General features: G+C 43.7%; 1 protein-coding gene across 1 annotated transcript; it reads right to left on the bottom strand.

Moving 5' to 3' along the window:
- Nucleotides 1-44,301: 44,301 nt before the first annotated feature.
- Nucleotides 44,302-56,064, bottom strand: C2H8orf89 (chromosome 2 C8orf89 homolog). The gene is made up of 5 exons (XM_051165881.1): nt 55,979-56,064; nt 55,140-55,303; nt 51,896-52,028; nt 46,379-46,434; nt 44,302-44,716 (listed from the first exon to the last, which is right to left on the bottom strand). The coding sequence occupies exons 2-5, from the start codon at nt 55,264-55,266 to the stop codon at nt 44,568-44,570; spliced, it is 465 nt and encodes a 154-aa protein (XP_051021838.1). The 5' UTR covers nt 55,267-55,303; nt 55,979-56,064; the 3' UTR covers nt 44,302-44,567.
- Between the last annotated feature and the right edge of the window lie 16,025 nt (nt 56,065-72,089).

Here is a 72,089-nt window from a genome sequence, read left to right as displayed (position 1 = left end):
GAGGTTTTTATTTGGGGACACCAGGGGGAAAGTAAGCAGAAGTAGCCTACAGGCTGCTTTCAGCGTTTGTCTGTCTGGGGTAACAGACTGTCACCAAGTGACTATATGCAGCTGTCCAGTGCCATTTACAGCCCTGTAGGCAGAGGCCCTGCCCTGTGCAGGCCAGTGTCCATCACCAGGACAGAGAGGGCAGAGCTCAACCCACAAGTGGCATTCCCTTTCAAACCGGATGTTCCCTCATGATTTCTGAGCAACACACTTAGCAGATGCCACATCTGCTCTTCAAAGAGGTGTTGTGGTTAATTTAAAAGTATGGCCTAAGAAATACTTATTATTAGGCTGTAGTTATGTCGGCAGTATTATCTAACCTGCTTTTAATCAATAAAGACACAGACACCTTATATATTTTAGGATAAACCTTTACCTGGGACATGGCAGAAATTAACCTTCTAAACTATCTTTACCTCCCAGCCCCAGCCCAGGCTACCCTCCCATTCGTGATCTCAAAATACTTGTTAATGTTGTTCATTTTGGCAATCTCTTTGCATGGGGATCTTCAGAGTTCTTCTTCTGGGCCCACGGTGGCTCTTTTCCTATCCCAGGGCTATTCTCCTAATTCTTCCTCCTCAGTCCCAATCTCTTCTCTCCCAAGATCATCTCTGTCCTCAAAGGCCCAGGAGCCTTAGCTGTGCCTATCCCATTTGCCTGCCCAGGTGTGTCGGCTTTTTATTAATCAAATAGGAATAGATTTTTAGGCAAGGTTACAGAGTAATACTTGAGGCACATTAAAAGACAGCAAACAGTAACTAGCATCAAAATACATCAGGCTATCCTCCAACAAAGAGGCCAGAAGCTGTCAGGGTTCCCTGCAGGTAACTCTGAGCCTCCTGGCAGTGTGCCTGGGTGGTAAACACAAGCAACACCAAGCGATGACTCTCACTTCCTCCTCTCTGTAGTTATTATGGAGATTTCCTGTTCAGTGTGCTTTTTTTTCTATATATTTTCTACATATGTGTTTGCATCACTTATGTTTGGGTTGGGTTGGTTTGGTTTGGTTTGGTTTGGTTTTTTGAGACAGGGTTTCTCTCTCAGTGTAGCCTTGGCTCTCCTGGACTCACTTTGTAGACCAGGCTGACCTCAAACTCATTTCAATCTGCCTGCTTCTGCCTCCCAAATGCTGGGATTAAAGGTGTGTGCCACCACACCCAGCAATGTTTAGTTTTTGTTTTGTTTTGGGTTTTGTTTTTTTTTTTTTTTAAGACAGTTTCTCTGTGTAGCAGCCCTGGTTGTCCTGAAACTCTCTTTGTGGACTGTAGACCAGGCTGCCTTTGCCTCCCAAGTGCTGGCATTAAAGATGTGTGCCACCATACCTAGCCTTATTTTGTTTTAATTAGGTGTGTGTGAGAGTGTGTGAGTGTGTGTGTGTGTGAGAGTGTGTGTGTGTGAATGTGTGAGTGTGTGTGTGTGTGTGTGAGAGTGTGTGTGAATGTGTGAGTGTGTGTGTGTGTGTGTGAGAGTGTGTGTGAATGTGTGAGTGTGTGTGTGTGTGTGTGTGTGTGAGAGTGTGTGTGTGTGAATGTGTGAGTGTGTGAGTATGTGTGTGTGTGTGTGTGTGTGTGTGTTTACATGTGTGCAAGTGCCCTCAAGTCTTCAGATCCCCCTGGAACCGGAGTTATAGAATGTTGTGAGCCACCTGGCATGGTGCTAGAAGCCACTCAGACCCTCTGGAAGAGGAGACTGTACTTGTAACCATGGAGCCATCCCTCGGCCTCCTATCCCAGACTCAATCCCTTTTTAGCTGATACTAGCCTGAATCTTGCAGAAGTCCATCTGCCTAGATGTGGGGGTCACATGCCTGATTCAGATGCCCTTGTTTTCTGTCTTATGGTGTTTTTTTCTCCTTGGCTTTGATAGTTCTAAAGATTGGGATAACCTCTCAGGGGGTTGGTTTTTCCGAAAGTCACACAGACCATGGCAGATAACTCTTCTGAAACATCAGAGCTGGTAGTGTTCTTGGGAAACTTTCATCATGGGATACTCTTACCTGCCCAAGTTGTCCCTCTGAGCAATTAGTTAGAACTTTGTTCTTGAGACTCCTGAGACAGACCTTAAGTAGCTGAGCCATACGTCCCTCCAGCAGGGTTCAGAAATGCTACTATAAAATGTACTTTCATAATTGCTTATTACAGTAGTTCGTCCACTATCTGAGTTTTAGTTCTCTGTTATTTCAGTTACTCAGAAGTACTAAGAATAGTTAAGTGGGGGCTGGAAAGATGGCCCTGTGGTTAAGGGTGCTCACTTCTCTTGCACAGGACTCAGGTTCCATTCATAGCACCAATCATAGCATGGCAGATGGCTCAAAACCATCTCACACTCCAGCTTTGGAACATCTGACTCTCTTTTCTGACCTCTGTAGGTATACATGTGTGCTCATGCATGAGTGCTTGCTTTTGAGCATGTGCGCGCGCACACACGCGGGTACACACACACACACACACACACACATTAATTCATTCACTCATTAAAGTAAGTATTTTAAAAATGGTTAAGTAGAAATTTCCAGAAATAAGCAACTTGTTTGCAATGTTGGAGATCAAGCCTCAGACCTTTGGCTTTCCAGACAAGTGCCCCATACAAGTGTGAAGACTTACACAGCAATCTCGTAGCCACTGAGCCACCTCCTGAGCCCCTGGGAGATTTTTCGGTCACCTTGAGTATAGTGGGAGAAGTGTTTATCAGAACAGCTGGTCTTGGTCCCCTGGGGAGACTATCAGTGTTTAGGAAAACCTGAATAAGCCAGTAGGCATGGAAGACACAAAAACAAGATTCAACCTAGTCAAAGAAGTAGCCATATCTAAGGGTATTTGAAGTAGCAACCATTTGGGGTGAGAGATGAGCGGGTAGACTTGGAGGGAAGCAATCACCAGAGCAGAAGACTTCTAACCAAAGGGTCGGCCATTTTGTGTCAGTTGGCTGGGCATGGTGCACAGTTGCATGGCTGTGGTGTTTGTATGATTAACATTTTAATCTGTGGCCTATGGAAGGAACCTCAAAAGTCAGCTCAAGACACCCCACAACCAAGTTCTTGGCACAAAGGAGATGTATTTGCCCCCAGAGATGAGAAATAAGAGATAAAGGCAGGAGATAGAGGATGGGGAGAAAGGAACAAGGGAGAGAGGAGAAAAGAGGCAAGGTGGGGGCAGGGATATTTGTCCCCGGAGTGGGACAAAGGACTCCCTCTGGATAGAGAGGAGACAGAAGTGAGCCATAGGAAAATGGTGTTTCATAAAAGTAAAAGGGGTTTTTGATGGCTGGACCTTGGTAGTCAGCCTGAGGAGGAAGAGGAGGAGGAGGAGGAGGAGGAGGAGGAGGAAGTGGCCAAGTAAGAGAATAAATAGGCTTTGGGGGCTCCTTTAGGAATGTAATCGAATGGCTTTTAGCAAGGCAGAGGAAATTGAGGGGAAGGGCAAGGCCTGCCAGAACCAGGTTTGCAAGCTGGTTAGAGTCGCTTCAGGTTATCCTCCATAATGCCGGTGGCCTTCATTCAGTTGGGCCAAGGTCTAAGTAAAAGACTGCTCTCCCAGCACACACACTTCTCTTTTCAGCAGTTGGAATGCACACATGAAGCACAGCGTCACTGCTCCACTAGACCCCCAGACCTCGATTTGAAATGGGGATTTTCCACTTGCCAGCTTTCGTAGTCGTGTGATCCAGTTTCTTAAAATAAAGTCTGTCTCCCAGCCCTTCTCCTGTCTCTCCCTTTCCTGCCTCCTGCTCTGACCCTCACTTGCTTCTAACTAGGTATACGGACAAACAAACTTGAGCATGGTGGCCCACACCTGTAAAGCCAGCCCTTGGGAGGTGGAAACAGGAGGATCAGAAGTTCAAGGCCACCCTTGATAAAAAGGAGGGAGGGAGGGAGGGAGGGAGAGAGAGAGAGAGAGAGCGCTAGTAAAGACACAAACACACCCTTAACTCTGCTCCTCTGTGAGCCCTAACCCATAGAACAGAGTGTCTAATGGGCATTTCTTCTCTACTTTCTCAGTCCGTAACTCATGTGATTATGCATGTATGTATGTATAAACACATGTATTTTAAAATAATATTTTAACCAAAGAACAGGGCTAAATTCCATGTGTGGGATGGCTTAAGAACTGACAGGATGGGCATGGTGGTGCACACCTTTAATCCCAGCAGTTGAAAGGCAGAGACAGGAGGATGTCTATAAGTCTAAGCTTGTCTATATAGCAAGATCCGGGGCAGCCAAGACTACAAAGAGAAAGACCCTATTGAAAAACAAACAAACAAAAACAATGGGCTAGAGAGATGGCTCAGAGGTTAAGAGCACTGCCAGCTCTTCCAGAGGTCCTGAGTTCAATTCCCAGAAACCACGTGGTGTCTCACAACCAGCTATAAGAAGAACTGGTGCCCTCTTCTGGTGTGCAGGTGTACATGCAGACACAGCATTGTATACATAATAAATAAATAAAATCTTTTTTTTTTTTAAAAAGAAACCTAAACTAACAAAAGTGTCGGCAAGACAATTCACAGCCTGGATTCATCAACGAAGAGTGTGGAACTAGGTGCCGTGCAAAAAGAAGCCATTGCATGGCTGTCCAGGGGATTTGCACAGCTGTGAGGCAAGGCGTGGTTCTTGTCAACACTCATGTCATATTCAAAGAGGTCTTCAGAGATGGGGATGCCACCAACCTGGGCATATGAAGTCTCTGAAAACCAAAGCATTCTTTTTCTTATAAATTCACAGGCTACATTCTATGAGGTGTTTTGAGCCAACCTACTTTGAAATAACACCACATAATACACCTTTGCTGGTGATCCCAGCTTGATTTTAATTATTTCTACTCTTTCATATGAAGCAAGAACATCAAATGAACCAAACCAATACAACTTACGGAGAGGCAATGTGTGAGGAGGAGGACATGGATACTTTTATTGGTCTAGTGTTTGAGACATGGTCTTGCTATGTAGCCCACACTGGCTTCGAAATCCCAGCCCTCCCATGCCGGCCCCTGCAGTGCTGAGACTACAGGTGCATACCATCAAACGGCCGCAGTTCCAGTCCACAGAAAGGCAAAATGGAAAATACTTCTCAGTTTGTGTCCCCGTGCTCCACGCCGATGCTCAGTTCCTGCCAGTAGCTCCCCTGATGAGTGGGAGTGGCAAGACAGAGCAAAGAGGATCATTGTGATGGTTGCAGCTGATGTGGGACCAACCACCATCGTGCTGTCACCGTAGCTCCTTGTCTGAGGTTTGACAGAATCAAGATGTTAAGATGGCACAAGAAGACAGAAGTGCCTGACCTTTAAAAAATATAGATAGATAGATAGATAGATAGATAGATAGATAGATAGATAGAAATATAGATAGATAGATAGATAGATAGATAGATAGAAATATAGATAGATAGATGATAGATAGATAGATAGATAGATAGAAATATAGATAGATAGATAGAAATATAGATAGATAGATAGATCGAATCTAGATAGAGATAGCTCGATAGATAGATAGATAGCTCGATGCTATAGAGCTCGTAGATATCGCTAGATCGATAGAAAGATAGATAGATAGTAGAGAGCGAGAGGCGCGCGCGCGAGAAGAGCTGTATATATCTTCCTAATGCTGTTCTTGGTTCCAAGGAGAGGATAAAGATCAAGATGGATTTCAGGTTTTTGTCTTAGAAGTGGGAAAAATAATTAGTTGGGAACTCAGCAGTGGCCTGTATTTCAGCGGAAGTCATTTCTCATTTTCACGACAGACACTTGGATGAGAGTGTTCTGGGTTAGGCTGTGTTGAAGCCCATGACCTTATACAGTTGCTCAGAAACACTAGCACGATTGATGGTGTTTGCTACTTTGGTTAAAAAAAACAAAAACAATAAAAACCACCTCACCCCTGCCTACATATAACTGGTCTTGTCTTTCCTTCCTTTCAAATACACTACTGTTTCGTTTTGTTCAGCTTTGTTTTGAAACAGGATCTCCTGTAGCCGGGATGGTCCAGAACTTCTTCATCATCCTCCCTCCACTGCTTGAGGAATGAGACTATAGGGGAGCACCACCACACACAGCTGTGTGCGGTGTTGAGGACAGAATCCAGGGCTACATGCTAGGTGAGCACTGGCCAGCTGAAACACATGCCCAGCCCTTTACAACAGCATTCTTAATTCACTGAATTTTTTTCAAAAGTCCAGACATGGCAAAAAAAATTTTTTTTAGCTTCTAAATTCTCTTAGTGACTGTAAGTCTATGTATAATTCAAAGGCCAAATGAAAGAAATGTGAGATTTGTGATTTTTTTTAAAATCCAAAACAACGCATTCCAGGGTTTAATAGAAAGGTCACTATCAACAGAAGAATCTGATGAGCCTTGTTACCATGTTTTTGTTTTTTGTTTTTTGTTTTGTTTTGTTTTTAGCCGCATTTCTCTTACTCAACAAAGAGAATCTCCTAAATAATCCACAGATTTCACAATAACACATGCAAAGACCAAAACTGGAATCTTTGCAGGACATCCGGTACCCATCAGACCAAGGGACATGTGCCTCAGAGGGGAGGTGACAAGCATTTTAAGAGAAGCATCAGGCGCTTCTCTCTCTCTCTCTCTCTTTCTCTCTCTCTCTCTCTCTCTCTCTCTCTCTCTCTCTCTCTCTCTCTCTCTCTCTCTCTCTCTCCTCCTATTAAGGTTTCAGTGACATGTTCCTGTACACAACAGGACAAGACACCATGTCATCTTCGGGGTGGGGGTGGGGGTGGGGGGGCCACTCACTCTTATCCCGTGGGATAGAGAAACCATAATTGCCTTCACCAAATCTAACGCTTAGGAAAAAGAGATGCCCTTGTCCTTGTCTGGCCTTCCACTTGGCATCAGGGAAGGCACTGGGGCATCAGAGTCTAGAAGGAACTAGAAACTCTACTCCCTTAATCCTCAAAGAGTAAGCAAGGTTGCATTATCTCACATTGAACTTTGGGTGAAATAGTGGTGTTTTGTGACTTAGCGAATGTCACCCATGATACTTAATGCTTTCAACTTTACAGACTCTCAAATGACCTCAGAGCTAAACTTCTAGGCATGCCGGTGAGATTAGGGTAACTCAGGTGGTAAGACCCCACTTAACTGTGGATGGTACCATCCAATGGGCTGGGCTCCTGGACTGACTAAGGAGAAAGCAAGGCAAGCACAACCAGGGGCAAGGCTGAGGCTTGACTGTGGCTGCACTGTGACTGGAAGTGGAAGCGTGCTGTTCCTCCTGCCCCGCCTTCTCTGCCTGATAGACTCCTCCATTGGAACTGTGTTGGGGACGGGCTATATGGCCAATGTTCTTCCATCTTGTCAGAACCTAGGTTCCTATTTCTCCAGCAGTCTGTCATTTACCAGAAACCAGCTGCCCCTGTCGTGGTTTGGCAGTTAGAACACTGATGTGGTTATTGTGGGGGACGGTCATTCTAAGACCCCCGAGGCTATAGTAAGTGCTACTCCTTTTCTGGCTATAAAACTAGCTTTTCCGTAAGGACTACTGGTAAAATCAGATTAAAGGCCAGCTGCCTGTGAGCAGCAGTTCCGGGAACTTTTTCCTGACTAACCAGAACTTTTACAACTTCCCTTTCTCTCTGGAATTTCTTCCTCTTCTGTGATTATAGCAGCTGTGAAGGTAGACACCTGCTGGAGCATTCCAGAATTAGGTATCCATAGCAACCCTCGCTTATGCAAATACCCATGCCCCCATGCCTATAAAAACTCTTTTAAAATTGTCAATAAATGGGGCTTGATCAGAATCCAGACTTGCCCTCATTTCTTTGTGTCTTCTGTTCCCCCACTTGTCTGCCCCCTCCACAGGTACCCATTGAAGACCCTGCGGGCCGAGTCAGAACTGTGCTGAAATCAACCCTCCTTTAGTTTTTGCTTTTTTTTTTTTTCCCAAGTATTCTATCACAGCGACACAACAGATAGCCAATATACTATCAAATCTAGGTTAATGTCGTTCTTCAAAGGACCAGTAAAGGAGCTTTTCTTTTTCTTCCTGGCCTCCTTTGTTCCCTTGTCCCTTCTCTGTCTTATGTTCAATGTTAACTGGCCTCAGGCGCAATCACAGACAGTGCTCTGTTTACATCCCATCCCTTGGTAATCCCATCCAATACCAAGGCTATCAAATTAAACTTTCACAGGTAAATTGTCAAATCAGAATTCCCCTGTGCCCTGGACTTGAGTGTCTGCCAGTGACTCGACACCAACACTTGCTCTAGAGTCTTGCGGTTTGCACTGGCTCCACTTCTGATGCTGTGATGAAACACTCTGACAAAAAGCAGCTTAGTTAAGAAATGGTTTTAGTTCACAGTTTGCAGTTCGCCACTGTGGGGGAAATTTAAGACAGACACTTGATGCATCTCATCTCATTCCATCCCCAGACAGTAGCAAAAGAAAATTAACACACATATACTCACCTGCACTCAACTCCCCTCTGTATAGTCCGGGATAAAACAGGGGGGATGGTGCCCCCCAAGGAGGTGGCCTTTCCCCTTCCCCTAAAGCACTCAAGACACAATTCCCTACAGCTTAGCTTGCTTTCTACTGCTGTGCTAAACACCATATAACCAAAAGCAACTCCGAGGGAACGGATTCATTTCACCTTTCAGCTTACAGTCCACCACAAAGGAAAGTCAGCACAGGAATTCAAGGCAGGAAGTGAAGCAGAAACTACGGAAGAACACTACTTACTAGCTTGCTCAGCCTGTTTCCTCTACTCTTAGCCAAATTTTTTGAAATTAAAAAGTAATTACATCACTTCCCCTTTCTTTTCTTTCTTCCCTTCAAACCCTTCCATTTACTCCCTTCTTTCTCAAATTCATGGCCTCTTTTTCTGTAGTTGTTGATGTGTGTGTGTGTGTGTGTGTGTGTGTGTGTGTGCGTGTGTATTCCTAAGCATATAAATACAACCTTCTCAGTCCATATAATATGCATTATACATACATATAATACACATTACATACATGTTAATGTCTAAGATTTCAAGGCTGACTACTTGGTACTGTAGTACTAATTGATAACTAATTAGGGTCCCCTTCCTGGAGAACACTATTTTTCCTGCCCTCAGTATTTCTTGGTTCCCTCTAGCTCTTTGTCTAGAGTTGGGACCTGCTTTAGTCACTTTTCTATTACTGTGAAGAAACACCATGACCAGGGCAACTCTTATAGAGTAAAACACTTAAGTGAGGGCTGGCTTACAGTTTCAAGGGGGTCAGTCCATGACCATCATTCTGGGAAGCAAGCAGGCATGAAACGAGAGCAATAGCTGACTGGGCCTGGTGTGGGATTTGAAACTTCAAAGTCTACCCCCTCCCCCATCCCCCAGTAACACACCACCTCCAGCAGGGCCACACCTCCTAATCCTTGACAAACAGTTCATTAACTGGAGACCAAACATGTAAATATATGAGCTTATGGGGGATCATCCTCATTAAAGTCACCACAGAACCACATAAGATTTTCTTCTTCCACCTCAGCGGGTCTATTAGTTTCCTTGTTAAGGTCTTGTTTAAGGAGCCATGTGGTTGAGACATTATGGGTTTGGCTTCCCTGACATTTCTAGGAGACACAATCTTGCAGCGGCAGGCATTCCTCTGGCTCTTGCAATCTTTCTGCCCCACCCCACCCCACCCCACCTTTCCATGATGGTCCCCAAGCCTTAGGTGCAGGAGTTGTGTTGCAGATGTGTGCATTGGAATGAAGAGGAACAAAATCACTTGTTCTCTGCATTTTTATTGGCTGTGGTTTCCTGTGGTCTGCGTCTATTGGAGAGAGACGTTTGTTTGGTGCCAAGTGACAACTGTACTTATCTGTGGTATCAGGATAAGTATTTGGGATGGAGTTAGAGGTTATGCTGAGTAAGTAAAGTGGAGGCTGTAGTTTCTCATACAAGGTCCATGACTTCATTATGCCTGAGGACTTGGCTGGGTTTCCAGTAATTGTTGAACAGGCCTTGAGTCCACTTTGAGAGCTGTTACTGCCCAGGTATGCATGGCATTGCTTCACCCTTAGGGATGGATGTTGTGCTGTGCTGGCCATTGGTGTAGTTCCTAGGTGTCATGGTTGGATAGGACCATTGGTGGCTTCCCTTCCTCAGAAGCTTACATGGCACCTTTTAGTATCACAAGAGCTGTTCCTCACGGAGGAGGCTTGCGGGTCAGGTCCAGGTTGACTTCTCTGGGTCTTGGGTCAGAAATACACGGCATCTTCATCGATAGGGGCTTAATCTTCCACCTCTGGGAGGTAACCAGGGGGCAACAGGAGTGACCTATGTGTTTGGGGAATCTCTTAGATTCCTCTGATCAACAACTTCCAAACAAGATTTCCATGTCTGTTTTTGACATGTTCAATAGTTTTGTTAAGTGGCTCTTGTGGGGAACATCACCAGTTCAGATGAGAAGATCTCATTTAAACTATATATGTATACATATAGACTTATGTGTATTATAGGTGATTTTAGGTAAACAGAAAATAATATTTCCTTATGAAGTTTTCGGGAACCCTGTCTTCTCCCTGCTAATTAAATTTTTCCCACTGTTAAGATCACTTATTTGTCCCCTGCTATTTCCCTTTCCATTGCTACACCCCCTCAACCCTACAATGATCCCCTTTTACCATCCTGGTGATATACAAAGTTGTTTTGATTTTCAGCCATCTCTTCCTGTGGGTGGTCCTGCCACTCACACCAATGAGTAACCAAGAAAAGGCCCCATAGACTTGTCTACAAGTGCTCTAACGGATGCATTTCCTCAAGTGATGTTCCCCTCCCAGATAACTCTCACTTGTGCTCCTGTTGACACGCTCTAACCAGAACACAATCTAGACAATTCCTCGCTGAGATTCTCATTGTAGTGATGCTGGGCTATGTCAAGTTGACAGATAAAACTCTCACACACGTCCACCCTAGAACACTCCACGTTCTCTCCAGATCCTTTTTCCTACCAATAAATGATAATAGTCAATAACTTTCCCAAGAGTCACTAACTTTTCCCTGGCCCTCATTTCTTTCATCAGTCCTTCCTTAAGTACACTTTGATTGCTTTGAAAAATGTGTCTTAGAGCTAGAGTTATAACTCAGTTGGTGCAATGTTTGTCCAGCATGCACAAAGCAGTGCTTTGATCCCCACTACCTCATAAATGGGGAGAGGTAATATACATGTGTAATCCTAACTCTCAAGAGATGGACACAGGAACCTCAGAAATTCAAAACCACTCTTGAGCACATAGCAAGTTCAAGGCTAGCCTGGGTATCCTGTATCAGTAAATAAAATAGAACATGTCCAAATCTTCCTTTCTCCTCTGTACCATCTGGTCTGCCACTCTGTCATGACCAAACTCCTAGCTTGCTAGCCCCTCTTTTCACTCCTTCCTCCCTAGAACGCATTTTCCGTGAAGCAGCCAGAAGCAGCTTTTGAAAATATGAATCAGATAATATCTTTTTACTCCTTGAAGCCAGCCCGCGAACAGGTTCTGTTTCCATTTAAGTCATTGAATGCCATAAGAGAACACAGATCCCCACAATAAAAAAAGCAGCATATCCAGCCAGGCACAGTGACACACACCTGTAATCCCAGCACTCGGGAGGCAGAGGCAAGTGAATCACTGTGAGTTCGAGGCCAGCCTGGTCTACAAAAGCAAGTCCAGGACAGTCAAGGCTATACAGAAAAACCCTGTCTTGAAAAAAAAATCAAAAAGAAAGAAAGAAAGAAAAGCAGCAGCTCACCTGCAGAATTGAGGCTCCTCTCAGAATGCACCAAATAATTCAAGTCACAAAGCCACCAAGCACCTTGAACTCTAAATGCTGTTGTGCCTAAGAGGAGCGAGGGGACTTGAACATAATTGGCTGTCTTGAAAGCCAGAGAGTGATGTAGATTTTTAACTGACTTTCTTTTTCTTTCTTGTTTGCTTTATTTATTTTGGGACAGGATCTCATTGTATACTCCAGGTTGGCCTGAGGCTAATGACAAGGCTTCTGCTTCAGCCTCCTAAATGCTAAGATTACAGGCATGGCCACTGTCCTAAGAGTTGTATAGATCCTATTCTCTCAAATCTTTCTCTGATTCACTACTTCTCCACCACTCAATTAGACATCACTTTCAAACATGGGTGCTTCCTTTTATAAGCTAACTTTACCTTCATCGTTTGGGATTAAAGGGATGTACCACCATGCCTGGACCTAAGCTTTTCTTTATCCAGTGTTTTCCTCCAGGCTGCCCTTGAGCTCAGATCTGCTTGCCTCTGTCTCCTAGACTAAAGGTGTCTTAGTATTTCAACCAGATCACCCAGACCTAGAAGGTCTTTGGACGTGATCTCTTGCCAGAACAACCATGTTCTAAATTAAAATTCCTCCACAACTTCCCCCCTCCCCCCATCTGTTTAATCTAAAAATTGCACACAGTTTAACTTTTACAATAGAAACAATTATCAGTCCCTCAAACTTAGCAGTCCAAATGTCCCTATGAAGATGCGCTCAGCCTTTGATTGCACGATCCTCCATAATTGCAGTCCTGGTCATCTGTGCTTCAGCAGCAGCCTCTTCGGCATCCAGGTTTTCCAGTCAGCCAGTCTGATGAAGGATCTTTGGATGGTTTTGTTAAACTGTCTCCATGCCGGGGAACCTGCTTTCTGCACCATCTGCACTGCTGTCTTTTTGCATCTCTTCCTTGAGTCGTGCCTTTAGTTTGGAAGCTTCTCTCATTCCGATCAGATCTTTATCAATTTTGATGCAATTCATAAGTCTTTCATCACCTGTGGAAACATAGACAAAACCTATCCTGTTTCTTAACCCTGAAAGCTTACTGAGACTGTAGACTGAAGTAACTTTCACCACACATGTGAACTGTGCAGTGATGAATAACATGTCAGTTCATGTGATTGTGTCGACGGTTTCACTATGCTATCAAAATATCACATTACACACCTTAAATATGTAAGATGAAGAGAACATTGAGACGTATGTCAGGATGCAATTGTGTATTTGTTGATTTCTTATTGGTAGTTGTTTGCAGGATATATTTTTTAAAGCTCTATTAAAGGCATGCATAATTATCACGCCACTTTGATTCTAGATAAAATTCCTTCTTTTTTTCTGAAATCCACTTTGTATTTTTTAATCACTTTTTTTTTTAGATTTATTTAGTTTTTATTATGTATACAATGTTCTGCCTGCATGTGTGCCTGGCTGCCAGAAGAGGGCACCAGATCTCATTATAGATGGTTGAGAGCCACTATGTGGTTTCTGGGAATTGAACTCAGGACCTCTGGAAGAACAGACAGTGCTCTTAACCTCTGAGCCATCTCTCCAGCCTCACTTTGAATTTTTTAAATCTATACTGGATTCAATAAAAAATTTTAAAGTCATTAATAGAATCCTTAAAGACATGTACAAATGTACAGGAATCAGAGGGACCTTCCCAGCATGCTAAGAGTCATGAGTCGTAACCCTGCAGTAACACAAAAGCTAATAGCAAAAAATAAATAAAAATAAAAAACCTGAAAACTTTCTCTAAACCAAGAAATGAAGCACAAATGCCTCTCTGGACTGGGACACGGTGGTGAATGCCTGCAACGCCAGCATGTGGGAGGCTGAGGCAGGAGGATCAGAAGTTTAAAGTCAGCTTGGAGTATACAGAAAGACTCTACCTCAGAAAAGGGCATGGGATCCCTCCTCACCACTGTTTTTCTATGTATGGCAGCCAGTGAAATGTGTTGAGATAGAACAAATGAAAAGAAGTGAGGCTCGGTTCATTTGTGAGCAGCGGGAATCTTATGAAAGAATGTTTAGAATGAGGTGACTTTGGCGTGTTGTAGGTACGAGACTAATATGCAAGAACCAACTGTATGTCTTTACCCTAGAAATGAAAAGGTAGAAATCTGAACCCAGCATGGCGGCCCTGTGTGGGACTCTGCTAGGTTAGGGTGGAGGATGTGGGACGCTGCTGGATGGGTGGAAGTCTGACTTCTCCAATCAGTCATTTTGTATCAGTCTATGAAGGCAGACTCCCTGTCCTTAGTGGGGCTCTCACTTCACCTCATCTGGTGATCCCAGACCTTTTTTGGTTTGGGTTGGGTTTTTTTGCTTTTTTGTTTTTCGAGACAGAGTCTTTCTGTGCAGACTTGGGTGTCCTGGACTCACTTTGTAGACCAGGCTGGCCTCAAACTCACAGTGATCCGCCTGCCTCTGCCTCCCGAGTACTGGGATTAAAGGTGTGCACCACCACACCTGGCTTTTGTTTGTTTTTTTGTTTGTTTGTTTGGTTGGTTTGGTTTTGTTGTTGTTGATTTTTTGGGTTTTTTGTCCCCTTAGATCTTGATAGGAGCACCATATAGCCCTCAGGGAAGATGACAAACCCAGACCCTTTCCTGATAAGGAACTTGATCTTATAGCACGGGGAATTCCTGAAAGCACCCCACCCTATGCTGAGCAGGTCCTAGCCTACAACAAATGACCTTTATTTGTACCTAGAAGTCATCCCCTCAAGCATAGGATAATTAAGTACTGTTTTCTCCTTCTCGTGATAGGGCCCCCATGTTACCCCCTGTAAACAAGGTACTAAAACACTGTATGTAGATTAAGTATCCTGGTACCCTTAGCCCCAGACACATTCACCCACAAAAACCCCTCCCCACTGCCAAGGTTTATAGATAAAGGCTGGCTGGCTTGCCAGGGAGCTCTTGCTCCAGCCCATTCACTCACTTGCTTGCCATTCCTCCACCATGATTGTCTGAGACTCCATTTATTCTGTGGTGAACCATTGCTGGATACACAGGGCTAATTGGCAGTCATGGCAGCCTTGGCAGCCACTCCACACTGAGAGCGTAGTGCTGGCCTCCCTCCAATACCCCCCACACCCCCAGCTAGTGCCCTGGGCCCTGGACCTCACCCTAAAGTGCCTTAGTTGGCCCTAAGAAAGAAAAAAAAAGTCTTGTACAGAGACAAGCAGTGCCTGGACCATTCTGAAAGATGCAGGACCCAGGCCACCCCCTGCCAGATGCTGAATGACAGCCACGCCTTTAATCCCAGCACTCAGGAGGCAGAGGCAGGTAGATCTCTGAGTTCAAAGCCAGCCTGGCCTACAGAGTGATAGCCAGAGCTAGTCCAGGATAGTCAGAGCTACACAGAGAAAAAGAAAAGACACAGAAAGGGAGAAAAAGAAAAAGCAGACATTTTATTACACAGACAAAATCCATTTACAGTAACATTCAGAGACTGGCATGGCGATATGCACCTGTAACCAGCTCTCAGTGGGCAGAAGCCGGAGATTCAGTTCAAGGTTTTCTTCAGCTGCATAATAAGTTCTAAGACAACCAGGGCCCCAGGAGACTCTTTCTCAAAAGCAAACAAACAAATACATGAAATAGCATCCCGAATTGAAATATCTTAGGATTAAGATATTTAAAATACCATGCTCAGACATGGTGGCTCTGACAGGTAATCCCAGTGCTAAGGAAGTCGTAGGATATGACAGGTAATCCACTGCTAAGGAAATAGACATAGGACAGGAAGTTTAAGGTCATTCTCCGCTATACGGCAAGTCCCAGGCCAGCCTGAGATACGGTAGCATGTTTCAGAGACAGAAAGGAAAGAAACAGAGACAGAGAGATTCATTGTGGAAATTGCAAGAATTTAGGAAGCAGAGGATTTGAAATGGCAAGTTAAAAATATTGCCATGCCTAACCTCCAGACTTAAGTGAGGTTACAGTGACCAAGGTACACACAATGTGATCAGTGCAAGTGAATGCAAGATCCATGAAAGACCAGTATATATGTATGCAACTGGTTTCTTTCTTTCTTTCTTTGGTTTTGTTTTTGCTTTGTTTTGTTTTTTGAGATAGGGCTTTCTCTGCATAATAACTCTGGCTGTCCTGGATTCATTTTGCAGACCAGGCTGGCCTCGAACTCACTTCCATCTGCCTGCCTCTGCCTCCTGAGTGCTGGGATTAAAGGTGTGCACCATCATGCCTGGCACGCAAGTGATTCTTGACACAGGTGCAAAGCAGAGAAAGAAAAGCTCTTCAACACGTGGTGCTGGAACTACTGGATATCCAGATGTTAAATAAAAGCCTGGACATATTTACAACATATGTAAAATTAATTCAAAGTAAAACATGCATCAAAATATAAAACATGGGACCAGTGAGATGGTGTAAAGGTGCTTGTTGTCAAACTTGGTGACCTAAATCCGACCCCCAGATCCCACACGGTGGAAGACTGCTTCCTATAAGTTGTTCTCTCACTTCCATATGACATGTGCCACTGCACCCAGCTCAGGGACTATTTGTAAATTAATTACAATTGTGAGAAAGTACATCAAAAGAAAGGACATTAAGCTGGGTCTGGTGGCACATGCCTTTAATCCTAGCACTCAGAGGAGTCAGAGGCAGGCAGATCTCTATGAGTTCAAGACCAGCCTGGTCTACAAAGAGAGTCCAGCACAACCAAGGCTACACAGAGAAACCCTATCTCAAAAAACTAAAAAACAAACAAACAAACAAACAAACAGCTTGTATTTTAGATTTCTGTCTATAATTAACGGGTGGTATAACCTTGAGAGTCTACTCCAATATTTTCTTCATATATAAGGAAAAGGATTCTTCAAGATGCTGGTTCAAATCCCTTCCAGTTGTTCAGACTTCTATTTGTAAGGCCCTTTTTCATGTGCAGTGAGCATGAGCATGTCTTTACATCTGTGATGAGCCTGTTTCCGTGTATGACCACATTCTAGATGTTTGATTGGGACAGCAACACAACAGCTTAGAGGGAACCCAACTCACCCTAAGTGACAAATCAAAGGTCAAGCCTGGCCTATCCAATTCAGAGGTCGTGTGGAACCCATTCAGTGTTGATGGCACATAGATATGGATTCCTGCTCCTCAATGTAACAGCCTGGCCAACAGCAGCCCCTCTCATCTCCTCAATGACACAACCAGGTACATGTGTACCACACTGAATGACTCTTTAATGTTTAATCTCTTAATGTTTTAATTAACATATGCTAACAATAATTGGCTTTGTTATGAAATTTTTGTATATCTACATAGTATATCCCAATTATAGCAACCCCCTAACTTTCTCTTGTCCCCTCCTATTGTCACTAACTCATTTTCTTTTTTCAACTCATCCCCTTTGTAGTTACATGAGAGTGAGAGAGACAACATGAGTTTCACTAGGCATATTACAGGAGCCTAGGCACCTATGGCTACACCATTGAAGAAAACATCTCTTCTTCAGGCTGGTCCCTGAGCCTTGGAGGGGTGACGTGGATGTCCCATTCACAGCTGGGCACTCAGCAATCATCCATTCTCAGTACTTTGTCCAGTAATCAGTCTGTGCAGTCAGTGAGCACTGCACAAAGCAGCTCCTCTGAGCAAAGCCGATGGTGGCAGCAAACTACCAACATGAGCATTCGGAAGGCAATTTGATGGCCACATCATGTCCATTTAGCAAGACAGCAGCAATGGCTTTCCCAACTACTGCTTATGACCTCCCTTGCCACCGTCTTTGATTGGTTTAGAGAATCAAATACGAACTCTCTTGAACGCACTTGGTTACCCATAACAGAGTTGCCACTATTGCACCATTAAGTGCATCTTGCCTGGCAGTTGTTGCTGTTGCATGCAGCGTTCACAGATGCAATTCTCCCTAACAGGCCTCATGGGACCTTCAAATACTGAGGGTTAACCAACTGGGAAGAAGCCTGTCCTAGCTTGAGTTCTCTTTGCCCTACAACCAGGGTTTGTAGTGTCTTCAGCAATAGATTCTTACCAGCTAATTTTAATGGACAACAGCCTGTATTGTTTTGAGGGTGCTCAGAGGCCTTCTTGGTCAACAGTTCATATGGAAGTGGCCTACTCCTACACTGGGATTTTAATTTAAGAACCTATGTCTTAGGCCGGGCGTGGTGGCACACACCTTTAATCCCAGCACTCGGAAAGCAGGGGCAGGAGGATCGCTGTGAGTTCAACGCCAGCCTGGTCTACAAAGCAAGCCTAGGACAGCCAAGGCTACACAGAGAAACCTTGTCTCAAAAAAACGAAAAAAAAAAAAAGAAAAAGAACCTATGTCTTCTGAATCAGCTTTGTCCACCCACAGAGTTACCTCTATTCAATCTCTCTTTTTTTTTTTAAAGAATTATCTTTACAACATTCTATCAATTCTCAGATTTCCTTGTGGCCTTTTCATGCATCATTACTGTTGATTACTCCCCATTATCGCTCCTGTGCCCCATCTGCCTGCCCCTTCCCCCTGCTAAAGCCTTTCCATCTCTGGTATTCCTCCTTCTGTTTTCATGTCATGTATCTCACTGCCTTCTCCCCATTAAGACGTCCTTTTTCCCTTCTCATGAGCCCCTTTCTAGTTTCCCCACCTCTACAAAATCTCCCACATAAATGCATGCACATAAATGCGAGAATCTGGAATGTCTTAATTAGGGTTGTATTGCTTTGAAGAGATACCCTGAACAAAGCAACTCTTATAAAGGAAAACATTTCATTGGGGGATGGTTTACAGTTTCAGAAGTTTAGTCCATTATCATCATGGCAGGAAGCACGGCAGCATGCAGGCAGAGATGGTGCTGGAGATGGAGCTAAGAGCTCTACAGTTGGTCCTCAGGCAGTAGCAGAAGACTGTGCACCACACTGAGCATAGCTGGAGCATAGGAGCTCTTAACACCCTCCCCGACGACGACACACTTCCTCCAACAAGGCCATACCTATTCCAACAAGGCCATAACTGCTAAAAGTGTCACTCCCTGTGGGCCAAGCATTCTAAACACATGAGTCTATGGGGACTATTCCTACTTAAACCCCCAACAATATCCCTTTGTGGTTTGCTAAAAGGAATGTGCTTGGATAGGATGCTCTGTAGATGTCCATCTCATCACCAAATTTCTGTTGTCTTTTTATCAGGATGATCTGTCTATTGGTGATAGTATATTATTAAAATCACGATCACTATATTAAAGTTACTCTGTGTAATTTGTTTTATGAAATTGGATGCACTTGTGTCCAAGGGATACATGTTTGGAACTATAATATCCTTTTGATGGCTTGTTTCCTTAGTCAGTACTAAATGATCTTCTCTATCTCTCCTGACTAATTTTGTTTGAAATATATTTTGTCAAATATTAAAATAGTGGCATCTACTTGTTTCCCAGCTCAATTTGCTTAGAATACTTTTTCTATCCTTTACCCACTGGTGTCTGTCTTTGATTGTGAATCATGACTGTATGAATCCTTTTTGTCTTTGTTGTTTCTTTTATGTTGTTTTTTAGGGCAGGGTTTCTCTGTGTAGACCTGGCTGCCCTGGGACTCACTTGTAGACCAGACTGGCCTCAAACTCAGAGACTCACCTGCATCTGCCTCCTTAGTGCTGGGACTAAAGACATGTGCCACCACTTCAAACCCTGGAAACAGATAGATTTTATTTATTTCTAATACATTCTACTAGTCTATGTCTTTTGATTGGGGGGCTGAGGCCATTAATATTCACAGTAATATTCACAGTTAATATTCACAGTATATATTAATTCTTATCATTTTGTTGATTTGTAGTATTTGATATTTTTCAAATTCTCATTTGTTCACCTATTGACTTAGAATTTTTTTTATTTTTCCATAGTCTCTTTAATATGTCCACACTTCTCTTCAATCCATAGAATTACTTCCAGTTCTTGCAGAACTGGATTAATGATAAGAGATTCCTTTAGCCTTCATTATGGAATGCTTTTCTTTCTCCATCAGTTATAACCAATAGTTTTGCTGAGTACCGTAGTTTGACCGGGCAGCTGTGGTCTTTCAGAGCTTGAAACACATCATCACATGCCATTCTGGCTTTTACATTTTCTCTTGAAAGATTAGCTCATATTCTGATGGACCTGCCTTTATATGTGACTTTAGTGTTCTCGATTTCAGGTTTCCCTGCATTTTCTTTGTTCTATATATTTGGTGTTTGAACTATAATGTGACGGGAGTGTGGTGGTTTAAATAAACATGGCCCCCATAGGCTCATATATTTGAATGTTTGATCCCCAGTTAGTGGAACTGTTTGGGAAGGACCAGTAGGTGTGACTTTGTTTGACGATGTATCTCAGTGGGGTTGGGCTTTGAGGTTTTCAAAGCCCATGACAGCTGGGTCTCTCCACACCCCCCATCTCCCATCCCCCAACCCTCAACTATGGATCAGGACGTAAGATTTTAGTTCCTGCTTCAGGCCTGCCTGCCTGCTTCCTTACTCCCTACAATAATGATCATGAACTAACCATATAAAACTGTAAGCAAACAATGATTTTTTTTTCTCTTTTGGTTTTTTGAGACAGGGTATCTATTGTGTAGCCTTGGCTGTCCTGGACTCACTTTGTAGACCAGGCTGGCACTGAAGTCACAGAGATCCAACAGTCTCTGCCTCCTGGGTGCTGGGATTACAGTGCACCACTATGCCTGGCTCTGAACACTTTTTAAAGTAAGAGCTGCCTTGGTCTCCTATTATGGTTATGGTGTCTCTTCACAGCAAAGAACAGTGACCAAGACAGGCAGTTTCCTTTTTGGTCCTGTCTGTTTGGTGGTTTGTGTGCTTCTTGTTCTTAGATGGGCCTCACTTTGTTATTCTTCCTCACCAAATGTACCAGTTCTTCCCCCTGAAATGGAATGATAGTTGCCTGCAAACTTTCCCCCAAATTGTACTGTGTATTAAATATGCTGACAATAAACTGCCTGGCATCAGACCCTCGCGTCTGATCCAGGCTGACGAAGTCCATTTGAGCTGAGTTTTCATTCTCACCTTTGTGGTTTGTTACCCTGCCTGGAAGATTATTATAGAAATAAGATGCGGGATTTTATTCGACCATAAAGAAAAGTGAAACCATGGCGAAGTCTCTAGGTGGTCACACTTAAGCTTTATTGTGCATCCACCTCGTCTTCAAGGTTTTCTCGGTGATGAAAATTCTGACTGGGATGAAATGAAATCTCAAAACAATTTAAAAATAGAATTTACTTAAAGTAAAAGAAAGAATAAACAAAAGGCAATTTCTTCAAAATTACAGGGGAGCACATGTCAGGTCAGAGGGCAACTTGCTGAAGATGGCTCTCTTCTTCCACCATGCAGATCTGAGAAACCAAACTCCATTCTTTGGGCTTGGTGGCAATTGCCTAAACCAGCTGTGACACGTTGCCTGCTTCTTTTGTTTAGCCTTTACCCACAGCTCTCTTCATTCCTCTGTGGGTACCTACAAGGCCAGGACAGGTGTTCCCTGAAATGCTTCATGTAGACTACCTGCTGCAAATCACAAAACTGGGCTGTACCGACACTACCAGATGCTTGGGGACTGTTTGCCACCCCATGAATGCAGTGTGTCATAGCTTTTCAGGGCCCCAGTTTTGGAACAGGAGAATGCAAGCCTGAATCCCAGCTCTGCCACTCACACGCTATGTGAGCTTGTACAATAACCTAAGCTTTCTGACTCCCATCTACAATATCAGTGCCATCTTAGTATTTATCTCACTGGGCTAGTGGGAAATTGGATAATAGATATAAAGCATTTGGCATCTCACTAACATAGTAAGATTCAAATATAGTTTATGCGTATAATATGGTAATAACTATAATATATCATTAAATAGTTAATGAGAACATCTGAATATCATGACTTCAGTGTGTATTTATAACAAACTTAATTACCATAGTTATCAGCACAGTTAGCAAAAGATATTTCTAAGATCCCACTTTGTTTAGGTCACTCAGTACTATAGATTCTAAAAAGGAAGAAGTAATTACTTAGCTGAAACAGGTCTTGATATAGCCTAAAAAGGATTTGAAAGGGCCTTCACATTTGAGAAGAATTTGCTCTTGAATTAGTTTATCAGTTATTTTATGTCAGCTGGTGCTTAGAAATCTATGAAGGAAAATTTCCTGAGTATTTTATTTATAATTTCTTTACACTATGAAAGATCTTCAAAGAGCTAGATTGTAGGGGGATTTTGGTATCTTAAAAAACCCAGTTATGAGCCTGGCACCGTGATACATTCCTGTAATCCCAGCACTCAGGAGGCAGAGGCAGGAGGATCTCTGTGTGTTCAAGGCCAGCCAGGTCTGCAAAGTGAGTCCAGGACAGACAAGGCTACACAGAGAAACCATATCTTGAAAACAAACTCAGTTATATTATGTGAGTATGTTTTTGTTTTAATCCCATCTGTAAGATATGGGGTTGTTTCAGATTTTCCACGGCTGTTAACTATTACTTTCTCTCGTGCTCTAGGAAGGGTGTGGTTTTTGCCGTTGCAGATAGTTTAATTCTGGGGACTCTGCAGAGGATATAAATGGGAGAGCTCTGAGGTGGTTACTGCTCCCCTTGCTGCTGGTTCCTGCTGCTGTGTTTTCTAGATTGCTGTTTGGAGAGATTCTGTTGGTGAGGATTGGACTTGCCCCTAGGAACCCAGCACCCCTAACCAGCAGGAACTAGTCTAAAGAGGTCTCTGCCCTAGGAACCCAGCACCCCTAACCAGCAGGAACTAGTCTAAAGAGGTCTCCGCCCCCTTTCCCCTCTAACCTTTCTCTCCTACCTAATGTTGATGGGTTAGAAAATATTAGGATAGAATAAGGGGTAGAAGGGTGGTAGATATAAGAACCAAAAAAAGTAGCCAAAATTATATTCCTACGTCAGCTATGGTGGCAAGGTTAGTTAGGGTTTTATCACTGTGAAGAGACACCATGACCAAGGCAACTTATATAGAGAACAACATTTAATTTGGGGCTGGCTTAAAGTTTCAGAGGTCTAGTCCGTCATCACTGTGGACGAAAGCATGGCAGCAGACAGGCAGACTTGGTGCTGGAGAAGCCAAGAGTTCTACACCTAGATCCACAGGCAGCGGAAGGAGACTGTGTGCCAAACTGCCTGTAGCTTGAGCATATAAGACCCCAAAGTCCATCCCCACAGTGACACACTTCCTCCAACAAGGCAACACCTACTCCAACAAGGCCAGACCTCCTAATAGTGCTACCCTTCACCAGCCAAGCATTCCAACACATGAGTCTATGCAGGCCATTCCTTTCAAGCCACGACAGTGGCTCACCTCTCTGAGTCCAGTGCCCAGGAAGCTGAAACAGGAGAATTACTGGGGTGAAGCCATTCTGAGCTGTATACTAAGAGGTTCTCAAATTATTTAATTAAGTACAAAAACAACATACCCCTAGGCTATGATGATTTATCTTATTACAGATAGAACAAAATTAAATTTTAATTGGTATCAGTATGTTAGGCACCCATTGCAGAGCAGATAGAGTATGCATGCATGTGCCTCATCTCTCCTGCATGTTTCTCTTTGTGTGCATCGTGACATTTATATTCACACACAGAGTGACACAAAGAGGCCTCATAGGAGATTCAAGCACCTTGACGTCAGTCCATCACCTTTAACTGAATCCATAAAACCTTAGTGCAGCAAAGCCTTCTGAACCGGGAACATAGGTGCACAAAGGCCGCTGAGCCAATAGTTACCTGAATTAGACACCCACAGTATTGTGGGCAACTTCTGGATCCTGTTCCTCCATGTTCAGAAGTGAAGAGGTGTTTTTTGCACCCCTCCTAACAGGATGCGTGAGAACTTGTTCTCACACCACAGTGTCTTTTCTTTAGGGTTTACGTTCCTTGTCAAACTTTTGGCCTGTTACTAACCATGAACCATTCCCAGATGAAAGCAAGCATGCTAGGCAACATGTGTTTTCTTCTATCAATGCCCCAGCTCCGCCCCACCTCAGATGGAGCCAGGCATCAGGAGGCCAAGGCCTTGCAGAATTCAAGGAAAGACCAAGTGGGCCGCAGCAGAGACCAACTGAGACGGTTGGAGGGAGCCTCACTGGCTAATGGTGATTAGGGCTGACCTTTCAACCTGACACATTCAAATGCAATTTGTCACCCCGTGTCAGATGAACATGGCTGTGAGTAATCATAAAGACTATGAAAGAGGAGCATTGAAAAGCCAGAGACGCAAAGTAGCTGCGAGTGCACACAGATATGCAAGCGCCGAATTCCTTTTCCCAGTAATGAACAGCTCTGTGAGTCTTTGGGTTGTGTCGACTCCACTGACACAAATGGGTCAAATGAGAGCTGCTCCTTGAGATTTGCAACGTCTGCCAAATTTGCTTTGCATTTTCTTCTTTTTTTTTCACTTACCGTTGAGTCCTTGTGGTACAAGCTGCTACGCTCCATTCGTGACTCCAGAAAGAAAAGGGTTGAACCACAGCCATATTTCTCCAGCTTCTGAAGCTTCTTTCTGCAGGAGAAGGAGAGGCTCTGAGAAGTGGGTCAGACACCCAACATCTCTCAAGCCATCTGAGAGCATATTCTGGTGGCTCCAGATGCCGTTCTTTTTCCATCCAGACTAACTGTCTCACGTGACTTCAAAAAAAAAAAAAAAAATCCTCGCTAAACACGTTGGCTCAGCCTGCAATCATAGACAACTGACAGTTTTACACGTCCACTTGAAATCTGCCAGTTGGGAAGGAGCGCATACTCGCACATAGCTGTGAGTGTCCAGTGATGTGTACATGGGTGTGGGTGTGTGCGCACGTGTAGGTGTTGTACGTATGTGTATGTGGAGGCCATGTGTTGACACTGGTGTCTTCCTCAGCTGTTGTGAAGTGGAGCACTCTGGCACATTGCTGCAAATGACCGACCAGTGGTTTCTTTGTGTGTGTTGGGGGAGGGGTGTTTTATGTATGTGTATGTGTATGCGTGTGTGCACACATGTGAGTGTGGAGGCCACAGGACGAGATCCAGTGTCTTCCTCAGCTGTTCTCCACCTTATTTTTTGACACAGAGTTTTCACTGAACCCGGGGCTCACTGGTTCTCCTCGGTGGGTTTGTCAGCCAGCATCAGGAGTAGTCCGCCTGTCTCTGGCCGCCTTGCACCAGAGCTGCAAGTGTGCTGCCACACCCAGCTGGAATGTGGGCAACTGGGATTCAAACTCAGGTCCTCATGCTTGTGTAGCAAGCGTGTTACCAACTGAGCCCTCTCCTCAGCCCCAAGCAATCCACCAGGATGTTCTTTTGCACAACACGATTACCGATAGACATCACCTGTGTGATAAGAGCAAGAAACGGGGATTGGTGGAATGTTCTCATTTCTATCTTTGCTTTCTTCAGAAGCACTTCAAAATTTTCTCCCTCACAAGATCAAGGTCTCAGATAAACATGCCAGAGACACTTCAGAAGCCACAGTAAGTTATTGTCTTAGTTGCGTTTCTATTGCTGTGATAAAAATGCCATGACCAACAGCAACTTGTGAAGGAAAGGGTTATTGCATCTTACATTTCCAGGTCGCAGTCCCTCACTGGGGGCAGTTACAGCAGGAACTCAATCAGGGCAGGAACCTGGAGGCAGGAGCTAGTGCAGAGATGATGGAGAGGTGCCGCTTACTGGCTTGCTCCTCAGGGCTTGCTCAGCTTGTTTTCTTATAGAACAGAGGACCGCCAGTCCAAGGGTGGCACTGCCCACAGTGAGATGGGCCCTCCATCATCAATCAAGAAAACGTACTGTAGCACTGCCCACAGGCCCATCTTGAGGGGGCATTTCTCGATTGAGTTTCCCTCTTCCGAAATGACGCCACCTTGTGTCACGTTGATGTAAAACCAGCCAGCACAGTTATCACTAATCTTTACAACAAAAAGAAGCACCTGTACCTTCTAAGGTTCTACTCTAGTGGAGAATGTATTAATCAAAGTCTTCTAGAGCAGTGGTTCTCAACTTTCCTAATGCTGTGACCCTTTTATACAGGTCCTCATGCTGTGGTGACCATCCATGAAATTAATTTTGTTGCTACTTTATTACTGTAACTTTGCTACTGTTATGAATCATAATATAAATACCTGTTTTCTGATGGTCTTAGATAACCGCTGCGAAAAGGCTGTTTGACACCACCACCCCCCTCTGTAATTTTGGTTTCATTAAAAACCCAGTTATGTTATGTGAAGACGTCTTTGTTTAAATCCCAGATGTGTCATAGGGGCTGCTTCAGATTGTCCATAGCAGCAGACAGTTTGCCTCTCGGGGGCTCTGAGAGGGGTGCAACCTTTGCCAAACTTGGATAGTTTAATTCTAGGGACTCTTGAGATGGAATAAATGTCAGAGCCCAGAGAGGGACAGAGTGCTCCCAGAAAGGAGGCTGTTGCTGCTCCTGTGCTGCTCTTGCTTGCTGCTGTTGTAGTTTGATGAGAAGAAGTTAGAGATAGTCCCAAACAAAGATTGGACATTCCCCAAGGAACCCGACTACCCTAACCAGCAGGAAGCAGCTAAAGAGAACTAGGACCCCTCTCCCCACTGACCTGCTTTCTCTCCTACCTGTTGTTTGGGTGTTGGAAGGGATTAAGGTGGATAGGGGTTGGAAGGAAGGTAGAGATCTAAGGAACCTAACAAAATAGCTTTAAAGGAGGAGGTTACAACCCCCTCCAAAGGGGTCATTGAGAACCTCTGTTCTACGGGACCAGAATGGATAGCATAGAGACATACTGCAGAGATGCTTTATTTGACTGGCTTACACAAGCTAAGTGGTCCAACACTGGCTGTCCACATGCTGGAGAGGCTAGAATGAAAATTATGGTTTAAAGTTAAATACTAGGCCAGTAGACTAGTGCTTAAGAGAGTAGGCCAAGACTGAGGGTTCAAGGTTGGCTGGGATGCATAGCTACATAGATCAAAAGCAACATTTAGGGTCAGAGAGATGACTCATCAGATAGAGATGCTTGATGCCAAGCCTGACGACCAGAGTTCAGCCCTTGTCTTAGCATTTCATTGCTGTGAAGAGACACCATGACCACAGCACCTCTTACAAAGGAAAACATTTCTCTGAGGCTGGCTTACAGTTTCAGAGGCTTAGTCCATTGTCGTCATAGCAGGCAACATGGTGGTTGTGTCGGCAGACATGGTGCTGGAGAAGGAGCTGAGAGTTCTACATGTTGATGTTACAACATCCAGGAGGAGACAGGAATCCCAAATAGAGCAGACCTTGAGCATAGGAGACCCCAAAGCCCACCCCCACAGTGACACATTCTCTCCAACAAGGCTATACCGCTGAATATTGCCATTACCCATGGGCCAAGCATTCAAACACATGACTCTATGGCGGCCAAACTTATACAAGCCACCATAGTCCCCAAGACCCACATGATAGAAGCAGAGAACCAATTCCCACAAGTTATTTATTCTCTTGCAAGGGTGTGTCCCCTTTTGTTGTTGTTTGAGACAGGACTTCTCTGTGTAGCCTTGGCTGTCCTGGACTCACTTTGTAGACCAGGCTGACCTCGAACTCACAGAGATGCCTGCCTCTGCCTCCTGAGTGCTGGAATTACAGGCATGTGCCATCGTGCCAGCTCAGTCCCCACTTTTTAAATGTGTCTGAGGCTCCAACTTGGGTCTTCATGTGTGCTCAGGAAACACGTCTCCACTGGGCCACCCCTCCAGCCATGCACGAACCATCAAGTGTGTTGTGTTTACATCTATAATCTGGGTGTCTTGCTTAGGACTGACTTCTTTTTTTTTTTTTTTTTTTTTTTTACTTCTTTTTTTTTTTACATATATATTTATATTATTACATACATATAAAATAAAGTACATACAGCAGGAAGAACCACAGAACAATCAGGAATTACATCTATGTTACATTCATAGTGTTTTGGCTGTTTGTATTTGACAGCCTTGAAGAAAACAATTTCCTATCTCGGTGAGTCTAAAATTCTGAATGTAACTCAAAATCTATCATATCTCATCTCTACCAACTTAAAACATCTATCTAGACCTAAAGACATCTTAACCCCTAAACAGCTAAGCTTAATTGTGAAACTAAACTATTTGATCTTCAACCCCATCAGAGACTTGAAAAGGAGTAAAATTAATTACTTGAGTAAACAGAAAGTGCAGGTTCGCAGCTTCCAAATTAAAAAAAGAAATGACAGAGACAGTTTGCTGCCTGGAAAGTCACCCATAACTCTGTAAAACGTTGGAACACCATCTTCGGCCTTCTGGCCCACTGACTTCTCTTTTTACCTCTTTTTTTTTTTTTTTTTAATTTATTTATTTAATATGTATTCAGTGCTCTGCCTGCGTGTACACCTGCACACCAGAAGGGGGAACCAGATCACATTATAGATAGATTGGTATCCCAGCCACCATGTGGTTGCTGGGAATTGAACTCAGAAGCTCTGGAAGAGCAGACAATGCTCTTAATCTCTGAGCCATCTCTCCAGCCCCTCTCCCCTTTTTACCTCTTGATTTTCTTGGCCATACTCCTCAAGTTGCAACAAATAGGCAAAACAAACAAAAAGCCCTTAAGCTTTATATAAAGGGGAAGACGTTGAATGAATGTAGCACATCTGGCAGATACCACAGAAATATTGAGTGGAAAGAGATAGCCAGGCCTCTGATTTCTGCAGCTACAGCAGACACGCAGGCAGCAGTGTCTGGCTGGGGGAGAACAGCATTTGCCACCAAGGAGGGACAAAAAGAGTCAATTTTCCTTTGTCTCTAAGGTCAGGTTTTCCTCAACCTTATAAAGGCCAAACCTAACTTTTCCTTGGGACCTTACGATTGCCGAACTCTAATTGATCAGCTCTGTCTCACAGTGTGACGCTCTCTGTCATGTTATGACACAATAACAAAGCTTTCACTACATGTTGAGCTTATATGCTGTCTTTCTGATCTTCAGAATGGTGGTGAAATAAATTTATATTTCTTATAAAATATCCAGTCTCAGGTATTTTGTTCTAGAGACGGAAAATGGACTGAGACCGAAGATTTCAGCAGGTGGATTTGGGGAGTTCCCAATCAATCAGTTCATATAACACTGCAGAACGGAGTTTAGAAATGCCTCTTAGAGTGTAGATTAACCATATGGGCTTTGAGTTTGAATCCTTACTCTAAAAGGTGCTTTAACAGTGGTCATTTGAAATATGGAGATGTAAAAAAAAAAAAAAAAGGATCAAATAATAACACCTATTTCTCAGGGGTATTGAGAGGCTGGTACCTTTCACGCAGCATGGACTGCATGCTATTTGATGTTTTTTAAAACCCCTCAAGAGGGCTCTACCCCACCTCTCAGGATTCAAACAAAACCAGAGGAATATCAGAGGTAGGAGGGGAGATTAAAAATAATAATAAAGCCACATGAATAGCAGGGTAACTCAAGAGGGGCTGGTGGGCCACTTTTGCTTAGTTCTCGTGGGATTCAATTACTGAGCCTTGGGTTTGTGTCCATTCTGAGCAGAAAGGATGTAATTTTCACAAGATGAAAGGAGATTGGTGCCTCCTGATAACAAAGACTGTGACAGGCCACCTTGGCATGTCTAAGGCTTCCCTGACCATCCTAAGGAATTCCGATTAAAGGATCTGCTGCGAAGGCGTGGTGCTGGAGCCTGCTGGTGACAGTTATAGCATTCCAGCACTCACTTTGGCTAGACTGGCAGCTCTGATTTCTTAAATTGCCTAGCAGTCTATAATTTCACTCACTTTGAAGTTTAATTAAAATGTTAACTTATTCCTTGGCATTAATCATTTTTTGTGCTAGTGAAATTTCTGTTTTAATTAAATTTATTTTTAATATATTAATCATTTCATATTACACAGATTTATTTAATTCTGCAGTGTGTGTGTGTGTGTGTGTGTGTGTGTGTGTGTGTGTGTGTGTGTGTGCACGGGGTACACAGGATAGCCATTCTAACAACATTGACCTCATCTAGCTCCTGCCCACCCACCCATGCACGCTCGCTCGTGCACACACACACACACACACACACACACACACACACACGCACGCACGCACGCACGCACACACACACACACAGCTAGGTGTGGCAGCTGAAAAATGTAATACTAGGGTGAAGAGGGTGGAGCAGGAGGGTTCTCGCAGATTTGAATATAGCTTGTGGGACACAGAAAAACCCTATCTAATGAAAATAAATATTTGAAGACAAAAATAGTTCAGGTGAACTGATATGATGGCACAGGCCTGTAAATACAACTGGGAAGGTGAAATAGGGGGACTGTCTCATGAAAAAAGAAAACAAACAAACAAACAAAAAAATCAGGGGCTGGATTTGTGCCTCAGTGGCTAAGAGCAAACTGGGTGCTCTCAGAGAGGTTCCAGGTTTGGTTCCCAGCACCCATATGGTGGCTTACAACTACCTGTAATTCCAGTTCCAGGGGATCTGATACCCTTTAGGGAACTCTGTAGGTACTAGGCGCACATGTGGTGCACAGACGTACATACAGACAGCCATAATAGATTTTAAATTTTAAAAACCAGAATTATACTTAAGATTTAAGATGTTATGTCTTATATACTTGATCATAATAATTTTTTAAGTTGTTGGGTATAGTGGTGTGTCCTGGAGTCTTAGCACTTAGAAGGTAAATGCTGGGATCAAGAGTTTAAGATCAACCTCAGCTACATAGTGAGTTCAAGGCCAACCTGGATTTATGTCTCAAAAAAGTATCCCCCCCAAAAAATCCAGAAATATGATTTATAGTTGGAGAAGGAGGGTTTTTGCTTTGGTTTGATTTTTTGTTTTGTTTTGTTTTGTTTTTGTTTTTTTTGTTTTTTCAAGAGAGGGTTTCTCAGTGTAGCCCTGGATGTTCCCGGCTCACTTTGTAGACCAGGCTGGCCTCAAACTCACAGCGACCTGCCTGTCCCTGAGTGCTAGGTTTTAAGACGTGTGCCACCATGCCCATCTGGGGAAGGAGGTTTTTTAAAACTATTTCAGGCACATGTACAGCATTTGCCTAACTTTTAGGCAAATTGTCTAACTTTTAAATCAAGTTGTTAAATTGTTTAATCTGCTAAAAATGTATTTCTGTTTGGTTTGTCATGAGCCAAAGCGGGTGTCCTTTGTTTTCTCAGTCTTCTCACTTATCACCAAAACAACACCCAACAAGGGCAGGCCTGAACTCTGTCAGCTATATCAGAAACCATCAGCTTAGCCTGAGGTCCCCCAGAGATGACCTTACCACATGCAGACTTTGGCCTCTATTTATGTGCACAGCACTGAAGTTTTTATTAGAGTGTGTACAGTTGGGGGGGGGGGGGCGGGATGCAGACTCTAGTTTCAGTTAAAAACATGACAGGAGCAAACCACTCTAGATGTGTCAAATGTATTCTCCCAGCACAAACCTACTTGGAGTCCATGTCAACTCCTGTTCCAAGAACTGTAAATTGTGCCGGTGGCCAGGAACGCATTCATTTTCTGTGTTTAGCTTAATCCCCTGGTGGTTTCAGGAGGTCCTGATGCCATGTCTAGTAGTTCTCTAAACAGACGCATCCATCAGAGCCCAGACCAAACGCACTTTGAAAACGTCGTACATTGAGCGGCAAGAACCACTGGAGGAATCGCAAATATTTATTCTAAAGCAGGTCTTAGCTCAGCTCTCCTCTGCTCAGCGCCGTCTGCTGACTTCAGTTACTCAACGCGCAGAACCCACTCAAGGAGTTCTTCATATTTTCAAAAGCAGAAAAATCCAGATTAGGAGAAAAAAAAAAAAAAAAAAAAACCTACAACACAAAAGAAGTGATATGCATTTAGATTATACAGCTGGCTATGCATCTGTGGAACAAAAGGAGGTTTCTAAACATTCTCTATGACCAAATCCGCTGAGGGGCTTACCCTCAGAAATTGGAGATCTGCTTGATCTGTGAGCTGTCGGCTGCCGTCATTTAAAGAATCAGGCAAATGTCACCTCCGTGTGCATTCTCGTGTTTCAGGGCTCACACGGCGTCCCCGTGGCGCGCTGTGGTTTGGAGTGTTGCCAATAGGATATTGCCAATAGGATAGAGTTATAAGATGGGCCCAGAAGAGGTATTGAGGCCCTGAGAGTCCTCCTTCCCTTTGGTTTGTGTTTTGGTCCTCTTTGGTTTTGGTTCTTTTATTTGAGGCATCGCCTCACTGTGTGGCCTTCGCTGTGCTGGAACTCACAAAGATCTACTGGCCTCTGCCTCTGGGGTGCTAATGTTAAAGGTGGGCATCACCACACCTACCTCTCTTTTGGTTTGGAGACAGAGTATCTTGTAGTCCAGGCCCGCCTCAGATTCACCACCCTACCGAATTTATGGTGAATTTGAACTACGGATCCTTCTAGAACTTCAGCCTCCCTAATGCTGGGGTTTCATATGTGTTCCTCTGTGCCCAGCTCAGGGCTCCTTCTTTGTGAAGGACTTTAGTTCCTCAGGGGAGGAGTTGCTCCTTTTGTTTGTTTGTTTGTTTGTTTGTTTTGTTGTTGTTTGTTTGGTTGGTTGGTTGGTTGGTTTGGTTTGATTTTTTGAGACAGGGTTTCTCTGTGTAGTCGAGGCTGGCCTCGAACTCATTGAAATCCTCCTGCCTCTGCCTCTTCAGTGCTGGGATTAAAGGTGTGCACCACCTAGCCCGGCACGAGTTGCTCCTTTTATGTTTCCATCTTTCTCCATATGAGAAGACAATGACCAGCTCCTAAAAAAGCCTAAAGTCACGCTCCTGGGCGCCAAGACCAAAGTCTTACCAGATGCCCAGCCCTCTGGAGTTTAGACCTTGGACTCTCACTGTCCAGAACCGTGAAGACCAGCATGCGGTGACGTGCATCAGCCGGTTTAAGACGGTTAAAACAGACTAAGATGAGTGAAAGGACCCAGTGTGGATCTTAAACTTTTACTTACGGTTTCGTGATAGTTCTATTTCTTTTCTGAGGAACGGGGTCTGGATTCACTCTCGCGGAAGCCCTCTACAGGATGTGATCACAGCTGTATTCTAAAGCCCCTCCCCAAAGTTAAATGACACCGCCCACTGAGTACTCTGAGCTGGGCAAGCAGGAGCCGGCCATGAGCCAAGAATACCCACAGCACTTCTGGAACAAGAAGGACATTAAAAAATATTATATGTCAGGATGGGCGTGGTGGCACATGCCTTTAATCCCAACACTTGGTAGGCAGAAGCAGCTGGGTCTTTGTGAGTTCAAGGCCAGCCTGGCCTACAGAGTGAGTTCCAGGACAGCCAGGGTTATTACACAGAGAAACCTTGTCTTGGAAATTTAAAAACAACAACAACAACAAAAATCAGATATAACAATACCATAATGCAGAGACTTGGACTTGGAATTCAGGCAAACCCACCTTTAAATCCTTGTCTCTCCACTCTTCAGTAGCTCTGAGGTAACTTTGCTTTTGCTTTTGAAATCAAATAAGAAGGGTCATCGTCCTGGAATGAGAGGTTGAGGCAGGCATTCGCCTGTAGGGGTGAAGTGAGAAGGGGAGAGCTGACCAGGGACTGTACAGACAGGTTGTTGGGAAGATTCAATAAGACACAAGATGAAAAACACTTTGCACAGTGCCCTGTGCCTAATGAGCATGTAAAAAAAAAGACACAGTACTTATTAAATCAATCTGGTAATGATTAAGATGCCTCTACAGAGGCATCCACTCCCAGGAAACATTGTTAACCAACCGTAGAGGCAGGGAATTAAAAGTTGATCTTAAAGAGGTAGAAGAGGAACATTCTAGCAATTACTAAATGAATACTATATGCTAAGCTGTTCTACAGTTAAGACTAAATAAGCCAATGCCTTTTGCGTAAATAAAACTTCACTGACACACAGTCATACCTATCAATTGACAGGTGCCCTACAACAGTTTTTTTTGCTACAGTGTCACACAGTTCAGTGGTTGCTTCCAAGTTGTATGACTTGTCAACCCTACAGTACTTAGTGTCTGGACTTCACAAAAAGCAGATTGTCAGTCTCTGCACATAGAATTAGATAAAGAATGATTGTTGACCTAAAAACTCATAAATTAAAAACAGGAATAATACCACTACAGATTTAATCATTAAAAACATCAAGGAAGCACAGCTGGAGGCTAGATTGCTGGCCTAGAAAAATGCTGAAATAATCAACAATGGATGCATCCAGGAACAAAAAGCCCACAGATTAAAGAAATCAGGAAGAAAATAGAAAATATTCACAAATTGCTATTCCTCATCTCCAGATGAAGATGGTTCCAAATAAGCGCATTGTGTGTCTTTGGGGAAAAAGAGGACTTAAAACCACAGAACAGAAAGAGTTAAAATTTCAAGGATCCAGTTAAAAAAAAAAATCCCCCAAATGAAGAAAGGATTGAATTTGTGGCCTTGAAACAATCCACTGTGTTTCAGGAGATTTTGCTCTCAGACTAGCTGAAGTTTTCAGACATCCAGGCAGAAGTGACAAGTAATTAACAAGAGATTACAGGAGATGATTTACTCTTTATGAGGGGTCTGATGTGATACCATATGCCTCTAATCCCAGCATTTGGGGAGTTGAGGCAGGCGGGCTATGGTTCGAGGTCATCCTGAACCTCATAACAGGAGTCTATCTCAGAACAAAAACTACCAAATGTTCTGGGAAATGCTGATCAACACCTTGCGGAGTACAAAGCCCACAGGCACAAGCAGGTGGTGAAGCCATGAGGAGAAGCTTGCTACTGTAGCAAAGAGGGACAGCACTGCGCTGACCCCCAAAGCAGCACTCTGAAGGAAGGAGGAGGCAGAGGGATTGTATTGCTGTTTTGTGCTAGGAAGGCTTGAGAGCGTCTAAGGTGGAGACCGTGCTTCCTCATACATACAAGAGTGGCAGAGCCATGTCATCTCAGCTTGTTGCTGATATAGGGAAAGGATCTCTGCGCAAGATCAGGCTGAGCAAAAACCATGTTTATGTTCAGCATACTCTGTGGCCTTGCTACTCTTAGAAGTTCCCCAATCATAAGTGCAGCTGATCCTAACAATAAATTCCACTCGGGATAAATCAAATGAAAGGTCAGTTAGAATTGCTTTGTCTAGTTAGCAAAAATAATGAGTCAGAGGTGACTATACTGTTCTACTCCCCCCAGACATACCCAACCCCCTATGTGAGCTAACTGAGGTTTTTGTTTTTATAAGCTAACTCTGAGAAACATGCAATGTCATGGTTTGGCTCCCAAGTTCACTCCGTGTCCCTGACCATGGTCAGTCTTGGGGTGTTGCATTCACTGTTATTTTTAATTGTTTGTTTGTTTGTTTGTTTTTCGAGACAGAGTTTCTCTGTTTAGCCTTGGCTATCCTGGACTTGCTCTGTAGACCAGGCTGGCCTGCAATTCATATCGATCTGCCTGCCTCTGCCTCCTGAGTGCTGGGATTAAAGGCGTGGGCCACCACGCCCAGCAGGGTATTGCATTCAATAAACCATCCATATCCATCAGTGTCAGAGTGGCTTGCACAGCTTCCTCTACTGCCTAAGACATGTCATCGTAGTTGTGGAAAAAGACTAAGTCAGAGTGACTCCTTGTGGTTTTTCATTGAGAGTCTGACCTGAAACATGAAGGACTTCAGCGAATGTCAGCAGTCATTAGAGGGACAACCAGCGGTCCCCTGAGGGGCAGAGGGGCTTCCCTCCAGATTTCCCAGCCAGCAACTGACAGCACCGGAAGACACTGAAACAACACCCATTGAGTTCTGAAGGAGGGAGCAATGCTGTAAATATTGTCTATAATTTCTCCACCTTTGAAAGGTATTTCTCCTACCTAGGTACATGCACATAGTGCTCACACACACTCAATGCCAGTACACACGTATACACAGAAAAGCAATAAAAAAGTCAATTGTAAGAGAGGAGTATCCGATGAGTTAGAGAAACAAGTACTGGAGAGGAAATGGAGATGCAAAGGGGGCTCTCTTCAAAATATGGGTCACCTATGGGTGATCACAGGATAGGATTTTTTAAATCACCCCTTTCCAAGGCCTGAATGAAGGTAGCTCCCAAAAGTTCACCTAGTGACCCTGAGTTCAAGAGATGCTGACAGAAGACCACTCACTGAAAAGGTAGGCCATCCAGTGACTCTGAATGCAAGTCATGCTAATGGAAGGCTCCTTAGCATCACCTGGTAGCTCTTCAGCATCACTGACTCTCAATCCCATCTGCTACAGGAATCTGGAGCTCGAGTTCTCTGGAGCCAGGTGGGATGGTACACACCTGTAATCCCAACAGAGGCAGGCTGGTCTCTGTGAGCTCAAGTCCAGCCTGGCCTACACAGAGACAACCTGTCTCGAAAAACACACAAGGAAGGAAGGAAGGAAGGAAGGAAGGAAGCAAGGAAGGAAGGAAGGAAGGACAAAAAAAAATTTCTCTGGGAGATGTGAACCAATGTGTCAGTTTGACAGTCCTCACAGAAGAACGGAGACCTAGTCAGGTGGCAGTGGAGCTCGCCTTTAATCCTAACACTTGGAGTGGGGGTGGGAGGCAGAGGCAGGCATATCTCTGTGAGCTCAAAACAAAACAAAACAAAATAAACAAGGAAGAAATGAAGACCTACATTAAGAGGCAACTGTAAAGACAGATCCAGATGTAGACCTAATTTAAACATGCAATGATAATTATGATCCTTTAAAATTAATACTTGAATTTAAACAGTGTCATGAAGTTTAGTTATTATCATTTCTTACCTCAGAAAAACAAAACTAAATAACTTTAAGTGAAACATACATAGAATAGTACCATTTTTATTAAGTTGTCATCTACTGTTTTACTGATGCAGATGTTTACCTGATTTTATTTATGACTAATGAGATGAAGTACTCTTCTGGTCTTCTGTTTGTGCTTTTTCTATGCTTCTGAAGTGCTCTAAAATGCACTATTTTTCTAAAAGAACTAATGACTATAAGTACTAATAGAAAGAAAATCATGGAACTAGGGGTAAAGTTAAGTGGTAGAGCGTTTGCCTCTCATGGTTGAAGCAAAATCCTGGGCTTGTTTCTTAGCACTGGTGTGTGTGTGTGTGTGTGTGTGTGTGTGTGTGTGTGTGTGTGTGTGTGTACACCTCAATTCAAGAATTTAACTGAGGACTGTGATCTGTGTGTCCATTCCCACTGACCAAGTACAAATGGATGGTAAAACAGGGCAAATACAATACTTTCCAGGCATGGTGGTATATGCCATTAATCCCAACACTCAGGAGACAGAGGCAGGTAGATCACTGTGTAGCCAGGTAGGGCAAAAAAGTAAAACCTTGTCTAAGAGAGAGAGAGAGAGAGAGAGAGAGAGAGAGAGAGAGAGGAGGGAAGGAATAAAAATGTTCAATTAACATAGCCCCTCTAAATGCAAGATAGTTCATCTTGAGAAAGCATTGGTTTTCAGTGGATATGTTTACTGCTTGACTTCGAAAGGATCAAAGAAAAGAAAACAAGTCTTCTTAGGAAAACAATAATTCGGAATCATCACTGACTAGGGAGTTGTCCTCCAATGGAGTAAGTATTTTGTAGAAAGAACTTTTGTCTTGGGCTGAGGAGATTATGCAGAGGTTAAGAGCACATATTGCTCTGCTGAGGACCAAGACCAGCACCCATGGCAGGTGACTCCCAGCTGCAACGCCAGCTCCGGGAGGTCCTCTGCTTTCTTCTGGCCTCCTTGGGCATTGACCTCATATAAGCATACTCTTCCCTCAAACACACACGCACACACATACACACACACTTTAAATGAACCTTTCTCAACTCCATCTTCCCATCTTAGATGTTTTTCGAAAGCTACAGGTGCTCAAGGTTGAGAATAATGCCACCTAATCTGGAGGAAGTTGGCAAATCACAAAGGCAAAACACTCATTATTCATGGAGATTGCAGTCATAGAAGTTGGCCTCTGGGGACTGGAGAGATGGCTAAGCCGTTAAGAGCATTTACAATTTTTTATTTTAATTTTAATAATTTATTCAGATTACAACTCAACTGTTATCCCATTACTTGTATCCTCCCGTTCCTCCCTCCCTCCCACTTTCATCTTATTCTCCTCCCCTAGGTCTATGACTGAGGGGGACCTCCTCCCCCACTATATGGTCATAGGCTATCAAGTCTCATCTTGGTAGCCTGCTTATTCTTTCTTTGAGTGCCATCAGGCCTCCCCACCAAGGGGAGGTGGTCAAATATGGGGCACCAGAGTTCATGTCAAAGTCAGTCCCCACTCTCCACATAACTGTGGAGAATGTTCTGTCCATTGGGTAGATCAGAGTAGGGGTTCGATGTTTACTACTTGTATTGTCCTTGGTTAGTGCAATAGTTTGAGCAGAACCCCCTGGGCCCCAATCCACTCATCACGATGTTCTTCTTGTAGGTTTCTAGGACCCTCTGGGTCCTTCTATTTCCCCATCTCCTATATTTCTCTTACCTAGAGTCTCAGAAGGATGTCCTCACATCTATCCCAGAAAATGCTCCACCACACAAGGACATATGCTCAACCATGTTCATAGCAGCCTTATTCATAATAGTCAGAACCTAGAAACAGCCTAAATGTCCCTCAGTAGAAGAATGGATAAAGAAACTGTGGTACATTTACACTATGGAATACTACTCAGCTATTAAAAACAAGGAAATCCCGAAATGTGTGGACAAATGGATTGAGCTAGAAATGATCATACTGAGTGAGTTAACCCAGAAGCAGAAAGACTCACATGGTATAAACCCACTTATAATTGGGTACTAGCCCAAAAGGCATGTCCCCCGAAAGTCTTCACTTACCAGGAGATTGGGCTAGTTGTGAGGGCATTTACTATTCTTTCAGAGGACCAGGAGTTCTATTCTCAGAGTGCACATGGAGACTCACAGCCATCTGTAACTTCAGTTCCAGAGGATCCAACGCCCTCTTCTGGCCTTCTGGGGCACTACGCACAGATGGTGCCTAGCTATACATGAATTTTTTGTTTGTTTGTTTGGCTCTTATCCTTCTCTAAGTCCTTGGCTTGTCCTTCTTGGAGGTGCCTTAGGCCTTTTGTATTCTAATAATACTAGTTTTCCTCAAAGTTTTATCAAGTATAAAACGTAAATGTGATCAAAAGTTGTCTTTGGATGTTTTTCAGCCTAATGAAGCTATTACCTTGTATGCTAATGGTACGTGCCATTATCCCCGGCACCTGGGGAGGTGGAGACTGAAAAATCAGTTCAAGATCACCCTCCACCTCATATCAAGTTTGAGGCCAGCCTGAGGTACATGAAACCTTGTCTCAAAACAAACAGACAGCAAGGAAAGATTTAACGACAAGCACGCGCTAAATTGGATTTCAAGGCTAACCAAGTGGTTAATTACTATCAGCCCATCTTGTTTATTAAAAAGAAGCCGAGGAGGCGCCTCAGCAGAAAGAGCATTTCTTGCTATTCTTCAAGAGCACCTGAACTTGGTACCCAGTGTGTCAGATGGCCAGCAAGCACTTGTAACTCAAGCTCCAGGGGACCCAATGCCCTTCTCTGTCCTCGAAGATTTCTGCTCACATGCGACATAATGTCCCCACAGTCCACAGAATAAATAAAAATAAATGCTTTTTTTTAAAGGAAAAAATAATGCTCCACTCTGGAACGGGCTTATGTTGAATTCTTTCATAGGGAGATAAGGTGGGCGGACATAGTATTCATGTAAAGAACCCAAGCTTTCCACTCCGAGGGCGCCAATGATCCAGTGCAGGATTTTCATGACTTGGAAATGCTATTTTTGTCTGTAGATATTCTATCTTACTCTAAATTTTAATCAAGTGAACCATGGTCATTATATTTGTCAATTACATTTGAGGTTGACTGGTTGACCACAGTTATGGTACTTGGCCATATTTACTACTACAATTCATTACATCTGTTGTGTCAAAGGGATGGTCCTGATGACCTCAAGCTAGACAAGGGCACTCAAACCATCATGGTGGGCCTTTTGCTATGATAAGTTGAAGATGTTTTAAATTATTATTACAAGAAGTTTATAAACTTTAAATCCTAGGTGGGCAGAGTCTTGTTTTTCCTTTTTTTTTTTTTTTTTTTTTTTTTTTAATTTTAAATTGGTTTTTATTGTGGAGATAAATGATACATTAACTTTTTACATTTGAAAATGTTTCCTTTAACCCAGTGATATGCTAGTTTACACATTGTTTTGTTTAATATTTGAGGTGCTGATGATTTACTTTTTGCCAACTGCATTTAAAGTTTACTTCTCCAATAGAATAAAGCAATGTGTTGTCACAATGTTCTTCCATGTAGCCATACCTGAACTCTCTGCCAGGTAAATGTGGATAGATGGTTCTTCCACTTCTTAACTAGAGGCTCATTAATACACTTTTTGGTGCTTTGACTAGGAATGCCACTGCCCGCCCGCCATTCACCCCCCATGTTCAAATATTTGAATGCTTGGTCATTAGGGAGTGGAACTACTTGAGAAAGCCGTATTGGAGTGAGTGTAGTCTTTTTGACCTTCTGGGAAGAAGTGTCTCACTAGAAGGTGGGTTCTGGGGTTTCACAAGTCCACGCAAGAGAGGGCGCGCAGTGTCTTTCTCTTCCTGATGCTTGTGGATTCCAATACAGAACTCTCAGCTCCCTCTCCAGTGCCATGTCTGCCTGCACACTGTGAGCTTCCATCCCATGACCATAGTGGACTAACCCTCTGAAATATAAACAAGCCACGACTAAATGCTTTCTCTCATACAGTTGCCATGGTTATGGTGCCTCTTCACGACAACAGAACACTAAGACTAGAAGGTTGCCTGAGGATTCAGATTCTCGTTTCTTAGGAGAAGCTGGGCTACCTGGCAACTTTGGACTCACATGGCACAAAGAACGAACTGAAGCTAGGTAGGCATCCAGGCCCCTTCAAATGAATGTACTATACTTTCTGGCTGATGAGGTCACACAACTTGGACCTGACTCTATATACATGATGCCTGCTCTATATACATAGTGTCCCACATGTGCCGTGGACAAGTGTAGAGTACTCCTCTGCTTATGTCTCCCCAGCTTCCTATCTCTCTCTCTCTGAGACAGGGATTCTCTGTGTAGCCTTGGCTGTCCTGAACTCACTTTGTAGACCAGGCTGGCCTCCAATGTGCCACCACCGCCCAACCCACATTTCTCATTTTTAAGGCTCATTCCAAATACTACATCTCCCACAAGGCCCTCTCTGACTAAGGGTTGCTTTCTGCCTGGTTTCTAAACTCCCAGGAGAGCCTATGACTCTGTCCTGCCTGGTTACTACCTCTCCTAAGGTCCTGCGGTGATGGGTGACCAAGGCGGCGGGTATTACCCTCGTGTGTTTGCTTGCCCCATTCTAAACTTCTGTATTGGAAGCTCCATTGTGGTCTCTCAAGCAAAGGCAGGATTGCCCACCCACGTTTCACCAGCAAACTAAGAGAATGAACACTTCCTCTTCATCTGGTTGAATATTAATCTCATAACATGAAATAACTCTTTCGTTTTTTGTTGAGTATTTTTTCTTTAAATAAAAACAGGTTGAGCTTATACTTTATCTGTATTAGTAAAATATTTTTCCATATTGCAAAGTTGTCTGCCAACAATTTAAAAATAGAAGCATATAATCCTATTTGCAAGATATATACAAGACAATATATCATGACAACATGTATTTAATACATGTTTTGCATTATACACTTGAAAGGATGACACAGAAACAGTAAAGGTTAAGTATAAAAGTAAGAATTTGGGTGAAAAGTCAGCTCACACAGAAAATAAAATACAGTATGGGACGTGGAATGAGTTCATCTGTGTTTATAGACAGGCCCTGCTGGGACTCTAGGGTGCGCCAGGTATGCAGGCACAGCTTGGAGTAAGACTGTCAAAGCTCTTGTCCTTCTAGAGTCTGCACTGTTGAGGAAAAGAGACAGACTAACAAGGACATGGCCACTTAGAGCAAGGTGGTGGCGGTGGCGGCGTGAAGGAGTTGCTTATGAGGAAATAGTATTTGAGTTGAGACTTGAAAGACAAAAGCTAGATATTTAGAAAGTCTGGTGACTACTCAAGCTAAGCACAAAGGTGACAAGGTAGGAAGCACTTGTTCCTGAAGGAAGAGACACAAATGGGACATTTGTAGATGAAGCTGAAGCAGCAGTGCCAGACCATGAAGAGCTACCTGGTGCATGCTGAGGAATCTGCCTTTTCTAGCATGTGAGGCAGGGGTTGACTTCAGGAGACTGTGATGACTGGCTCCTGTGAAGAACGTGACACAGAGCACGAGGAGCACGAGGTGAGGCAGCAGCAGAACCAGGGAAATTGGTTGGAGGCTTCTGAGAAGCATAGTGATGCTGGTCACAGAAGTCTGGATTAGCGTGCACACCGTATAAATTGCAGGAAAAGTCCAAATAGGAGACACTACCCCAAGTGAGAACAGGGCTGCCCGATGGGCTGGCTTCTGGAGAGGGGACTAGTGAGGAAAATGAAGGTCAAAGATGATTCTGAAGATCATGACAATCTCACAAGCACTCAATTAGCTATGCTAAAGAAGACGAGGGAAAAGGGTGGTATTCAAATTAGCCCTGGTAAAAAATGTAGGAAGACAGATAGTATTCAAACCAATAGGATTGTCCTGTAAGTAGTGGGAGTGAAAAGCTACTCTTCCGTAAGGATCTGGTTGAAGCAATCAGTACTTACAGGTGAAGAGCAGAGGAATTATCTGTCAGAAACACTGGAAAGGAATGAAGAAGGGCTGACGAGAAAGATGAGAAAGGTGGTATGATTTGAAATAAGGAAGCTTTAAACAGCAGGGTTTGACAGCTGTGTTACGCACAGAATAGTTACAAATGAGAAGAGTCTATTGTTTCAGTAATACAAAACCTGCTGGCATTTTTGACAAGAAAACTAAAGAAGTTCAAAATAAAATTGAAAGTTCAAAAAAAAAAAAAAAAGGTTTGTTGGTTTGTTTGTTTGTTTGTTTGTTTGTTTAACATGGGTGCATACCATAGGTGTGGAGGTGTCAATGGGGGTATTAGAGCCCCTGGACTTAGAGATAGAGGTGGTTGTGAGCAGCCTGGTGTGAATGCCAAACCTGGGTCCTCTGAAAGGGAGCAAACATTCCTATCAGCTGAGCCATCTCTCCAGCCCTGTTAGTCCCTCCTAATGCCAACAGTACTCACTTTCCTTGAATCCGTTTTGTTAGCTGTTTTTTGTTGTTTTGAGACAGGGCCTCAAAATGTAGTTCAGACTCAAAATTCCTTTAGCCTTAGCCTCCTGAACAGTGGGATTTCAGACATAGGATATAGGACATAGGACATAGGACACCATGCCTGGAATCTTCTTAGACCTTCTGCAACAACTAGCAAAGCCCACTGAGAATCTCGGCCCTCAAAAGCATTCATCAAACTAGACCAAAAGACATTTAAACGGGCATAAAATTTACAGAATGTAATTTCTGTTCTGCATATGTTCTCATAATTCAAATGTTTCTTTATAGGGACGTAGCTCAGTGTTGTAGCCTGCTTTACCTTCCTAAATTCTATAGCTCCTCTGTTGAGACCTACATTAGTTCTTATTGTAACTGTAGCTCCTCTGTTAACACGTACTGTCCCCTTTAGCACATCAGAAGCTGTGTTTGGCCTCCAAGTCTCTGCTTTGATCATAAAATGAAATTAAGCCTACGAGCCTGAGACCAGCATGGTTCAATACTTGCAGCTTAGAATAAAACAATAGATGCTAAACGCATGTTCTGCTTGAGTTAAAGACAAATGTATGTTCTGTTATGATTCAAGCCAATCAGCTTGAAATCCTTTGTCCAGCTACCTAGATACAATGTACTTGATGCTTTGTTTAGCTGTTCAAAATGATGTAATGCTGCTCCTCCGCCCCCCACCCCTCTCCCACCCTCTCGCTTCCTACACCTGGCTACTTGGTTGTTACCTGGTTACAGTTTTGTTGTTGTTGTTGTTGTTTTTTGGGGTTTTTTGGTATAAAAAGCCTGTCTTAGACCCATGCCCCCTGTGGCATACCTTTAATCCCAGCACTCGAGAGGAAGAGGCAGGAGGATCGCTGTGAGCTTGAGGCCAACCCTGTCTACAGAGTGAGTTCTAGGATAGCCAAGGCTATGCAGAGAAATCCTGTCTTGAAGAGAAAAAGAAAGAAGGAAAGAAAGAAAGAAAAGAAAGAAGGACGGCATGATGGTCTGGCTTTTGAACCCAAATTATATTCCTGACTGCTTAGTTTTTGTTCAGTGTTCAATAAACTTCCATCAATCTGAGTCTGGTATTGTTCAGTGTGTGGCTGTTCCTGAACCCGAACATCAGTAGGTAAAGAACTTACCTAGCACACATGGAGATTTGGGTTCAATCCCCAAAATCATTTTTATTTAAAAAGCAAAATCATCCACTTGAGTAATAAAACATTCAATCAGGCGCCATGGTGCATGCCTGTAATCCCAGCACTCTGGGAGGAGAATTGCTATGAGTTCAAGACCAGCATGGTCTAAAAGGTGAGTCCAGGAGGATAGCCAAGGCTACACAGCGAAATCTTGTTTTGAAAAACCAAAATAAATAAATAAAAGAAAGAAGAAAAACATTTCATTTACAAGACAAAAAAATAAAATAAAAATTAAATGCCATGATAACAAAATACAAGTTATTCCATATATAACAGAAAATATTTATTTGCTATTTACATTTCCATTTGTATGTATATCATATCACATATCAAAAAAAGAATGAAAGAAAGAAAAAGAAAGATGGCGAATGTGAGCTATGAAACCCAGGGAAGAAAGCATCGCATGGCTTGGGCCTCATTAGCAGTCGCGGATTTCTCGCTTCTTGCCTCTCCTTGATTTCTTGTGTGTTTCCTGCCGAATCGTGTCATACTCCAGGATAGCCATTCTGGAAAGTCTCTGTAAGAACTGAGAGGGTGCTCCTGTGAAAGGGTCGCTGAAGACAGAACCTGTGCAGGAGAGAAGCAGCTGTTACAACTCAGCTCAGAAGGCACGGACCACATTTTTAAGATATGACCAGTGACACAAGATTCCTCTAACGCCCATAAAACACCTTGAACTTTCCAGAAAGGCCAAAGCCTGCTTCTAATACAACTTAAAAAATGAAAAGCTTTTGAGTATCTGTATCTGCTGTCAGAAAACAAAATTCTAATCAGACATCCCAAGAGGGAAGTTGGGAATGTCTAATTTTAAAGCTTCGGAGGACAGACTGTCCCTCCAAACATAGAAGAAATACTCAATGGTGCTTAGAAAGAGACTGATTTAAATGTCAGTTTGGGGAGCCAGGTGCAGTGGCGCACGCCTGAAATCCCAGCTCTCAGGAAGCAGAGGCAGGCAGATCACTGTGAGTTCAAGACCAGCCTGGTCTACAAAGTGAGTCCAGGACATCCAGGGTTACACAGAGAAACACTGTCTCAAGAAAAAACAAAAACAAAGTCAGTTTGGGGCACTAAACATTTGCAATACAGATAGATTCTATGGTGAAATGTGTTCAATACACAGAATTTATTTATTTATTTATTTATTTATGAAAAATAGATGATAAGAATAAGGGGCTGGAGCGATCACTCAGCAGTTAGGAGCACTGGCTGTTCTTCCAGAGGTCCCCAGCTGACTCCCAGCAACCACATGCCAGCTCACAGCTGTTTCTAACTCCAGTTCCAGGGAATCCAACTTCCCTCTTCTGACCTCTGAGTGTACTACACACACACACACACACACACACACACATACATACACACACACACACATACATACACACACACACACACATACATACACACACACACACATACATACACACACACACACACACATACATACACACACACACACATACATACACACACACACACACACACACACACACACATACACACACACACACACTGCATAGTACTACAACACAGACACACATGCAAGCAAAAGCATCATATGCATAAAATAATATTTTTAAAGAAGAAGCTAAGGATAGAATGGAACATTCAGTGAAGATGGTAAAGAGCTCAGTGCTGGGTCACACTTCAGGCCATGGGGACAGGGTGAGGGAGGGTGGGGGTGCTCCTCTGAAGAGGGCAGCACTGTGATTGGGCTCGAGGGTTCTTGCTTCTGTTGTGGTGTTGAATAATTTAAAGCTCCGAGATGTAAAATAAGGTAGTCAGTTTCAAGGCTATTAAGTGGCTCAAGAGAGCTATGTGGGAGGCCTGGCCTTGGTCCTGAGATGGCAGAAGCATGAGTGATGAACCTCAAGCCAGCTAAATTTGCAAACTAAGGCAAGCTTAACAGAAGCATTAACAATCTGGACATGGCTGCCAGATGTGGTGGCGCAGGCCTTTAATCCCAGCACTCAGGAGGCAGAGGCTGGAGGATCCCTGCGAGTTCGAGGCCAGCCTGGTCTACAAAAGGAGTCCAGGACAGCCAAGGATACACAGAGAAACCCTGTATAAAAAAAAACAAACACAATCTGGACATGGGGCTTGGACGTGTAATGGCAGCTCTCAGGAGGCTAGGGCAAGGGGATGACTGTGAGTTTGAGGCCAACCCTGGCTATGTAGTAAACCTTATTCAAAGAAGAAAAGGTGTGGGGAGAAACATGTGAAACAATAAAGTACCTTTTGACTTCTCCTGAAGTGCCACCATGCTGCACGATTCTTTGGTCTTCTTTAACCTAAAGAGCATGGGCGACATAAAATGGCACACATCAACTCACAGTCTGTTGACTTTGAAAAACACAACAATACGCAAACAGCACAGTCTCAGTGACTCTGACTTGGCTTCTTATGATTTTTGGGTTGCTTTGCTTGTTTCTATGCTAGAGACATGCCCCACTCTCTTGCGTCCAGAAGGCAAGTGATGTGTTCTACCAAAACTCACCTTGTTAAATGATATCACAAAGGGATAAAAATAAATGTACAGAAGAGAAACACTGCCATCATAGCTAACGCCATCAGAAGTGGAGATGAACCAACTCAGTGGTTGACTTTCCTAACACGTTTCTCTGGTAGCTAGGCTCTGCGTGGAGCGCTTAAGTAGTCAGGACAGAAACAATGCTGAGAGAAGGGACGCTAACATGTCTGGATATGTCAGATGCAGGTGCCAGGACACCATATTTTTGCACTATCAGTTACCATGACTTTAAGTTTTGCTATAATTAACTCGTGTCCCTAAAAGAAAGACCAGCATGACAGATTGTTAGGGGAAATGGGTGAGGTGATCCATCATAAGGATTCCAAATCTCAGATAGCTACTTTAATCTTTCCCTCTATGATAGCATTAGCAGTTAGATTCCTGTGTGTTGGGAGATTCACTGAAAATTTCTGGTCCTCATTCAGAAAATTTGAGAAGACATTAAGACATTTATCTGGGTTTTAAGATCAAATATTCACACATAAGGGGAATAAAGAGAAGGCCAAGAATTGTGCACAGAAACAAATAAAGCAGGCTCCTTCCCTGTGGGCCAAGACTGATCTTTCACAGAACCGTGTGACAGATCATTATATGCAGAGGGGAATAAAACACAAGGCAACTTGATATGTCCTCACTGGGATGGCTGCAATGAAGGCGCTTCAGCCAAAGGCGAGGAAAAAACCTGACACATGTGCCCACCAGTTCATATGCATTCTGTCACTTAGTCCCCACCACCCCACTTTCTACATGAAGAACGCCAGCCAGAACGGAAACAAGTGCACTCAGATGAGCCTTTACCAAGAAGCAATTCACAGCCGTAGCTGTAAAACGTAAGAAGTGATTTCCCAAACAGCCAGATCACCAACGAAAAATAAAAAATAGCTGAAGAGGGCAGAGAATGAAGGTTCGAAACTCAGAAGTTGGGGAGTTGATCCATGGGGTAGTTCCCAGACTTCCATTTGCTTTAGATTAAGCCCTTGTTGAGGAAGGTCACAAGTCTGGACAAGCCTGGTAGGAACTCTAGTGCCACAGGCTCCCCTATGTATTCTCATCTGCACCCACCAAAGGACTGTGGCTACAGATAAAAGTGACAGGAACAGGGTGAGTGTAATGGGCACTGGTATCTTAAAAATGATGTAAACAAGCCAGGCTTGGTGGCTCACACCCTTAATCCCAACACTCAGGAAGCAGAGGCAGGCAGATTGCTGTGAGTTCTAGGACAGTCTGGTCTACAAAGTGAGTCCAGGACAGCAAAGGCTACACAGAGAAACCTCACTATTTCTCTTTTACTATCTCGATCTCTGCCTTTTCATTTTGAGATTATTGTCTCACATACTTCATAGAACCATATAACTGAGGATGACCTTCAACTCTGGCAGGATGCTCTACCACACCCAATTTATGCAGTGTTGGGCACCACACTCAGGACTTGATGCTTGGTAGATGAACACTCTACCAACTGTGCTCAATGTTTTACATCTTTGATGCTTGAAAATCTGTCTTCAGCCTGGCTCATGCCTTTAATCCCAGCACTTGGGAGGCAGAGGCAGGCAGATGGCTGTGAGTTCAAGGCCAGCCTGGTCTACAAAGGGAGTCCAGGACAGCCAAGGCTACACAGAGAAACCCAGTCTTGGGGAAAAAAAAACCCAAAAACAAAAACCAAAAATAGGAATGGTTAGTGCATGAACAACAGTGTGGCTAGCAAGACTATGTAATATAAAGGCACACGGGAAGTGTCAAATTCAGAAGTTTTGGAGAAGTTATTGGATTTGAATATTTTTTTTTGTTATAGTAGGTTTCTTTATTTTGTCTTGTTGAGACAGGGTCTTATTTGCAACCCTTGCTGGCCTGGAACTCACATCTGCCTACTTCTACCTCTCAAGTGCTGGGATTAAGGGTGTGTACCAAAAACCACGGGGCTCCATGGTGCGTGCCTGTAATTCCAGCACTCAGGAAGGCAGAGGAAAATGGACCGCTAAGTTCGAGGCCAGCCTGGACTACAAAGCAAGTGCAGGGCAGTCAAGGCTACACAGAGAAACCTTGTCTCGAAAAACAAACAAACAAACCAAAAGGTGCGAACCACAATGGCTAGACAATATTGAGCTTTAAACAGCTAGAGAGATGGTCGACAATTAAGAGCAAATAGTGTTCTTCCCCCGATTTATGTCGGTGGTGTCAACCTTGGGCACCTGAACTTGCCAGCACTTGAGGGAGATTGTTTTGTTTTTCAAGACAGGGTTTCTCTGTGTAGCCTTGGCTGTCCTGGATTCGCTTTGTAGGCCAGGCTGTCCTCGAACTCACAGCAATCCACCTGCCTCTGCCTCCCAAGGGCTGGGGTTAAAGGCGTGCGCCACCACGCCCGGCCACTTGAGAGAGTTTGATTGACTTTTCATTAATATGCTCTACTTATCTAATTATGTCACTGCAGTTAATTTCGAGAGTACTTCATAGCAATCCTATCTGTTAAACTCAAGAAATAAAACTGAGGGCTAGAGGGGTGGCTGAGCAGTCAAGAGCACTTGCTGGTCCTGCAAGAGGACCTGAGTTTGTTTCCCAGCACCCACATGGGAGCCCAGAACTGTCTAACTCCAATTTCAGGCAATCTGATTCCATCTCCTGGCTTCCGCAGGCACCGGTCATGCATATGGTATACATACATACATGCAGGAAAAAACATTCATATGCATAAAATAAATTTGTTTGGCTTTGTTTTTTTATTTTGTTTTTTTGTTTGTTTGTTTTTTGTTTGTTTTGTTTTAGATAAAATTCCACTGTGTAGCTTTGGCTATCCTAGAACTCTCTGTAGACCAGGCTGGCCTCAAACTTACAGATCTGCCTGCCTCCACCTCCCAAGTGCTGGGGTTAAAGGCGTGCACCACCATGCCTTGCCAATAAAAATAGTTTTTTAAAGAAAACAAAAATAGGTGTGATCAGTATGTCTATAGTTGCAGAACTTGACAGAAGATGGATCAGGAGTTCACATAATGCTCTGCTGTCTTGTGGGTTAGAGGCCAGCCTGGGCTATGGGGAGACTCAAACAAAATGATAAAGCTAGGGCTGGGAATGTGGCTCCGAAGTGGATTGCTAGCATGGCATTTACAGAGCCTTGGCCTCAATCTCTAGCAGCACAAAACAACCAAACCGTGCTAGGCCTACTTCTGCCTCTCAAGTGGTGGGATTAAAGATGTGTACCCCAAGCCAGGCCCTGTGGTTAATCACAGCTCTCGGGAGGCAGAGGCAGGCAGATCTCTGTGAGTTGAAGACCAGACTGGTCTACAGAGTGAGACCTCCATCCCAAAGACGACTGAAGAATAAATCTAGAAGCCCAGATCCCAATCTTGTATGCAGTCTTTGATGAATGACTTAGTTTATTGTAGTAAGGTCATACTGAAATGTAAGTCCGCCAAACCTGGTGGCTCATGCCTATAATCTAGCACCAAAAAGAACAAGCAAAAACTGGGTGTGGTGGTGCACTCCTTTAATCCCAGCATTTGGGAGGCAGAGGCAGGCAGATCACTGTGAGTTCAAGGCCAGCCTGGTCTACAAAGTGTGTCCAGGACAGTCAAGGCTACACAGAGAAACTCTGTCTCAAAAAAACAAAAAAACAAAACAAAACAAATAAAAGAAAAAAACAAGACAAAAATTCACCAAGATAAATAGCTGCAGATTAATATACCTCTCTAAAGAACTTACATTTTCTCTCTCTCTCTCTCTCTCTCTCTCTCTCTCTCTCTCTCTCTCTCTCATCTCATCTCATCTCATCTCAAGATGGGCAAATGAACAGATACTAAAAAGTCTGTGGTGCCTAATCTTGGTTCTCAACGAGACTCCTGGGAAGAAGGAACACAGACAGAAGGGTCTCCCCATCAAGTTAGTCTCTAGACTGGTCTGTTGGACATTTTCTTAATTGCTAACTGATATAGAATATGAGGCCGTTTTACCAACCCAATGATATGTCTCTTTTTGTTTTACCTTTGGTTTGGGGTTTTCTTTAGTATTTATTTTTAATTGTGTGTGTGTGTGTGTGTGCATCTGTTCCTCTGGAGGTGGAGTTGCAGGCAGCTATGTAAGCTGCATGAGGTGAGTGCCGGGGATCCAACTCCAGGCCCCTGGAAGAGGTACACACTCCTAACTTCTGAGCAGCCTCTCTAGCCTGGAGGGTGGGTTTTGTTTCTTTGCTTGGTTGCCTGGTTGGTTGGTTGGTGGTTTGCTTTTGTTTTGTTTTGTTTCTTGAGACAAGATTATGCTATGGAACACAGGCTAGCCTTTAACCTCATGCTGTAGGCGAAGATGGCCCCACATTCACAGCAGTGCTGCCCTGTCCTCCAAGAGCACTGGCGGTACAGACTAATCCATTTCTTTGTAGAAAGGTGTTTTTTGGGGTTTGGGGTTTGGGTTTTTGTTTGTTTGTTTGTTGTTTGGGGGGCGGGCTTTTTGTTTTGTTTTGCTTTGTTTTGTTTTGTTTTAATTAGCAAAGGGTTCTTCTTTGACTACTGTGTCAGAGTAATATTTAAAAAGTCAATTATTCTGGAAGTTAGCTGGGCTAAAGAAAATTATTCCTTTATTAGATACACTCATACACAGGGTCCTCTCTTTTAGAGGAAAAGGCCTCCTTATATAACCTAGGCCAGCCTTTGAACTAGAAATCTTCCTACCTTGGGTTTCTGTGGGCTGAAATTACAGATAAGCAGATACAGTTAGGATGTTCCCCCCACCCTGGAACTGGAGATGGAACTTGGAGCCTAGACTGCTCCTTGAGCATTGAGCCACTGAGCTACGTGCCCAGCTCTTGACCTGGGCCTTTCGTGGCAATTTACAGAGGTGGGTGACTGGCTTGAAACTCCTTCCTGACACTGCAAGGCTTTATTATGCCCCAGCCTCATCTAAAGTCTTCCAAAACCTGCAGGCTGCAGAGTGAAACATCTTTACAGATAATCACTCCTGTGCCCTTAGGCATTTGAAGTAGGCTTAGACAATCAATATACTTAAAAAAGGACCCTTTAATGCTTTCTGACCATGCCCCTACAGAAGAGAGAAAAGTGCCTATTTGTCAACTTAGGGCTAACTTACATGAGGACAAACTAAAACTAAAAATCCAATCCTATATCTAAAAACTTCAATAATCAAGAATCAGCCGAGAAATTGGCCCAGAAAGCCCTCTACCTTCAGCATCTTTCCTTGCAAAAAAAATTTAACAAAAGAGCCGGACACAGAGCACGTACCTGAGGGGAGGGATCCCAGTCTCAGAGTGCAGCAGGCGTTTATGAACCTCTAGTGGAGTTGAACTCAAGCTCTTTCTCAATTCTGGCAAATATGGCATTTTGAGACATCCTTTGGGCTCTTCTAGACCAAACGCTATGGTGGGTTGTGATTTAAAAAAAAAAAAAAAAAAAGTAAGCATCTTGGTTAAATGTATACTTTTTCTACCACATGTTCAAATGCATAGGACAGCAAAGCAAATCAGCCACTAAGGAAATGAATGGAGCTACTGTCACCTTCTCTCCTAGGACAATGACTGCCAAATGCAGCCAGACCGACCCCAGGGAGAAATAGATTTGGAGAGGGAATATGAATTGAACAGGGAGACTGGGGCATGTTGGCTCAGGCAGGAGAACCATAAATTCAAAGGCAGCCTAGGCTATACGTGAGTTCAAAGCTAGCCTGGGCTATAGTCAAATTCAAGGCTAATTTGGGCAATTTAGTGATACTGGGTCTGAAAATAAGAAACACAAAAGGGATTGGAAAGCAGCTCAGTATCACAGGGTTCTCCTGGTGTATTTGAGGCCCTAGGTGCCATGCCTAAAACCCCACCTTCCCCCACTCCCAACTCCCACCTTCCCCCACTCCCAACCCCCACCTTCCCCCACTCCCAACCCACACCTTCCCCCACTCCCAACCCACACCTCCCCCACTCCCAACCTGCACCAGAACAAAAACAAGAGCAGAAGCAGCGAAGGGGAAGGCTCATCTTGGCCAGTCTTCAGCTGCTCTGCTGGCTTCTTTGTTTTATTTATTTATTTTAAAAATGTATTTATTTATTATTATGTATACAATGTTCTGTTTGTGTGTACACCTGCAGGTCAGTGGAGGCCATCAGATCACATTACAGATGGTTGTGAGCCACCATGTGGTTGCTGGGAATTGAACTCATGACCTCTGGAAGAGCAGTCAGTGTTCTTAACCACTGAGCCATCTCTAATTCAACTTCCCAGAATATTAGCACTGTCAAACTTCTGCATTGCCTGCTACTTGATTCACAAAGTAGAAATTACTGGATCATCTGAAACACTACTCTTGACACTGATTTGAATTTTCGCTTCACAAAGTTCACACTGAGTCTGTAAACACCAACATGAAGCATCCAGATCACTTCTATTAATTTCACGTCTTGTCAATTCTTTTTGTTTGGGTTTAGGGTTTGGTTCGGTCGGTTGTGGTCTGTCTGTTGCAGTTTTAATTGAGACGAGGCCTCTCTATGGAGCTCAAGCTGGATTTGAACTTCCAACAATTTTCCTGCCTCCCAAGAGCTGAATCACAGGGTGTGTGTGTGTGTGTGTGTGTGTGTGTGTGTGTGTGTGTGTGTGTGTGCGCGCGCGCGCGCGCGCGCGCGTGCGTGTGTGTTTGCGCGCATGTGGGTACGCCCAAGATTTACTTTGGGTGCTTTCATCAATCCCTTTCACCTTGCATATTATGGGAGACCCCCAGAGTTGTCAAGTTAAGCTAGTTTGGCTAGCCAGCTTCTTCTGGAAATTCCCTTCCCTTCCCCTGTGTGATGGATTGAGGAGGCCTGCTGGACCTACCGACATTGGATACCTCTGGGCACCTGAACTTGCCTACTTAGTAAGTGTTTTACTGGCTGAGTCCTTTCCTCAGCACCAAGTTAAGAAATCAAAGCAGAGGCTGGAGAGATGGCCCAGAGGTTTAGAGCACTGGCTGCTCTGCCAGAGGACCAGGGTTCCTTTCCCAGCGCCCATGTGGCAGCTCACAACTGTCTGTAAATGCACTTCCAGTGGATTATGCACCTTTTCCCGGCCTCCATAGGTACCAGGTACCACCTGGTATATATATGTACATGCAAGCAAACACACACACACACACACATGTGTATGTATGTATATATATATATATATATATAATAACAATAATAAACATATTTTTATTTGGTTGGTTGGTTGTTATTTTGTTGTTGATTTTTGAGACAGGGTTTCTCTGTGTGGCCCTGGCTGTGCTGGACTCACTTTGTAGACCAGGCTGACCTCAAACTCACAGCAATCTGCCTGCCTCTGCCTTCTGAGTGCTGGGATTAAAGGTGTGTGCCACCACACCCAGCTAATAAACACATCTTAAAAAACAATTTTTAAAAAGGCATTAAGTAGAAGGTAAAAAGAGGGGGCTAAAAGCTTAAAAGATCATAATGGCACAAGCCTGCAATCCAGCACTTGGGAGGGAGAGGCAGGAAGATGAGGAAATAAAGAGCTAGCCTAGACTACATGATGAGTTCAAGGTTGTTAGCCTGAGGTATATACAATCCTGTCAGGAAAAAAAAAAGGAGGAAAAAAACGCAATTGTTTAAACTTTGTAGCTGAACATTGCAATGCATGCTCATTACACCAGTACTCAAGAGGCAGAAGTGAGAGGATGCCACAGGTTCAAGGTGAGCCCAGGCTACACGGCAAGTCCCAGGCCAGCCAGGACCACAGAGTGAGACTGTATCAAAACAATTTAAAATATAAGTAATAAATAAAATGATCTTAAAATATAAGTAAATAAATAAAATGTGTTTTCATTGCTCACAGAATATTAATCTGTTTGTTTGTTTTTCGAGACAGGGTTTCTTTGTGTAGCTTCGGCTGTCCTGGACTCACTTTGTAGACCAGGCTGGCCTCGAACTCACAGAGATCAGCCTGCCTCTGCCTCCCAAGTGCTGGGATTAAAGGCGTGTGCCACCACACCCAGCTAACAGAATATTACTCTTAATTTGCTCCCATTTTCCCTTTCTATAAATGTAATATACTATCCCAATGTAAATGTTGGCATTCTGCTTCAGTCGGCCTGTGATGTCGTTGCTTACCTGCTATGGGGCGTGGCCCTGCCCAGGGCCATATAAAAGGACAAACCCTCCATTTGGTCTCTCTTTCTCTTTCTACCTCTAGGCCCTCTCCTCTCCTCTCTTCTTCTCACTCTTTCTGTCTCTGTCTGTCTGTCTCTCTCTCTGGGGTACCCCTCCCCCCTTTCCTTCTCTCCCCATGCTCATTTAATAAACTCCTCTATAACATAATATCTGGCATCTGGTACCTTATTATCTTATTACCTTATTATCTTACTGCCTTTTTATTAATTATAAAAAATGTTAAAGGAGTTGTAAAATGTCTTTTGACTACTGAAGGGGGAAAAATATATATATGTGTAAATTCCAGGCACCCCTTCTACGCTTCTCCAAGAGAATAAGAACTGAAATGGAGTTACCTTTTCTCATCTTCTGTGTTTCCAAAAGCGCTTTTCTCCAGCTGCTCTCAAACAGAAAGCAGTTGTCTAAGGAACTTCCGGAGACTTTGGAAGTCTCAAATTGGATCTCGGGAGACAGCATTGACATTTTCTCTTCTTTCAATTGTCCAGATGAGAAGGAGACACTGCTCCAGGACAGAGAAGGTAAGAACATAGGGATTTCATATAAAAGATATTTCATGTAATATCTTTCACATATCACCATGAAGACTAAACAATAACATGCATTTACTACACAATGGAAATATGTGTTCTTGGGTTTTATTTTGTTTATTTAAAATCTCACTATATAGCTCTTGACGATCCTGGAACTCACTATGTGGACCAGGCTGACCTCCAACTTAGAGATATGGCTGCCTCTGCCTTAAAGCACTAGCATTAAAGGCATATGCCACCATCCCCGGCATATTCTTGAAATTCTAAAGCTAGGGAGTGTTAAAAATGAAGTTTGTTATGTTTTAAGCATTCTAATTGGCCTTTTTCTTTGATTCGCGTTTTGAGATAGGGTCTCAGGTAACCTAGGCTAACCTGAACTCTCCAAGGACTTCCAGTCCTCCTGCCTCCACCTCCCCAGAGCTGGAATAACAGAAAGGTACCACCACTCCAAGCACTTTGATATCCTTGAAGAGAATTTAAGTGCTTTTGAAGTCATAGGATTTATGAATAAAGATTTGAAGACCAAGCAAGATCAATCTGTAGGTAACAACAATAATGAAAATGACCTCAAAATGAAATACACAGTAACTGATAATTTCCAAAATCTTAAAAACGTGTAGTTATACAGGCATGGTGGTACACACCTTTAGTCCCAGCACTCAGGAGAGAAAGACAAGCTGATCTCTAAGAGTCAAAGCCAGCCTGTTCTATATAACGAGTTCCTGAACAGTTAGAGGGAGAAAAAAAAAAAAAAAAAAAAAAAAGACTCTTAGAATCACAATCCAGACTCCATTCTAAGAACTTCCTTTTCATCTATAGAAGTGGAGATGACTGGGTAACATTCAACTTCAAGCCAGCCTCCACCTCCCTTTCAACAGGCTCAGGTCAGTAGAGGCAGAGACAACTGTTGGGGGTTGGTCTTGTGCACTATGTATTCAGACGCTGATTTCTGTGTCTTGAGATCAGGTTTCAGTCAGGACACGGGTATTGTCATCTCTATGAAGAATCTCCCTGTATCAAAGTTGCGTAAAGAATGTTTCCCAATTATCTCTGATTGGTTAATAAAAAGCTGAACAGCCAATGACTGGGCAGAGGAGACAGGAGACAGGACTTCTGTTCCCAGTCAGGGGGTCTCAGGTAGGGACTAGAGGAAGAGGAGAGGAAGAAAAAGAGAGAGGAGGACGTCGCATGAGGAGTTCACCATGAGGACAGAGAGACACAACAGAAGGCCAAGGCAAGACTAGACGGCAAGTAAAAGCACATATGGCTGGGAATTAGCCAGTATAGTATAGATGGGTTAGAATAGATGGGGATCTGCCCAGTTCTAGTGCTCACAGCTTATAATAAATCTAATAGGTTTCTGTGTCAATTGTTTGGGAGCTAGGGTGGTTAGTAGAAAAAGCCCCAACTATCCTCACAACTGTAAAGTGACTGTGGCAGAGCCTTGATTCTCCTAAAAACTGTAAGAAAGCCACTTGTTAATAAATATTCCTGCCTTGGAAATGTTACAATGTGAGCAAACAACCTTTCTACACATTAATTAACATACTGGGATCTGTATGTCACCATAGCTGGCAAATTGCTAAAAACAAGCGATTTTCTTTTTCTTTTCTTTCTTTTATACAAGGTCTGTCCTTACTATGGAACCCAGGATCTCACAAACTCACAAACCTCCAACTCAGCCTCCCACGTTCTGGGGCCACAGGGTGGCTGCTCACTGGAACAAGCCCAGCAATGCATAGAGTTCAAAGAGACTGATGAGGAGCCGCCTCACATAAAACCAGCCTCAGTGGACACACACGATCCCGGGCCAACCAGTAGAACTCGAGGGCAGCTGACAAAAAGTTAACAGCTCTCTATGTACAGATGAGAACCAGGGCAAGAGTCTTTACTGAAGCTGGCAAAGGAGACATGAAACGGAAGACAGCCAGAATGTACTTTGAGATGCATGCTGGGTATGAGGATGAAGCAAAGGCTGAGGATGCCTGGCTGGAGAGACAAACAAGCCAGAGCATCATGGAGGCAAGGGAGAAAGACCTTAACACGTAATGCTCAAACTACCAGCGGAAAGATTGCCAGCCAATGGCTGGGCAGGGCTTCGAACCCTACAAAGACACAGTACTAGAATAAAGCGAGCCTGGACTTTGGTCTTGACGGTGTACTCTGATAGTTACGTAATCACAGGTGCATGGCTCTGACTCTCGTAAGTGGACAAAGACTGAATTTTTAAAACATTTTAAGTGTCCAGCCATGGTAGCATGTACCAAGAACTCTGTGAGCAGAAACTATGATTTAGGTTATTTTAAAATAATAAACAGGTTTCCTTCATCATAGCCTGCTAATGAAAAAGTGAAGAAAAAAAAGAAAGAAAAGAAAAAGTAAATCAAACCCTGCATGATGGTGTACTTATAATTGGGAGGTAATGGGGAGAGGGTCAGTTCAAGCTACATAGTGAGTACAAGGCTAGCCCGGACTATATGAGATTGTCTCACACCCTTGCCCTTAAAAGAAAATGCAAATCAATACAAAATTTTAAAAGCAAATTTTCTGCCAAAAAAAATTTAACGTACATGCACCTGACCCAGTAGTTGTGTTTATTTTTTTTTCCCTGTATGGAGGGGGTGGGGTCACAAATGCCACAGCACACATGTAGAGGTTGGAGGACAACCCTGTGGGGTTGGCTCTCTGCATCCTCTGTGAGTTCTGAAATTAAAGCCAACCCACTGAGGTTATGCTGCAAAAAGAGCCTGCGCTTCCTGAGCCATTTCCCAGTTCCTACGCTGGCCTCAGCAGCTCAATTTAAAGGGATTTATTCTATAGAACCGTTTCTTTCCTTTTCTTTTTCTTTCTTTGTTTGTTTGTTGTTGTTGTTGTTGCTTGTTTGTTTTTGTTTTTGTTTTTGTTTTTTGGGGTTTCAAGACAGGGTTTCTAGTGTAGCACCTCTGGCTGTCCTGGAACTCCCTCTGTAGTCCAGGCTGGCCTCGAACTCACAGAGATCCACCTGCCTCTGCCTCCCAAGTGTTGGGATTAAAGGCGTGGACCACCCACCCGGCTCAGAACTGTTTCTTTGTGTAACAATGTTCATTGTTGTCTGGTTTGTAAAGGAGGAAACCTGGACCCAATATTAACTAGGAATATGTATGTTACCATCAGTGGCCAAACATTCAAGGTAAAAGTGATGGAAAACACTGGATGTAGCTGGGGGTGGTGGCACACACCTTTAATCCCAACACTTGGGTGGTAGAAGCAGGCTAATCTCTGTGGGTTCCAGGCCAGCCTGGTCTACAGAGCACAGGACAGCTAAGACTACGCAGAGAAACACTGTCTCGAAAAAAACAAAACCAACCAACCAAACAAAAACAGTGGATATACTATAAAGTAAAGAAAGTAGGTAGAAAATAAACCTATGTCTCCGCTGAGTCAATGAAGTGCACCAATATGTAATTTCAAAAACACACAGAAACTTTATGAAACAGTCTAACATTTAGTGAACAGGGATTACATATACACACTCCCAGACAGACAATCCAAGACCCGAGGTTCCTGTGCTTCAAGGAATACAATAGCCTAAGACTGTTTGCCAAGCTGTTTGCATTTGTCCCTATGGTTTCCCTGCCGTTTACGACTCTAAGAAGGCTAGATGTTCGGTATGCACGACCAGTACATAAAACCATCTACCTGGCCAGCACAATTATATCCTAGTACTTTTAGATTCTAGTGAAAAATAAAAGAATACATCCACAAATGTGATACAAAACAGAATTGGCAACGTATTGGAGTTCTGATCCATCTAGTTGAGCCTATGCGGGATGAAGGACAGACACATGGTAGTCAAAGAGAGCAAACACACCTCTGCTCACAGCCTTAGGTTTAAGCTCTGGGAGAGGTGGAGGGTGAACCTTTAGGTGTGTCCAGTAAACGCAGGGATGCTTTGCTTGTACAGAACCTAAGAGGTGTGGAAAGAATATTTAGGGTTTCACTCTCATTTCCTGTCATCTGACCCTACAAATGGCTCAGGCCTGGTCAGGTCCTCAAGTCCAAGCCATCCTGCCTAAGTGCCTCGAGGGCAGCTTTGGAGTGTCCCTCGAGGCTCTGTAGACATCAGTTCCCCCTTCATGAAGGGAGCCTGCCTGCCTCCAGCCTGGACCCTGTGATCCCCGCACTCACCGTGCCCGCAGCTGCACAGAGGAGGTGGGTTTCTTCAGGTGCCGGACCCAAGGCACCAAGGAGGGCGGCTCGGCCAGCGAGGGCAGCGCGCAGCGCGGGAGCCAGTGGCGGCCAGTTGCGGACGCGAGGCCTCGGCCGGGGTTCGCCTTGTCGCGGGGTTGTCCACCGCGGCGGGGCGGAGCGGCAGGGAGCCTGCTCGCACTGGCACCACTCTCAGGGCGAGCATGCTCGGCGGCCGGCAGCCCGGCGACGCCCGCAGCGCGGCGGCCACAGCTCAGCACGGCCCGGTCCAGCCGGGACCAGCGAGAGCTTGCAGCTGCGGGCCCCGCCTGCCGGGTGCGCCGTTGGTTGCTAGGCGCCCGTAGCTTGGGACCGCCTAACTGAGCTCCTCCGGTACAGCAAAGGATTGGGTGTCAGGGTAGGTCTAGAGTGGATGCTGGCATGGCTAAGAAAGCAGGGAAGGGACCTCGCTAGGCATCAGGGTACCAAGCCAGACTGGATGCCCGGATGGTTAGGAAACCGCTTACAGTGTTGCCGCCTGTGGGTCACTGCTGAGAGGAGAGCTATGCAGAATCAAGCCTGGTTGACCACGCTCCTAGTGCTGTTCCAAAAGTAAAGAGAGAGTGAGCAGTTGGACAAGGAGGGCAGTTTGGCTTCCTAGGCCGCTGGCACATCAGCTAGTATTAGTCTCATTTTTCAGATTCAATGTATCTAGACCTTTTCCAGTATTTTGTGGAAAGTATGTCTTCTCCCTACCTTGAATGTCTAGGACCTGCACCTACTCAGTAAGAGTTCAACAGTGCCTCACACAACACCAGTCCTGAGGTCCTCTGGTTTAGAAAGCTAACTCAGATTAGATCCAGATTGTAATACAAGGGTAGAGAAAGCTAACCCCTCCCTCATCTAAAACTAGGGACAGTGGAGCTGGGGGTCTAGACCTTCTATTTTTTCTTTCTTTTTTTTTTTTTTTTTTTTTTTTTTTGTTTGTTTGTTTGTTTTGTTTTTTGGGGGGGGTTGTTTGGGTTTTTTTTGTTTTGTTTTGTTTTTTGAAACAGGGTTTCTCTGTGTAGCCTTGGCTGTCCTGGACTCACTTTGTAGACCAGGCTGGCCTCGAATTCACAGCGATCGGCCTGCCTCTGCCTCCCAAATGCTGGGGTTAAAGACGTGCGCCACCATGCCGGGCTGTAAACCTTCTGGTGGAATGTTTACTTAGCATGCTTCAGGCCCTGAATTTGATGCTTAGCATCATATGGAAGAGGGCATAGTGACATTTCCCCTGTAATCCCAAACCATGGACATGGTAGAGACGGGAGGATCAGTTCAAGGTCGTCACAGTGAATTCAAGGCCAGGTTAGGATACATGACATCCAGCCTCCAATAAAAACATGCATATATGTATAGTTTATGTAAGTAAAATAATTCATGACAATAAAAATAAGTAAAATGAGACACAGGATTGGGCTGCATATTAACTGGCAGAATTTAAGACAAGGGTGAAAATTAAGAGAAAATAATGCCTGGAGTCTATCTCAACACCAATTTTGGGGGGCTTCCCCGTGTCTGAGAAGGAAGGGGCACATGTGAGTGGGACTGTGAAAAGAGAAAGAGGCCTGGGTCAGGCTGTAAAGTGATTGAATAAATACATAAATGAAAAAAAAAGAATTATAAATTCAGTTCTGGGGTTGCAAAGTGGAGAATCGCATAGAAGAGAGTGCATGGATTAAGCAGTAAGCAGCATCCAAGCATTTATGAGTGGAAGGTCTTCTCTGACGACCCTCTTGGCTCCTGCATCCTACACACGCCACCTTCCCCCAAACTGCTCTTTGGCTGGCTGTCTAGGACTCTACCTTACATGCCTCACGCTCTTGTTTTCTTTTTCTCTTAGAGTTCTACTGCCACAAGATCCGAGATCATGGTGAAGGCAGGCTCAGTGCCTGGTGATGGTACAGTGCTTTCAAGAAGACTCTTGAGCCTAACCCCCCAGAAAGGCAAAGGTCCCACGGAGAAAGTGAAAAAGAGGCCTACCCTATTGCCCCAGCCAATTTATAAGGCTGGTCCCCTCCATGAGGGTGAAGCTCTCGAGGCAATCACAACCGATCTTGTTGGACCTTTCTTAATGTTGAGCGTTGACTTTCAACGTGAGCACAAGCGTTTGAATCAGTAGAAACAAAAAGGATCCAATTCTAGAAAATGTACCCCGTACTACTTGCCAAACGGTGTAATAAAATCCAGGGAGGCCACTTTGTTTTATTCTCTCTCCTTAAAGCCTTTTGTTGTTGCTCTTGGTGGTGGTGGTGATGGTTTTGTTGTTTGTTCTTGCCGTTTTGAGCCAGGGTTCCACTGTATAGCCCTGGATGTCCTTAGAACTCTGTAGACCAGGCTTGGACTGGAGCTCACTGAGATCTGCCTGTCTCTGCCTCCCTAGTGCTGGGATTAAAGGTGTGCTCCACTTCCACCTGTTGCTGTACCTTTTATTATCTATTTTAATTGTCCCTCTACCTTCCTTCCACCAAGCCTCTCAATACTAGATCGGAGAGAAGGAAGGTTAGCAGGGAGAAGGGAGTTCTCCTTAGCTACTTCCATCCAGTTAGGATTGTTGGGTTCTTTGGGGGAAATATCAATCTCAGCCGTCAGGATGTCTAACAGTCCAGCAGATCAGCAACAGCAAACGCAGCAGCAGTACAAACAGGCAGCCTTCTTCCTCCTCTGACCATCTCCAAGCATTTTCTCTCTCTCTCTCTGTCTCTCTCTCTGTCTCTCTCTCTCTCTCTTTCTCTCTCTCCTCTGATATTTCTACCCTCTCCAAGTCTTCAGAATTAAATTATCTGCAGCTAGCAAAGACCACACCCCTCTCTAAGCTACACAAGGCAATTATCAGCTGTGGACAAATTAAAAGCAGCCTCATATCGCACACTTGGGACTAAAAGAAAAACAGAACATAACTGGGTTTTAAAGAAACCAAAACTTGCAATACATGCCCCCCTTTTTGTCTTTAAAAATGGCATTTTCTCTAACATTAATAAATAATATAATAAGAATAATTATGAGAATTATCAGGTAAGAATCATTTCAATGCACAGTCCATTTGTATTTGGCACCCTTGGAAAAAGTATTCCACTATCTATACTAGCTTGGTGAGTCCAAAGTTCTATACCTAATTGCTTTCTTGTAGCTTGTATTTCTCAACCTATAAACATTGTTTTAGATCTAAAACACTGTCTTACAACTAAGATTAACCGTAGTAAGACTATGACTGTCTAGTCTTCAACCCCATCAGAGACATTAGAAGGAAATTATATTACCTAAGTAGGTAGGAAGTGTAGAGCAAGGAGTTTCCAGACTATAGAAATTACTGTGGAAGGACTGTAGGCTTTGTCCCAGGTGAAAGCAGTCTTGGTGGACTTTGCCCCTTGGAAACACCATGGATACCTCACTGAGATTGACTGAGTGGAGCCATCCTGGGTCCAGACCAGGACTCTGGCTGGGCTATTGTGTTTCGAACATTAATGGAAGGAGGGATCTGGAGGCAAGGCAGGCAGGCCATTGCACCCTAGAAAGAGACGTAGGCAGAGAAGAGAGGAGAAGGCTGCAGGTTTGGACCACAAGGTGCTGGCCCAGAGACACCAAGAGATCTGTCCCGTGGAGCTGATACCCAGAAGGTTTACTCTTGTTTCCCTTTAACTTTCCCCCTCCTGTATAGGAGAGCTGGGCTGTATAATAAAGTCTAATTGTTAAGAAACAGAGCCAACAAATTACAGAGACAATTGACTGCCTGAACAGTCAGCAGAGGTTTCTCTGTGTTGTTGGGGCATCCAGTCTTCAGCATACCAATCCAGAATATCTGACAGACTTTTCTGTGAAGCAGGAATTTTGAAGGACTGGCCTACCTAGTTTCTACAAAGTTGGGCAGTCAGTTTCCCCATGTCCTGTTCGTCAACAGTTTGGACAGTCTGCTGTCAGCAGGTAAAGTAAGGATAGCTTTTTGTCCAATGACTCTCTTGCCACATTTGTTTCTTGATGCCCATCATCTTTAAAGTAGATTAGGGGTGCTGCCAGGAGCAGATCTGTCAGTCAGAAAAGATTCTTATTATTAAAACATTTTTAGATGCCATATTCTGTAGATCTCTGAAGTGTTTGAGGACCATCTATATATCTCAGTATTATCTTTTTCTTTTGGGGGGGCGTCGAGACAGGGTTTCTCTGTGTAGCCTTGCCTGCCCTGGACTCACTTTGTAGACCAAACTGGCCTCAAACTCACAGAGATCCACCTGCTCCTGCCTTCCAAGTGCTGGGATTAAAGGCTTCTGCCACCACCCCCCAGCTTCTCAGTATATCTAAATAGAAAAACATTGCTTGTTTCTAGCTATGTACTATCCGCTTAGCTTTGAAAACATATACAAGAGACTAAATAAAACTTATTTATGTAATTAACTAAACTAGTATCTAACAAGACTACTTTTTTTTTTCCGAAACCGGGTCTCTCTGTGTAGACTTGGCTGTCCTGGACTTGCTTTGTAGACCAGGCTGGCCTCAAACTCACAGTGATCTGCCTGCCTCTGCCTCCCAAGTGCTGGGATTAAAGACATGCGCCACCATGCCTGGCTCTAACAAGACTACAAGTAAGATTATTTATACTAACTTGCTTCTCCAACCATCTGGAATAGTTTGCAATAATTAGCTTTCATAAGACTAGTATTTTACATCACATTTTCAAATGAGTTGCATATGTGCAATATATTAAGCAAAAGTTGAACAAAATAACCTTAGATTCCTATCAGTGCACAATAAATGTCTTGTATATGTACAATACATTAAGCAAGAGTTAACCAAATAATCTTAGATTCCTATCAGTGCACAATAAATGACTTGCATATGTACAATACATTAAGCAAGAGTGGAACAAAATAATCTTACATTTCTATCAATATACAATAACCCAACCAATGTAAAATATTTGAGGCTGGTAGAGATTCAATAATCTACCTTTCATCCTATTATCCTATATTACTCACCCTTTTTTTATCACTCCCTTTTTCCATCCTTTCCCTAACACTAGACAGGAGAGAAACATAAGAGAAAAGGAAGAATAGAGGGGAGAGAGAAAGAGATCCCTGACTCTAACCTTTGTTCCCTCCCTACCAAGACCAATAACAACTCGTAAGCAACCCCCCTCCATGACAACATCTATAATCCACCAAACGACCAACAACACCCACTCCACCTCTTGGCAATGAGTGTCATGCTCTTAAAATTACTTCTTGCTGTCTGAGGGGAAAGACGTCTTTTGGGTACTTATGAAAATTGGGGTGTTTGCCAAGTCCTAGGAATGCTAGCTGCACCTTTTTCTTTTCAGTCTCAGTAGGATCCATCATTTGGGCTAGACCTTTTGAAGTTGACCTGGCTGCAGATTCTTGAGGAAACAGTAACTGAGGCTTCTGTGAAGCTGAATCACCTGGGATACTTGCTTTTTCTCCATTCTTATCTGGTCTTTTGCTGTGGAAAAAAAAACTTTCAAGGGTAATATTATAGGTACATTTCTGTATTAACATATATGTGGAATATGCAAGGTGTTTTGTTTTGTTTTCTTTTGTTTTTCGAGACAAGGTTTCTCTGTGTAGCTTTGGGTATCTGGACTCACTTTGTAGACCAGGCTGGCCTCGAACTCTCAGAGATCCGCCTGCCTCTGCCTCCCAAGTGTTGGGATTAAAGGTGTGTGCTACCATCAACCAGTTTGTTTGTTTTATAGGTAACTCATATCTAGTAGTGAGATTTTTTAAAACTTTATTTATTATTATGTATATTGTACTTGTCTGTCTGCATGTACACCAGAAGGCCAGAAGAAGGCGGCATACAATCACATAACAGATGGTTGTGAGCCACCATGTGTTTGCTGGGAATTGAACTCTGGACCTCTAAAAGAGTACTCAGTGCTCTTAACTGCTAAGCCATCTTCTCCAGCCCCCGACTCTGGAATCCTTTTTTTAAAAAATGAGAGAATTGAGTGTTACTTCTGTTTTTACCATTTCATCCATTTTGTTTGTTTGTTTGTTTGTATGTTTCTCATGTCCCTCCCTATCCACTTGTGACTTTTGTAATTGTTCATTCTCTCAACCTTTTTAAAAATGGAATACAGAGCAGGGCATGGTGGCTCATGCCTTTAGTCCCAGCACTCGGGAGGCAGAGGCAGGTGGATATCTGTGAGTTCAAGACCAGCCTGGTATACAGAGTGAGTCCAGGACAGCCAATGCTACACAGAGAAACCCTGTCTCGAAAACCAAAAAAAAAAAAAAAAAAAAAAGAAAGAAAAAAGAAAAAAAAAAATGGAATACAGGAAGAAGACAAAGCAAAAACAGAAAATCTCCTCTGGGAGCAAAACAGGAGAAAACCTAGTGGTAGAAGATGCCATTTTGCTGACATCCTGAAAAAGTATTTTTATTCCTCCATAACTGGCCGTCTCCTCTATGTCATTAGAAACCATGTTTCCCTTTATGCCTAGCCACATCTGGGAGCCTCTTACAGTGCTTTTTAAATTTTCTATTTTAATTGGAGTTTCTTATACCTTTACCCCCCTCCACCAAGCCCCTAACACTTGGTCGGAGAGAAAGGTTAATGGGGACAGGGACACGGACCTTTTTATACTTAGTTCCTGCTGATTAGGGTTGCTGGGTTCTTTGGGGGCAATATCAATCTCAGTTATTAGGATTTCCAGCAAGCCAGCAACAGCAAACACAGCAAACACAGCAAACGCAGCAGCAGCCCTCTTCCTCCTCTGACCACCTCCTTGAAGCCTTTTCTCTCTCATAGTATTTTTCGACGTGTTCCTTTCTCTCACTGGGCTCTGATCTTTATACTCTCTGGGTCCTGTGCAGGCAAAAACTATCCCATCTCCAAGCCCAGGGAGACACTTATCAGCTGTGGACAAACTATAAGCAGCATTGTTAGGAGGTGGTCTAATGTATTTTGATGCTAATTACTGCTTGCTGTCTCTGTGACCTACCTTTTGATTAATAAAAAGCCATCCCACCTGGGCAGGGCAGAGGAGACAGAGGTGTGGCTAGAGAGAGAGAGAGAGAGAGAGAGAGAGAGAGAGAGAGAGAGAGAGAGAGAGAGAGAGAGAGAGAGAGAGAGAAAGAAGAGAGAGAGAGAGAGAGAGAGAGAGAGAGAGAGAGAGAGAGAGAGAGAGAGAGGGGGGGTGGGGGGACTCTGGGAAGAAGAAGAAGGAGAAGGAGAAGGATCCAAGGAGGAGAGAAAGGTGACTATGAGTTAGATGGAGGAGAAGCACATGGCCAGCCTGAATGCAGAATCCAGCCCAGATGAAGAACATTAGCAAGTATATGGGATTATGGATGGGAGGTAGCTTGATAGACATTATTAGAAGCAGATGGCAAGGATCCCATACCTGCCCCACTATGGGAAATCATTTAGAGGATTAACGTCTGCCCTGCCCCAGGTTAACTAAAGCTATTCTCTCTCATAGTATTTTCTGAAGTGTTCTTTACTGTCTCTGGACTCTGATCTTTATACTTTCTGGGTCCCCAGCAGGCAAAGACTATCCCATCTCCAAGCCAAGGAGACATTTACCAGCTGTGGACAAACTATAAGCAGCCCCATATCCCCACACTTGGGATTAAAACAAAAACATAATTAGGTCTTTTTTGTTTTTTGTTTTAGGAAACCAAAACTTCCACTATACCCACCTACCATCCACCACCCTCAGGTTAAAGTCGTGTGTGTGTGTGTGTGTGTGTGTGTGTGTGTGTGTGTGTGTGTGTGTGTGTTTTCAGAGAACAACCATGGCTGTTGTCCACCTTGTTTGAGACAAGATCTATGTTGTTTACAGCAGACTAGCTAGGTCTCAAGCTGCTGTGGATGCTGCTAAGTCAGACTCTTTGGTAGGAGCCAAGGGAAAGCAAATATGTTCTATCATGTCCAGTTTTTATGGAGATTCTGACACTTTCAGGCCTCGTACTTGGGCAGCAGGCCATTAACCTACCGAGCCATCTCCCCAGCACAAGTCTTCACCCACATCCCAGCCAGAGGAAATGACAAAGGGAAAATGGGAAAATAATTCAAATAAAAATTGCCAAACTCACTCATTTACTTAGACTTATCAAAATGGAAAATACAATTAAATTCTTCTAGCCAAAATAAGGTTTTCTCATTTAAAAACAAAACAAGTGAGCTGGAGAGATGTCTCAGCAGTTAAGATCACTGTCTGCTCTTCCAAAGGTCCTGAGTTCAATTCCCAGCAACCACATGGTGGCTCACAACCATCTATAGTGTGATCTAATGCTCTCTTCTGGCACACAGGTGTACATACAGAAAGATCACTCATATACATAAAATAAAATAAATCATAAAAAAAAACCCACAAGTGACTATGTAATGGGTAACAGGTACCTAATACCCTCCACATGCAGCTGGGATAAATATTCTAACAATTACTAACATATCACTTTGATAACAACTTATTTAGGGTGCACACATGTTATTTCAGCATGTTTCAAGACCTGGGTTACACTTTTTTTTTTTTAAGTAAGTTAGAGGTGGTGAGATGGCTCATTATGCAGAAGTGCTTTCTAAGGCCCGATGACCTGGTTTCCATCCAATAGTGATCCCCCAAGACAGCCCAGAAGAATTCCCACCAGTATACTGTGGCATGTGAACAACACACACACACACACACACACACACACACACACACACACACACACACACAGCAATTTTTTAAAAATTAATTAGGGGGTCAGCAAATGGAACAAAGTGCTTCAGATGCAGGCTTATTGATCTGAATTCAATTCCCAGAGTAGAAGGAAAGAATCAGCTTCACAAGATTGGTCTCTTACTCTCCCAGATGTATCAATGCACACACACACACACACACACATACACACACACTGGAACACTTGCATACACACATGTGCATGCACACACATGCATTCATAACAGTCATTTAAATGTTAAAAATTTAATCGATCTAATGAAAAACACTACCTAGTAAGCCTAAGCAGTTCATAATTATTTCACCTCACGTCTTGGAGGCAATATTAATAGAAATCTGTATTTCTAACTTCCTTTGTTAAAATTTCCAATTTATTTTACATACAACTGTGCTCCTGTGACCTTTTTATTATGCACCGTCACTCCTGTCTCTGCCCTACAGTGTACGTGTATGTATATGTGCACACACATGTATACACAGCTCCATACTTCATGCTCCACCTCTTTTATTCCCCTCCCCCCCAAATGCCCAATACCCCTAGTTTGCCAGCTTCTAAAGGTTTGGAATTTATAATGCTACTGCTTTAAAGAGCAGTAGATTTACTGAGAGCTATGGCTACTTGGAGGTCTCAAGAAGACAGCCCCAAGTCGATAGACTGGTCCACTAGGTGCTGATGACTTGAGAGGACTTGGGTGCTGCTTTTGAGGGAGAACTGAAGACATTTAAGAATTGGGGGAGTATGAACCAAAAGAAAAGGCAGATACCCCAGTGCTTGATCGGAACTGGAAATGGTTTCTTCTTGGCAAAAAGTAAATTAGGGGCAGACAGTAACTAGACTGATGATTTTTAAGAGAAAGATTATCTGGACTTGGAATCTTTCAGCAAAGCTGTCTGAATTTCATATGCATTAACAAAGTTTGTTTTAAAACAAAACAAAACAAAACAATTTCTCTGTGTGCACATGTCTACATGTGGGGGCGGGTCAGAGGAAAACTTTCAGGAGTTGGTTGGTTCTTTCCTTCCATTGTGGGTTCTGGGGGGCAAACTCAGGCCGACAAGCTTGGCAACATGAGACTTTACCTGCAGAGCCAACTTGCTGGCCTAGCAAAGGGACTACTGATGTCATGTCTTAATCCTGACAAAGCAATGAGGAGGAAGTAATGTGTGAAATATCTCTGGGCTGGTGCTTTTTCTTTTTTTCTGTTTTCTTTTTTCTTTGTTGAGGCAAGGTTTCTCTGTGTAACAAGTAAAGGCCTGTCTTGGACTTTGTAAGTCTTGAACTCAGAGATACACCTGCCTCTGCCTCCCATAGTGTTAGGATTAAAGGTGTGCACCACCATGCCCAGCAAAACCTCATGTAACTGGACCAAGTAAGACTTGCCAAAACTAATTTAATGAAGGATTTGAACTCTTCCAAGAGTGGTCAACACCCTTGTCCTGTTTTAGAGTCTAGCAGTATCAGTTTTCAACAATGACTACAAGAAAGAGAAAGAGAGAAAGAAAGGAAGGAGGGAAGGAAAGAAAAAGAAAGGGAGGGAGGGAAGGAAAGAAAGAAATCTAAGATATGCTTGGACAAAGTCAGGTGACAGTCTTCTATGTGGCGTAGAATAAAGTAAACATGACAGCAAAAGGAGGTGCAAACAGCACTCAGTACCCCCGACACATGTACTGATGGGCATGAGGAGCCTCGAGCACCTGAACTGGGTGGCTTTTGTAAGTTTTCTTTTGTATTTGAAGTAGATTGTCTTAATGTTCTACTACAGCGATAAGCACAGTAACCAAAAGCTACATGGGGAAGAAAGGGTTTACTTCAGGCAGGAGCTGATTCAGAGGCCATAGCGGGATGCGGGATGCGCTTACTGCCTTTTAAAAACATAAAACCCAGCCAGGTGTGGTGGCGCAACCTTTAATCCCAGCACTTGGGAGGCAGAGAGAGGCAGGAGGATCTCTGGGGGTTCGAAGCCAGCCTGGTCTACAAAGCGAGACCAATACACACATATACACACACACACACACCCAGGGGTGGTGGCACTGCCCACAAAGAGTTAGGCCCTCCCAAATCCATCACCAAGGAAAATACCACAGGCTTGCCCACAGGCCAGCCTGGTTGAGGGAGGGCATTTTATTTTTTTATTCCAATTGAGGATCCCTATTCTCAAAATGAGTATCCTCAACTTGACAAAAAACTAACCAGGACATAAAATGTTCTCGTTGACTTAAAACAGCTTCCTTAACTGATAATCTATTAAAACTGTTAATTTATAGGAAAGGGGTGTGTGTGGGTGTGAAGCGGCTGCAATGTACCAGGAACTTTAAGGGGTTAAGAATGTTTTATACTGAGTGGCTAAGAGCAACAAAGTGTCAGATGTGAGAAATGTTTCAAAAGGCGTTTTGCTGGGCGTGGTGGTGCACACCTTTAATCCCAGCACTCAGGAAGCCAAGGCAGGCGGGTCCCTGGTAGAGGCCAGCCTGGTCTACAATGGGAGTCCAGGATAGCCAAGGCTACACAGAGACCTTGTCTCGAAAAACAAAAGGCGATTTTAAGTTATATTATTAAGACCTAGGCCTGGGTGGGGCATATCCACTGCTACAGACTCAAGATTACAAGGCAGTTTGAAAGTAAAAGGTGAAATGTCCCATATCCTAGAGCCTGTGACCACCACACAGATCAAGATTGCAAATGTGTTTAAGAACCTTTAGATGGAGAAATTATCTTTTCTTGTTTGAGAGCTTCTCGGTGTAGCCTTGGCTGTCCTATACTTGCTTTGTAGACCAGGCTAGACTCAAACTCAGAGCTCTGCCTCCCTCTGTGCTGGGATTACAGGTGTGTGCCACTGAGCCCAGCTAGAGAAATTATCTCGATGTATTCCAGGCAGGGAGCCCCATGTCAACCACAGGGCTCTTAAGGGAAGTAGGGTCCAGTGAAATAGCTCTGTAGGTGAAGATGCTTGCCACCAAGCCTGATGACCCAAGTTCAACTACAGTGACCCCCATATACACAAAATAAAGGCAACTTTAATTTTTAAAATTTTATTTACACGTATGGTTTGTCCACATTCCACATGCATGCTTGGTAAGCCCCCAAAACTGCAGTACTGATGGTTTTGAGGGGCTACATGGGCGGGAGGTGGCAACTGAACCAGCCAGTGCTCTGAACCCCTGGGCCATTGCTTCTGTCCCTTTTATATTTTTAAAGGGATCCGTTTCCATAGGCAGCTATTTTCCCAAAGAAGGATCATGGGTCTGACATCTTGATGTGACCTAGTGAAACTCATTCTGGACTTCGGATCTCCAGACCAGCTTACATTTGTTAAAAGGACGTACAAGAGAAGCTATTTTTTACTGCTGACAAGCTATACTACCAAGTAGCCTTTTAGATAACCAGAAACTTAACCTTCAGTAGCATCCTACGAAGCTATGTCCCATTTGACAAAGGACAGCGACAGTGCAAACCCATGTGGCATCAACCCTCACGGTTCCTGCTCATCTGGCTCCAGGCCAGCTGGTCTATAAGCTCCTGGGGGTCAGGGGGGGCTCCTGCCTCTCATTCTGCAGTAGGGGTGCTGAGGCTACATGGGTCCCAACAACTTAAGTGGTCAGGCTGGTGTTGCGCCACACACCAACTCTTTAACAGGGCTACCTCCCGGGCCCCAAGACTTAATTTTTCAGCCCAAATCTGTGTGGAGATGAGGTATGAACCACGAGGTGTTTTGGATTTTCAGGACAGGGTTTTCTGTGTAGCCTTCGATGTCCTAGACTCACTTTTTAGACCAGGCTGGCTTCAAACTCAGTGATTTCCCCTCACCCCCAGTCACCTATGCCACCACACTTGGCTGAGGTCTCATTCTAAAATTCTGCTACAACCA

The sequence above is a fragment of the Acomys russatus genome, chromosome 2, assembly GCF_903995435.1.
Source record: "Acomys russatus chromosome 2, mAcoRus1.1, whole genome shotgun sequence".
NCBI classification, from domain to species: domain Eukaryota; kingdom Metazoa; phylum Chordata; class Mammalia; order Rodentia; family Muridae; genus Acomys; species Acomys russatus.
This window is presented reverse-complemented; position numbering and strand designations above follow the sequence as displayed.

What these genes read in the sequence shown, in the direction of transcription:
- C2H8orf89 (XM_051165881.1), bottom strand. Translation starts at nt 55,266, where the DNA reads ATGTCAATGCTGTCTCCCGAGATCCAATTTGAGACTTCCAAAGTCTCC. An exon ending in ACTGGGATCCCTCCCCTCAG is followed by an intron (nt 46,435 to 51,895) that starts GTACGTGCTCTG and finishes CATGCTCTTTAG; the next exon opens with GTTAAAGAAGACCAAAGAAT. An exon ending in ACTTCAGGAGAAGTCAAAAG is followed by an intron (nt 44,717 to 46,378) that starts GTACTTTATTGT and finishes TCTCCTGCACAG; the next exon opens with GTTCTGTCTTCAGCGACCCT.